This window comes from Arachis hypogaea, chromosome 7 (genome assembly GCF_003086295.3).
Source record: "Arachis hypogaea cultivar Tifrunner chromosome 7, arahy.Tifrunner.gnm2.J5K5, whole genome shotgun sequence".
In the NCBI taxonomy this organism is placed as follows: Eukaryota; Viridiplantae; Streptophyta; class Magnoliopsida; order Fabales; family Fabaceae; genus Arachis; species Arachis hypogaea.
The window spans coordinates 58,811,183-58,883,271 of NC_092042.1; the positions used below are offsets into that span (position 1 = coordinate 58,811,183).

A 72,089-nucleotide genomic window follows, 5' to 3' on the forward strand; every position below is an offset into this window, starting at 1 on the left:
TTCCCGTTTGATTTTTTCACCAAGACGACGTTGGCCAGCAATAGTGGGTATTTGACTTCTCTTATGAACCCTGCCTCCAGTAGAGCTTGTATCTGTTCTTCCACAGCTTGAGAGCGTTCTAGTCCGAGCTTTCTACGCCTCTGTTGTACTGGCCGAGATCCTGGGTAGACTGCTAGCTTATGGCACATTAACTTGGGGTCTATGCCTGGCATGTCTGTGGCCTGCCACGCAAAGAGGTCGACGTTATCTCGTAAGAACTGTATGAGTGATTTTTTTATGTCTCTTTTTAAGATTGTACCGATATTGGTCGTTTGGTCTGGGGTGTTCTCGATCTAGACTTTCTCTATTTCACCTTCAGGTTGTGGGCGGTGTTCTTCCCGCCTCTGAACTCCACCGAGTTCGATTGTGTCGAATTCTTTTCCTTTGCTTCTGAGGTTTAGACTTTCATGGTAACAGCGGCGCGTCGTCTTTTGGTCTGCCTTTATTATAGCTATCCCTTCTGCAGTTGGGAATTTCTTGCATAGATACGGAGTCAAGACTATTGTGTCGAGTTGATTCAATGTTGTCTGACCTATTAAGGTGTTATAGGCTGAACTTACGTCGACCACGATGTAATCTATCTTGAGTGTTCTTGACTGGTTTCCTTTTCCGAAGGTTGTGTGTAGCGAGATGTATCCAAGCGGTTGAACCGGGGTATCTCCTAGTCTGAACAGGCTGTTCGGATATGCTCTGAGTTCTTTTTCTTCCAAGCCGAGCTTGTCGAAGGCAGTTTTGAACAAGATGTCAGCGGAGCTCCCTTGGTCTATCAGTGTGCGGTGGAGATTTGCATTCCCTAGTATATCAGTGATGACCATGGGATCGTCGTGTCCTGAGATTATACCGGATGCGTCTTCTCTGGTGAAGGTAATCGCGGGAATGTCGGGTACTTCCTCCTTCCCCTCGACATGATATACATCTTTAAGATATCCTTTGCGAGACGATTTGGAGACTCCTCCTCCCGCAAATCTGCCGTGTATCATGTGGACGTGTCTTTCTGGTGTACGAGGTGACCGCTCGATTTGTCCGACATCTTCTTCCCTTCTTCTTTTTCTTTCCTCATCATCCTGGCTGGCTAGATACTGATCTAGCTTCCCCTCTCTTACTAGCTTTTCTATGACATATTTTAAGTCAAAACATTCGTTGGTGTGGTGCCCGTGGATGCAATGATACTCATAATATTCACCCCGATTTCCTCCTCTTTTTTGCCTTTGAGTGGTCGAGCTGGAGGTATTTTTCAGTGTGGCAAACCTCTCTATATACATCCACAAGGGACACTTGGAGAGGGGTGTAATTATGGTATTTTTTAATTTTTTCTCCATGTCGATCTTCCTTCCTTTTGGACTCTTTGTCCTTATCCCGGGAGGTGAATCCGGATTTTGAGGTCTCTCCTAGCCGAGAGTTTTTCTCCATGTTGATATACTTCTCTCCTCGTTCTTGCACTTCGTTTAGAGATGCGGGGTATTTTTTTGATATAGATTGGCTAAAAGGTCCCTCTCTTAAGCCATTGATGAGGCCCATAATGGCAGCCTCTATTGGTAGGCTCTGTATGTCCAGGCATGTTTTGTTGAATCTTTCTATGTAGTTGCGAAGACTTTCCCGTTCTCCTTGCCTGATTCCTAATAGACTTGGGGAGTGCTTAGCCTTGTCTTTTTGGATGGAGAATCTGGCAAAAAACTTTTTGGCCAAGTCGTCGAAACTCGAGATGGACCTAGGAGGTAAATTATCAAACCATCTTATTGCCGTCTTTATTAAAGTAGTCAGAAAGGCTTTGCAACGAACTGCATCTAAGGCATCGGTGAGGTACATTTTACTTCTGAAATTGCTGAGATGATGGCCGAATCCGTAGTGCCGTCGTACAGAGTCATATCTGGGAGTTTAAAGTCTTTTGGGATTTTGGTCTTCATGATCTCCTTGGTGAATGGATCTCGTTCCTTGCGGGAGCTGTCCTCATGAGCGGATCAGTTGGCTTTGGTCTTGAGATCAGTTTCGAGTTTTAGGAGTTTGTCTTCCAATTCCCGGTGTCGCCTTATTTCCTTTTGTAGGTCTTTCTCGGCCTCTCGTTGACGTAGGGCTTCTTCTTCAAGTTGTTTTAAACGGTCTTGAAGCGCCTCCATGGCTCCCACATTTGAATTCTTTTTGTTGTTAAGTTGAGAAGTATCCTTTGGTGTAGTGTCCGCATTTTTGTGCGGCATTCTATCCTCTATATCTAAATTGTGGTCATTATCATGGTCGTCCGACATGACGATGGGATGACTTCCAGGATCCCCGGCAATGGCGCCAATGTTTCGAGGGTTACCTGAAACTGTAGGTCGATCTCGGATGAGATCTCCTGTACTGATCGGAGTTTTGATCTCCGACTTGTTGGACTTGGTGGTGGTGCTGATCCTTCGTCATCGGAGGGTGGGGGGTACCTGCAAGGGACTCCGATACTTAAGTTAGCAATGGTATTAAGCAGGTTTTTAGTAGAATCAGAGTATGAGTTATACATGGGTGCTCCAGTATATTTATAATGGTGTTTGAGCGACCTTTTTAGATAAGATAAGTTAGTTATCTTATCTTATCTTTGAGTGAGGTCATCTTATCTTCAGGACAACCGCCCTTCTCTCTGTAGGCTTGGGCTGCCTCTAGATTTGGGTCGTGTTCCTCTATTTGGGCCCTTTTTTGGGATTCCTTAGCAATTTGGCCGAGCTCTTTGAGAAGAGGTCGGATAGTCTGACCCTAAGAGGTCGGTCGCTTTATCGCCAAACATCCCGGGTCGGACAGCTTAAGCCGGGATATGAACAGGCATCATCCCAGGTCACGACGATCCTATGGTCATCACTATCGTATTGGCGAACGCAAATCTCCACCGCACACTGATAGACCAAGGAAGCTCCGCCGACATATTATTCAAAATTGCCTTCGATAAACTCGGCCTATTCAGACTGGGAGACACCCCAATTCAACCACTTGGATACGTCTCACTACACACGACCTTTGAAAAAGGAAACCAGTCAAGAACACTCAAAATAGACTACATTGTGGTCGACGTAAGCTCAGCCTACAATGCCTTAATAGGTCGGACAACATTGAATCAGCTCGGCGCAGTAGTATCGACTCCACATCTATGCATGAAGTTTCCAACTGCAGAAGGAATAGCTACAATAAAAGCATACCAGAAGACGGCACGCCGCTGCTACAACGAAAGTTTAAACCTCAGAGGCAGAAGAGAAGAATTCCACACAATCGAACTCGGTGGAGCTCAGAGGCGGGAAGAACTCCGCCCACAACCCGAAGGTGAAGTAGAAAAAGTCCAGATCGGAGTTACCTCAGACCAAACAACCAATATCGGTACAATCCTAAAAGGAGAAATAAAAGAATCACTCGTACAGTTCTTGCGAGATAACGTCGACCTCTTTGCATGGAAGGCTGCAGACATGCCAGGCATAGACCCCAAGTTAATGTGCCACAAGCTAGCAGTCTACCCAGGATCTCGGGCAGTACAACAGAAACGTAGAAAGCTCGGGCCAGAACGATCCCAAGCTGTGGAAGAGCAGGTACAAGTTCTACTGGAGGCAGGATTCATAAGAGAAGTCACGTACCCACTATGGCTAGCTAATGTTGTCTTGGTGAAAAAATCGAATGGGTAGGGGCGGATGTGCACTGACTACACTGATCTCAATAAAGCCTGCCCAAAAGATCCTTATCCACTCCCAAGTATCAATGCTCTGGTAGATGCCTCCTCCGGATATAAATACCTCTCGTTTATGGATGCATATTCGGGATACAATCAAATCCCGATGCATCCACCCGACCAAGAAAAAACCTCATTCTTAACCCTAAAAGCAAACTACTGCTATATCGTCATGCCTTTTGGACTAAAAAACGTAGGAGCTACCTATCAGAGATTAATGAATAAGATCTTCATGGATCACATCGGAAAAATCATGGAAGTATATGTGGACGACATGTTAATAACGACACAAAGTGAAAAGACGTTGCTGTCTAACCTCACCCAAGTATTCGACACTATAAGAAGGCATGACATGCGACTTAATCCTGCAAAATGCACCTTCGCAGTAGAAGCTGGCAAATTCTTGGGTTTTATGCTCACACAAAGAGGAATCAAGGCAAATCCGGATAAATGCCGGGCCATACTTGACATGAAGAGCCCGACTTGTGTCAAAGAAGTACAACAACTCAACAGAAGGTTGGCAGCCTTGTCCAGATTTCTAGTCGGATCAGCAATAAGATCTCTCCCCTTCTATGCTACTCTAAGGAAGGGAAAGAGGTTTGAATGGACAACGGAGTGCGAGCAGGCCTTCCAAGATTTTAAAAGATTCCTGGGACATCCACCTATCCTAACTCAGCCTCGGGAAGGAGAACCACTTATATTATATCTCGCAGTAGGGACTCGGGCAGTAGGCTCAACACTAGTCCGAGAAGACGACAATGGGCAACAACATGTATACTTCATCAGCAAAGCATTACAAGGATCCGAGCTGAACTACCAAAAAATAGAAAAATTTGCCTATGCTCTCATACTAACCTCTCGACGGGTCCGTCCATATTTCCAAGCTCACGTCATTAAGGTTCGGACCATCCAACCCATAAAAGGGATTTTGCAGAAAACAGACCTACCAGGCAGAATTTTGCAATGGGCAGTCGAGTTGTCCGAATTCGACCTTCAATATGAAGCTCGGACAGCCATCAAATCGCAATATCTAGCCGACTTCATTTCAGAATTTATAGACACTCCAGAAATTCCTACAGAATGGAATCTTTATGTGGATGGTTCCTCAAACAAAACTGGAAGCAGCGCAGGTGTCATCATAGAAAGCGACCAGGGAACCCAAATCGAACTTTTCCTCAAATTCAGGTTCCCTGCCTCAAACAACCAAGCCAAGTATAAGGCACTATTGGCTAGTTTGAAGCTGGCTAAGGAGGTTGGAGCTCAAAAGCTCATCATCTTTAGCGACTCACAGGTAGTCACTTCACAAATAGCAGGGAGCTACCAAGCCAAAGATCCTACCATGAAAAAGTACCTGGACAAAACCAGGGAACAGCTCAGACAACTCGGAGAATATGAGGTCCGCCATATACCCCGAGAACAGAACGCCCGAGCTGATGCACTCTCAAAACTAGCCAGCACCAAACTAGTGGGTAACAATAGAAGCATCATCCAAGAAACGCTGCAGAACCGTCAATCATGGAAAAAATCCTAGCCATAACAGGTCAGGATCAAGGATGGATGACTTCTATAATTAACTACCTCAAAATAGAGATATTCCCCATAGATAAGAAAGAGGCAAAGAGGTTAAAACGGGAGGCACAACACTACACAATCATAAACAATACTCTATACAAGAGAGGGATTTCAACACCACTGTTAAAATGTGTGCCGACTTCCAATACAAAGGAAGTCTTAGAAGAAGTACACAGCGGCATCTGTGGCAACCATGTCGGAGCACAGGCTCTTACCAAAAAGGTACTCCGGGCCAGATTCTATTGGCCGACTCTACAAAAAGAAGCAACAGAATTCGTAAAGACATGTCCACCATGCCAGAAACATGCCAACTTTCACATCGCCCCACCAGAGGAGCTTATCAGCGTAACCTCACCCTGGCCATTCGCAAAATGGGGACTCGACCTTTTCGGGCCCTTCCCTCAAGGATCCGAACAAGTCAAATTTCTCATCTTAGGGGTAGACTATTTCACAAAATGGATTGAGGCGGAACCCTTAGCTAATACCATTGCTCAAAGAAGCCAAAAATTCCTGTATAGAAACATCGTCACAAGGTTTGGGGTTCCATACTCCATCACCACAGACAATGGCACTCAATTTACAGATGCAGGCTTCAGAAAATTGGTGACCGACCTGAATATAAAACACCAATTCACATTCACAGAACACCCTCAGGCCAACGGACAAGCAGAAGCTGCTAACAAAGTCATATTGACCGGGCTAAAATGAAGATTACAGGACGTAAAGGGAGCCTGGGCCGAAGAGCTCCCACAAGTCCTATGGACATATCGAACAACGCCACATTCCACCACAAAGGAATCCCCTTTCAGATTAGCTTACGGGATGGAGGCAATGATCCCAGTAGAGGTCGAAGAAGGGTCGCCCAGAGTGATCCATTATAGAGAAGAGGCCAGTACCCAACTTCAAAGGGAAGAACTCGACCAACTTCCAGAAATTTGAGAAAAGGCTCGGATCAGGAAAGAGGCATTAAAACGTCGAATGGCTTCAAGATACAATCAAAAGGTAGTACCGTGAGGATTTTCCGAGAACGACCTCATCCTAATCCAAAATGATATCGGAACAACTCGACCTTGAGAAGGAAAGCTGGCAGCAAACTGGAAAGGACCCTACCGAGTCATAGAAGTACTTGGAAAGGGCTACTACAGACTGTCCGAACTCGAAGGGGGAGAACTACCCAAGTCATGGCACGCCTGCAACCTAAGAAGATACTACAATTAGAGGTAATAAAGATCTTAGGATAAGGTACACTCTTTTTCCTGAAAAGGTTTTTTAACGAGGTGCCAAGCTAAGATCTACAAAATTGCCCGACCTAGAGGGATAAAACTCCCACATGTATATATATATATATATATATATATATATATATATATATATATATATATATATATATGCATTTTCTTCTGAATAAAGTTTTTTTACAAATTCTCAAGACGCATTAGTCTGAAACGCTAAAAAATTTATCGCCCGATTATAAAGCTACAAGATCGGTAGAAAGTGAAGATCAAATTCACTGTCTGACCACAATAAAGATAAAAAAAGATGAAAACCAAATTCATCAAAAGGTCAACCAAACAAGGATCAAACCTGACTTCGACAAAATCGGTAAAGATGAAAAAGCAACAAAAGAGAATAATGCAAGAAGTTATCGAAAGTGACCCATAGAAAGGACCTGACGAGGTCTTAATAAAATGGGTTGCTAAAAATAACTTAAAAGACAGGCCGACATAGAGAAGTCAGACCAGTAAGTTATAAAAAGTCAATCCTTGGAAAGAGGCCTGGCCAGCCCTAATAAAGAGGATTACTAAAAATAATTTAGAAGGGACCGACGCAAAGAAGTCGGCCCCAAAATCAAAAAGTTATAAAAAGTAATCCCTGAAAGAGACCTGACAAAGGTCCAAGAAAGAGGATCACTAAAAATAACTTAGAAGGGATTGACGCCAAGAAGTCGGCCCCAAAATCAAAAAGTTATAAAAAGTAATCCCTGAAAGAGACCTGACAAAGGTCCAAGAAAGAGGATCACTAAAAATAACTTAGAAAGGGACCGACGCAAAGAAGTCGGCCCCAAAATAAAAAAGTTATAAAAAGTAATCCCTGAAAGAGACCTAACAAAGGTCCAAGAAAGAGGATTACTAAAAATAACTTAGAAGGGACCGACATGATGAAGTCGGCCTCCCAAAAATGAGTTATAAAAAGTAATTCCTAATAGAGACCTAACAAAGGTCCACACAAAATGGATTACTAGAAATAACGTCAGACCGAAGTGAGGAAGTCGACATACAAGTTGAACCCAAACATCTACAACCTCAAAATGAATCAAGCCACAAGTATGAAAATACAAAGGCAATCCAAAGAGGTTGGACAGTAAGGCTCTAACACTCCCAGAAAACCTAAAAAGGTACCAGACAGATGCAGGCAAACATGTTATGAAAGGAAACGAAGTTATAATATCAACAAGGCTCAAAGAGACCACCGAAAGTCGACCTCAAAGAAGCCTAAGAAAATACTTTGTTTTTCCCAAAATAAAAAGCAACTAAAAGTGTTCAGAGAACAAAATATCCAAATCCATAAAAACTACATAGGGTTCAGAGACTTTCCAGCGGTAGCATCTCGGGGCGAAGGAAGCTGAGTCTGAAGGGGCACTGCATCCACTGTTCCATCATCTCGGTTCAGAATTTGAACATCGAGATCAAACTCCGGTTGAGCGACTTCAGCCGAAGTAGAGGAGGGTGAAATATTAGAGGTTTTTGCAGAAGAAACAACAGAAGGGCCAACATCATCATCATCATCAGGATCATCAGGAACAATCTTACCATTCCTAACAATGTTGTCCAGGCTAAAAAGGGAAAGGTCAAGCTCCAGCGCAAGAACTCAAACTTGCTCCTTCATATTCTCATAAGCAGCATTAACACTGCCTACAAGGTGACCTTGGAGTTCGGTATAATTAGCCCAGACAGATTCTAAGCTGTTCCTGAGATCCATCATCTCTCTATAGGTGGTAACATAGCTGTCCTTATGTTTCAACGCTATGTCCTCAGCTAATCTCACAGAGGCCGCCAGACCAATAGCCCGAGTCTTCTCCCCCTCCAACTCCTTCTCCAACTTGGTCACTTTCACCTCAAGCTCCTCTTTTAAACCCTTAATCTAGTCAAACTCTGACTTGGCCTCCTCTATAAAGGCCTTTGTAGCATGGATAGGAAGATCTTGAGCGGTCCGGTATAAAGCTGCTCCCATGTGTGCCAGTTTAATGCCACTCCGAGTGATAAAATCCAAATGATGAAGAATAGATACATCATCAGAAGGCATGACACCATAAGGAGCAATCTGTTGATCAACAAACCCAACAGCATCAAAGTCAGGAGCATCCAGATTAAAGGGCTCGACAGTCCGGGATCTTTTCGGAGGAGGAACAGCAGTAGGAGAGGAAGTGGCAGTAGAGGTTTGGGGGGGATTAACTAAATGGACCTGAGGTGTTGGGATCACCCTCCTCGGCCCAATAGAACTCGAGATCGGCCTCTTAGGAGGAACTTGAGAAGATCCCTCCCCTACAGCCTTGGCCGAGATATTCTGTGCAGCAGTAGCTTTCCTCGTCTTTTTAAAGGCTTTCATGGAATCATTGGTCTTGGCCTTCTCTGAAAAAACAAATCAAAACAAGTTACAAAGCTGGAGAAGTAAAAACAAAACATAACAAAAGAAGTCGGTCTCTACCCAGTTTTGCTCGGACAAGAGAAGGGTCCCCCAAGAATCTCTTTATGTCAAGATGGGGAGGTTCCCCTCAAATATCCTCCAACACAGTTACAAAGGCCTGCTCGACCTCATCAAGCATCTCCCATGAGTATTGAGACACTACAACACTCTTCTGCCAACACAAAGGGAAGGCAGGTTCACCATTCGCTTCAAGGAAAAAAGGTTGAGCTCCCTTAACAGCTCGAACCTTGAAAAGGTAGTTTTTAAAGTCCCTAAAAGACTCATCATACATGGAAAAGACCTTGTGCCCTTTGGCAGACCTGAAAGAAACCCAAGAAGCTTTCTTTTTGGTAGTCCCAGGCTTAGTCAGAACAAAGAGGTAAAGAAAGAGAGTTTGAGAAGGCGTAACATCTAATTCTTGGTAGAGCAACTGAAAGATCTTGATAAAACCCCAAGAGTTCAGATGGAGCTAGGATGGAGCAACGTTACACGACCACAACAAGTCAGTCTCAAAGGAAGTAAAAGGGAAAGTAATGTTTAGCTGGCTGAAAAAATAGTCATAGGCATAAAAGAAGAGACGCTCCCTCTGAACCGAAGTCGAGAAACAAACCCTCTCATTGGAATCAGGCCCTACAAGATCATAATCCTTCACCTGGGACCGACTACTACAAATCCTATGATGTTTCCTCAGCTCTACGCAGTACTCATCATTTACCACAGAAACACACATCAACACAAGGGAGTCCAGCCAGTCGAACATACCCTCAGGGACCTTGGAAGACGTCTCAACAATATTTTTGCGAGAAGACATGGCCAACTAATCCTACAAACAAGAAAAGAAAATGGATTACTAACCAAAATAGTTCGGGCGAAATCAAAACAACTCGGACAAACATGACTTGGGGCAATACAAAATAGTAAAAAGGAAAACCCCAAGACACACAACAAAGTCTAGGGGCATCCTTTGGAGGCAAAGACAGGGCCCAGTAAAACTCCTGACAAAGAAAAGGACCCATAAAACTCCTGGCAAAGAAAAATCCCCTTCCAGACAAACGACAATACAAAGAAGAAAATTAAAAGCTATCCCTACAAGGAAAAACCTTCTTTTTATCAACACTCTAACCTCGGACTATAGTTTCAGTCTACAAAGCAGAGGAACTACCAAGCAACATGCCAAAGCAGAAATCATCAAAATCATAACCATTTTACAAGAATCAAGCAAAGCCATTACCCCAGAAAAACTACAAAATCAGAGGGTAACAAAACATGCAAAGCCCTAAAAAGCCTCATTCAAGAGAAATACCAGGAGTACGCATAAAGACGAAAAAGGAAGCCAGAAAAAATACATCACAGTGACGAACAAGCACAAGAGTACAAAAAGGTTCAAGCTTTCTAACATACAGGCAAAATCAAAGCTTTACCAAAAAATAATAAGGACAACAAAAAGAAGAACCAACCTGAACAAAGGAGAAAACTTCGAAGAGACTGAAGACGGAGAGACAGAATCACCTTTCTAGCAACGAAAAACACCAAGAATAACCAAAATGACGTCGCGGAAAGAAACGCGAAAATGCAAGTCTCAGGCAAAAACTGAAAGTGAGAAAGAAAAAAGGGAAGTTACAGCAAAGAAACAGAAAAGAGAAACCATTTTTGTGAAAAGTTCAAAATGAACGAAGAAACGGAACATTAAAAGTATTAATGAGGTTATTAAACCCTCGCGCATTCCCAAAGCTAAGAGACGCGCGTTTTCAAAAGAATAAAAATTCAAAAGAAAACGTTCCGCATTCAAAGGAGAACCCTACAAAGAAGAAGTCGACAAAATGCTCGAGTTTGGCTTCACCATAAAAGGATCGAAGTCCTAAAACTGAAGACTCAACCTCAAAACAGAAGACCGAGCTCGAGCAGGGGCACTGTTCATACCCTGGGTCGAGCTGTCCGACCCGGGATGTTCTATTGACAAGTCGATCGACCTCTTCAGGTCAGGACAATCCGACCTCTTTTCAAAGAGTTTGGTCAAATGACCAGGAAAGCCCAAAAAAGGGCTCAAACGGAGGACTACGCCTCAAATCCTAAGGCAGCCCAAGCATACAGAGAGAAGGGCGGTTCCCTTGAAGATAAGATGACCTCACTTGAAGATAAGATAAAGATAAGATAACTAACTTATCTTATCTAAGAAGGTCACTCTACGCCATTATAAATACACTGGAGCACCCAGGTATAACTCATACTCTGATTCTACTAAAAACCTGCTTAATACCCTTGCTAACTTAAGCATCGGAGTCTCTTGCAGGTACCACCACCCTCCGGTGACGAAGGATCAGCACTACCACCAAGTCCAACAAATCGGGCACAGCGGCTCCAGCCAACGTCATCAAGTCGGACACAACCGCTCCGACCAATACAGAATATCTCATCCGAGATCGACCTACAGTTTCAGGTAACCCTCGGAACAGTTAGGTTATGTTAAATTATAAAGGTTAATTTGGAAATTTTGAATATTTTTTAGTATTTGGGTAGTTTTGTCTGTGTAAACTTATCTTTCATGGATAGAACATCAATTTTGATTTTTTGTGGTTAAATTTGTTAGCGCCTGAATCTTTTATGGTTAGAAATGGTTATTTACTCTTAACTAGAGACACATAAATGGTTATATATCTAACGTGGCTTCTGAAATACAAGCCTCTTTGGACTTTTTTTTTTACCAAAAATAGGGAGACTTGAACCCGCGACTTTTTAAGTAAATATGGAGAGACTATGTCATTTGAACTATAACTCATTGACAAGCCTCTTTTGGACTGGAAGTGTTAATTATGCATAAATTTATTTTATATTGAAATTCTTTCTTTATTTAAAAGCACGAGATAAGAAAGATTAAATTCTAGATCTTTTAGTCACAAAAGCTCTAATACCATCTCATGAAATCATTTATTCCAAAAGTTTAAGCAGTTAGGAAGAAGCTATTAATGGTTATATATCTAATATAATATATTAGCCTTGATCAAGGATGCTCATGGATAATGCCCATTTTAATTTTTCAAGTTATAAAAATGTTCGTGATTTGTGCTGCTTCTGACGTTTAGAGTGTTGGCTGTACAATTATTGAACTTTTTATCTGTGTACTTGCATATTATGATTTGCAGCCTATGTCGGCTCTTTTTCTGTATTTTGCAGGTTTGTTTATGTCTAATTAATTATTCATTCTCCATGGTTTGTAGAACCTTTTTTATTGCATTTGGATAAATAAAGTCATCAAACTTTTTGTTAATCCCTTGATTTTTCTCTCAGGATGAGCATACTTGTCATCTAACATTACTGATTTTCTGCATCAATGCTTTAAGAAGGTAAAGCAAATCTTAATTTATTGGTAAAGCAAATCTTAATTTATTGGCCAACAACAAACCCTTAAATAGAGATCGAATCCACGGTGAATTAGTCTTTTACCTACCGGATTAGAGGATACCGTAGGGAACTAAAAAGAAAAAAAAGATATATAGATGCTAGTATTCTGGCTGCATATGATGCTCTTTGTGTGTTCTTTTCATCCTTTTTGCTCCATGTTCCTATCCTGATATTCTGTTCAACATGACAGGATGCTAGACAAGGACCTCATGCTAAAACACTAATGTCTCACCCTTGGATTCAAAACTGTAGATGTGCCCTGCAGTCTTCACTCCGAATTATAGTGGAACATTGAGGTTAGATAGCACGAGATATTATTGGCCAGTTATGTTATTTTGGGTCAAGTGTAGCCATCTAAATACTTTGTTTCTTTTGTGATCCAATAAATCGCTTTATTTTTATTCTCATTATTCTGATGCCTGATATTTTGTGATATCCATTTTGTTTGAATTGACATTTAAATGTCACAAAATAGTCTTGTACTCTGTTCTTTTTCTCCGTACTTTCTCTTTTCTAATATTCTTCCTTTCAAACTTAAAGAAAAAGGAAAGAAGATTCAAGATTGTATCAACAATTTTAAAATATGGTCTTCCCTTTTTGGTGTTCCAAGATACTGGCCAATTAGCTCAACAAATCAAACCTTTTAAGAAATTTCTTATTTTCATAGAAGCATTCATAAGATTTGAAGGAGTTGACATGTTTCTGTTTGTTCTCGTTTCTAGTATAGTTTGTCTGGTATTGAACATTAGCATGTAGCTTGAATCTTGTACATTTGATATTGATATTTTACAAGGCACTAAGTGATTGTTACTTTCATCATTTTCTTCAATTTTTAAAACAGCATAAACAATCCTCCTCCTTATACTACAGCAGACAACTTAATGAAATGACACGTTGTTTTCAGAATTAATTATCCTCATTGCTCGGCTTCTTACTTTTAATTGCTCTTCTAATTATTTGAGGATAAGAATTATCTAATATGGAATATATTCTCTATTTTTTGAACGTGTTTGTCTATGCATTTTTGTATTATATGGTAGTACTTTGAAAATACATTTGTTTTTAACATAAATTTTTTTTCTTCTTTGTGAAAGATGTATTTACAATTAGGCTTTTGTTTGAATCATTTAGAATTGTTTACTTGCAGCTCCAGAATTTTATAGCTTTTTAATTTGAGTAACGGTGAATTGGTGATACCTTTACAGAAATATAGAGGAAGATGAATCTGCAGGTGCACAAGCTCTTCAGTGGAGAAAGAGGTCAATGTTGAATTGAAGCTATGAAAATCTCCTTTTATGTCCTTTTCTGCTGGTGCTAATACTTTTAAGAATATAGCCTAACACAATAAACTAGGAAATGCATATGGCCAAAGGCAATGCATCCATGGATGATGGTGGGAAAAATGATCTGGCCAAGGAGTTGAGGGCCACCGTCCGAAAACAATGGGAGAAGGAGAGTTTCCAAAAGATAGGTGTTCTAAAGATGATGTGATTGACATTGATGGTTTGGTATGTTATCAGTCTAAAGTAGCTCTTTATTTTAAATCCTATGTTTCTATCCCTTTGACTCTTCATTTTTTTTTTCAAATGAATCAGGTCTTCAATGAAATGCTTCCTGGAGAAAATCTTTTTCCATTGCAGGTATGGAGTTCTCTTTCGAATCCGCAGTTGTGATTTGTTATTCTGTTATACCTTCTCTGAATAATACTGTCTGGCGTCTCATGTATTCACTTTCTTATTTAAATTTATGTTTGCAATGTTCATTAATATTATTGACTTATTGTATATTATTGTTTGATGTGAGCATACCTTTACGAAATGCGGAGATGAAACTATTATTCAAAATTTGTTCATGTATTTATAAAGTATGTATTGCAGAAATTTCTTTAATGTTATTTGGTTCCTTTTCAATCTCATTTTGATTTCACAGGACATAATTTAATTCAGGGTTGTCTAGTGAGACATACACGAAACTTTTTTAGTTTATGTTATTAGAGTGTATTGTCTGCATATATGGCTTCTCTAAGGAGTGGAAGAGGATTAGAGATGGCAAGAAACTAGTGAGAGGGAATAAGCTGACATGTGTAATGCAGTTGACATCCATTTTTTTAATTGTTTCCATTAAAATGACTGCCAGATTTTTCCTTGCATGGATGTAACAAGTCTTTAATTTCCATATAATTGATTTTGAGCATTTCTCACTGAATCCTCTAGAGATTTCTTTCTTGCACATTGTAGTTTGGTATTTTTTAGGTACTGTGGAAATTAGTTGGTGTCTGTACATAATTCTGTAACTGTAAAGTAATTTTTTAATTCAAGCTGCTTTTTCCGGCGGCCGTTATGTAACTTCTTGTGGATATAATGTTTATTATTTTGATTCTCTCTGTTGGCCATTGTTTAGCCTTGTATGCTCAACGGCTATACCCTGTACATGAAAGCTGCTTCTATATGCAGGAAAATTTTGTAATCAACTTAACAAACTGCATTTGTGACGTCATTTACATATTGTCGTAGGCTGTTGAGTTTGGCAGATTAGTTGGTTCGTTACGATAAGAGGAATCAGAAGTCGTCATTGCCATCTTTTTTTAAAAGTTTTTTTACTTTAAAAAAAAAAGAGGTTTTTAACATATTAAACAAAGAAAAACATATAACTGTTTTCACACATGCCCTTGTGCAGAATTCAGTAAATAACTTATATGTGAAAAGGCGTATTCCTAATATGTAATTTGGAAGATGACTTGTGCAAATGTTATATGGTCCTACTTGTTTAGTTATGTAATCAACTATCTGTGGTTTGTCACAGTTTCATTAATGGTTTACTTAATTTGTGAAGTTCAGCTGATCTTTTTTGTTGCTGAGTGGAAGGGTTGAATCTGTTTGAGTTGTGACTTCTTCTATGACTCTGGTATTTAAAATCTCCAGTTTCCAAGATTGAACATTCAAATAACACTCCATATCACCTAACTATGATGAACTCATTATCCCAAAAATACATCCATCACTTGGGAATATATTATGAACAACAGTAAAATATTCTTGAGATTTTTGATAGAAGTTATCTACATTAACTGATTTCTATTCTTAAGAACCCTGAACAATTTTGATTTGACTAGGATTTTCGAATATTAAGATCAGCCCCATAAATATATGGAAAATGATACATCCTCCTAAGTCATTTTAATAAATAGCCTCCTAAATTTCTACAAGGAAAATATGGTGTGCTTAGGTTCATTGATACTTAATTGTCCTTAAATATCTTGGTTTAGCTATATTCTTTCAAAATTTCCATGGCAGATTCCTGCATTCCCAAGCTTTGCAGTACCTGATGGACCCCGAGAGATTCAAATGGAAGCAGCTTATTTTTGTTAGTCAAGGTATGAAGTGCCCTGTCCTAGTGGGATTTTTTGAGGCTGAATATGCCAAGTACAGGTTAGTTGTTTGTGAATGGTGCTTATATTGAATTTTTTACATTTTACTCAAGGTTATAATCTACAAGGCAATGTCAAGAATTGGTTAACACTTAAAACATTTAGCTTGGTATCTAGCATTGCTGCTTTGGTGTTTTTTGATTACCTAATTGTTGGAGTTTTCATTTTGCATTAACATGGACCCTTTTCCTCCAATGTCCACACTTTTTCTAATGATATTGTCTTAATAAATTGTCTTTCATCAAACAAGAATGATTTAGAGCCTAATTCTAAATGCGTGTTCAAGTTATGCTAGTACTTGGTGCATTTTTAGTTGGAAGCATACGGGTTGACTTTTGAGAACTTTTCAGCGACGTCAACTGCTTTCTGCTAAATTTAGAGGATTAGGTCCTCTTTGGTGTGAACCACGGTTTCGTAACAAATAAGCAGTGAGATTGTGCTTCCTTTACTGATATTTTGAGTTGGTCTTGTTTTAGCTTTCCCCTTTTTGCCTTGAAGGAGGATCCATGATCCAGAAAATGATGGCTAATTTCCCATTAGTGCATGGATTTTCTGGATTAGAAACACATGAAAGTGTAATTCCTTTGCTTACGTGCCTTTGAAAAGAAAACAAATTGTGAACTATACTTTTTGATTGCCGAATTTTCAGGTAATAAGGATCCATCAGCTGCCTTCAATGAAGATTTGTTAACAGAGATAACAGAATATTGCAAATGATTCAACTGTAGATGATTATTGTGAGATTTTTGCTATTCACTTTTTTATTATTTCCTTTCCTTTGAAACACCTTGAAAAAATTTATTACATTGACAAGATCAAGTTGGGCGAAACCACTTGTGCAGCAACCCACCTTGTTTGCTTCTGGTTTTATTGTTTGAAGAATTGGACTACTAGACACCTTACCTATTTAATCTTGGTCGAGTTCATCCCAATCATTACTCTACTAATAATGTGAAGTTATCCCCATCTGAGTCACTCTCTTTCCTCAACCTCAAGATTTCTTAAAATTGATAGGCACACATTCCACATGTTTTTTTTTTTTTCGAACTCCTGACACTTGTTTAAAAGGACGAGTGAGCTGAACACTCGACTAAATTGCTTATGCGCAAACATGTTGCTCGTAGAGACTTGAGACAGATCCCTCCTCAGAAGCCCATTCTTTGTGTCAAAAGGATTGGGCCTATCATCTCCTATGTTTTCTCTCCCATTTTGATGAGCTGTTTAATTCTTGCCCAGCTGATCACCTCAAAATACAATCCAAATCCATTTAAAAAACACAAGTGTATATCATCATCATGTCAAACTCATAACCCAAACCCAAAAAGAAAAAAGGAAAATAAAAGAAAATAAAGAAATGAAACGAAGCGAAGCCAGAAAGGAAAGAAACTAAAAGAAACGCCTTGCGCGGGAAAAGGGAAGAGGACGCTTCAGTGTTCAGTCTTCACAAATCGGAATTACAAATTTGCAACGGAGAAAGGGAAAAAGAGAGTAAGAAATGGACAACGAACAAGATAACAAGGCTCTGAAATTCCGAACGGCGTCACTGAGTCGCTGTACCAAAGCAGCTTTGTTCCTCCACCGCCTGAACTCACTTCGCGCCGTTAACAACGGAGAAGAAGAACACGTATACATTTTTCCCCCCTGCTTCTTTCTTCCTTTTTCTTTTCTCTCTCTTCAATTTTCTGTTTATCTGATTCCAGCGCTTCTGTTTTCAGGAGAAGTTGAAGAAGGAGATGCATGATCTGAAGATGGAATTGGTGAAGGAACGTCGGAAGAATAAGAAGATGAAGCTCTGCTCGTTCATGGAGCTGCTTCTTCAGGTTCTCTTGTTACTTTCGCTTTGGACCTTCTTCTTGGCGTTCTTCCTCAGAGGTCCGTGAACGATGCTATGGATCTCAATCGAAACGCAGCGTGTAGGTCATGTTATGGTTTGCATCGCAGTTGTTAATTTGACTTTCTAGATGCTTCTTCTGTGTTACGTGGGAGCTCTTCGTTTTTAAATTGGCCTGTGCCGTTGCCTCTCGTAACAATTGAGTTCTCTGTTCATGTAATTGAATGGCTCAAGGTTCCTGGTTTTAGTCTTCTTTTTCCTCTTCGATGAAGATTACTGAGCAATTTCACAAAAATAAAAAATAATAGAATAAATTAAAAAATAAGTAAACTATTTTTTTTCATATATTTGATTATTCGGCACTTTTTCCACTTAATAGATTCAGCTTATAATATGTATTTTGCATTTTATTATTATAAACAAGTTTCGTTATAGATCTATTATATTTTGATTATTTTATTATGATAAATTTATAACATTATTTAATTAAAAAAATTTATAAATTAATATGTATATATACAGATATAATTAATTTTTAGTGCATATAAAATATTTTTGTAAAAAAAGAATTGTCATACAAAATTCTGTCTTTCATTTATTCACTTGAAAATTTGATACAATGGATTAGAAAGGAGAAAGATCAAACGAGAACATAAAAAAAATGAATATTCCTTCTTCTTTAATCTGTTCCAAACATCATTTATCAAATTCTTTAATTATGTAGCACTAACTCATTTCTATGTAGTTGAATTTATTATTATTATTATTATTATTATTATTATTATTATTATTATTATTATTATTATTATTATTCAACTAAATTTTTATAATTTAAAAGTACATAATTAGATATCTATCATTGTAAAAAAAAAAAGCAAATGTCAGATATTCGAATACTCTTAAACAAAGATTAAAAAAGTATAGAGAAACAATGTAAGTGTTGAACAATGTGAACAACAATTTAAAAAAAGAAAGATTCAATTAATTATTAAAATCAGATTCTCAATTTATTAGAATAATCAATTTTTTTAATTTAAATTATTAGGGTTAAGCAACGCAATTTTCTTTTAATATACTGTCATATCACGTTTTTATTTCATCTCAACCCTCATTTTCCTCCCCCTCCTTTACTTACACTATCGTTCATCCTGATGGTCCTCCCTTTCGCCGCTCAGTCCAACACGCCTCCACCTTTGCCGCTCAGCCCGACGTGACTAGCCCTTTGGCGCTCTGCCCAACGCGCCTCCCACCCACCCGTCCATCTACTACTATCGCTATTTTTGTGCCAACTCTTTTCTGATGGCGTTGCTGCAGTGTCGCGCCATCTTCTCGTGGAGTTGCTACTGCGTCATGCCAATTTGTTGTTCCGAGGCGCCGTAATTTTCGATAAAAGTCGCTAGAGAGTGAACCATCGATGGAGCCATCAATTTGTTGTAGAAGGAACGGAGAAGAAGAATCTAGCGGTGGAGGAGCGGTTTCCAAAGGTTCGTTTGAGGAGCTGGAAGCCAGAAGATGCCACACTCTTTGACCCAAATTAAGAGCACTCACTATGTCGATTCAGACACAAATAAAAAAAAGAATTATTTAAGAGATTAATAATACATGAGAGTGTTGTAATGTATATTTGGAAGGAATGATTGATGGGGATTCAAAACGAACGTATCTTGTGATCCTTGGGTGGTGCTCTTGCTCTTTTGTCGTTGTCTTCCCTCTGCCTCCGTGGTTTTCTTCCTTCTCCTTGTTTTTCTCTTCTTTTTTTTCTTCTTCTTCCCCTTTTCCAGATGTGATTCACAAACAAACATCCAATTTGTAAGAAAAATAAACATCCTATTTGCAGAAAAAATAAACATTTGGATTGAATTTAAGTAGATACAATAAAATTTGCTAGATATTCAGTTTACTAGTTATGTGCATGGTTATCTTTATTATAAAGATTATGTTTATTTAATTTGAATTGAGTTTAAGTAGAAACAATGAAATTTATTGGATGTTCATTTTACTCGGTATGTGGATAGTTATTTTCATTCTAAACTGACGTTCATGACGGAGAAGAAGCTCGACGACATTAAGGCTGGCGGGTAAGAAAGGGACTGATGGTGCAATGAGAGTTTGAGGAGGGGGTATGCGGCGGTAAAAGAGTTATAAGGTGGATGGTTAAAATGTAAAAGTTGAAAGTATGATTGTTGGAAGGATAATTTGTGATGAACTATTTTTTTGCCATTCTATGGGCCAAAAGTACAACCTATTGTTCACGTTGTTAACAATCTCTTAACTACCTAGTAGAATTGATAAATAGTGATTAAAATAACTATCATCTTAAAAATCAGTCAAATATATAATTATCCATTAATTTTTCTTTATTTCTATTGCGATTATCTTCTTATTTTACTCATAACTTCTACTCATTATTTTTTTCTTATTGTACTGAATACAGATAGTACTTTCTCCCTATCTTTCTTCTAATTAATCCTCTCACGTCATAGTCTTCTGTAAGTACTTTTTCATTTTTTATTGTATCAATACTTACATTACTTTTGAATATAACCAAAATAAATATGAACTTATTTAATTTTTTAGAATTTACATTAAAGGGAGTGGCAATGCCATACACAAAAAGAAAGAAACTCACAGAATAACAGAGGCAACTAGAATTTTTGTACATTTTCGTTAATCCATGATGGATGTACTCCTATAAAAAAACGACTCGATACATATTTTTCGTGTCAAACAAAAATATGACTCAATAACACCAAAGTTTTTAATTTAAAAACCATAAATAAGTAATAACAGATATAAATTTTAACTTTTTTGTTATGTGGTAAACAAAAATATAATGTAATAAATCATACTGTTCTCATACATAATGACATAAAATTTAACATTATTCTTTTCAAGAGGCCTTTATTTTTTTTAGCTTTTACGTTTATTTTTGTGTTTTATTTTAATTATATTAAACTAAAAAGTACTAATATCATTAACATTAATTTTCAACTTTTATCATAAATAAAAAGATGTAACTTTGTATGTATTAGATAATAAAAAATATATTCATAATAAAAGAAGTTAAATTTACTCCGTTATTACGTTTATAGGAGTGTAGATGATTCAGTTATTATTTATTTATTTTTAAAGTAGTGTTTACTATTGAGTATAATAATTATAAACTAATACATGATGGTAATTAATTACGATTGAAGAAGAGAAGGTGGAAGGAGAATAAAAAAAGAAGAAAGGAATGGAGAACAAGTCAATATAATAGTCGTGGTAAAACAATAATTGATATGTGTACGGAGAATGGTAAAAAAATAATGAAAAAAATTAAAAATTTTAAAAGAATAATGAAACTAAATATGATTTTATATATTGAATATAAAATTAAAAAAGATAAAAAAATGTTTGCAAATTAAAATTATGTGAGAAAAAGAGTTCTTTAAATTTAAATTTTTACATCTGTTTCAAATTAAATAGTCATGTAAATTTAAATTTATTATTTTTTATCATATTTTTTTAATCATTAATTTTTTATAGAATTTTATTTATTTATTTTATTTATTTTTTATTTATTTTAGATTGTTGAAATGAATAAGACTATCATACAAAGTTTTCTTAACATTAGAATAACATAGAAGAAACTTCTTGACTCTTGAGTGTAGGAGAATATATGATTCATTTTTGAATGGAAACAAAATAAATATAAAATTATTCAATTTTTTAAAATTTACTTTAGTTATTAAAGTTATGATGTAATGGATGTATTCTATAAAAAATAAAAATGACTGGATAATTAATTTTGTGTGTCTAAAAAAAGCATGATTCAATAACACTAAAATTTAATTTAAAAACTATAGATAAATAAAATAAGTAATAAAAAGCAGATGTAAATTTGACCTTTTTTGTTATGTGGTACAATAAATCATTATTCTCATGCATAATGACAAAATTTAACATTATTTTTTTTAGATGTCTGATAACCGGAATTCACTCTCCATATAAAATGAATCCGTTTTTTAGCAAGCGCACCAAATTATCGTCAAGTAAATAACACAGTGGAGTGGGATCGAATCCACAGAGATTGATTGATTGAGCAACTTTAATTAATGAGTAAATTAGTTAAGCTAATCAATGTATAGAATATTGAGTGCAGAAATTTAAACAGCAAAAATGTAAATGACTCAAACGTAAAAGAAAGCAATAAAGTGCTGGAAAGTAAATAGCAAGAATGTAAAGTGGTGAAACATAAATGATTGAAATATAAATGGGAATGGCAAATATCAGGAATTAAAGAAAAGCTATAAAGAATAGGAAAGATAAGAATAGGGAAAATTCATTGGGATTAGGAGATGTTGTTCTCTTTGGATTAAATTCAGCTCATCTCATCTTCAATCATGCAACTCATTGACCTCTTGGCAATCATAATTGATTGAACCCCAATCCCTTGGTGATTGAATCTCTCAAATCTTGATAATTAGCTAATTCGTTGGTCTAATTGCTCATGAAGAGAGATATGCTTGGTCCTTGATTATACCACACATCCTCATAGATCCAAATAGTGGGTGGATTATATGTAACCATATCCAATCCCAAAACACAGATCTACTCAAGTGTGAGAAGGAATTTCAAGCATGGTTTCATGTTTCCTTTTCCAAGGTTCCCATGAAACCCATTTTGCATTTAACCTCTTTCCCAAGATGATTGAACACTAGTATGAAAAATGAAATTCCTTTTAGAAAATAAAAATGAAGATGAAGAGAAGAAGAAATTCACTATTATTAATCCATCAAGTACAACAGAGCTCTCTCTCACAATGAGAGGGAGTTCAACTACTCATAGCTTAGAGAAAAGTACAAGAGATGGAAGAGATGAAGTGAAGTGTAAAAGTAAAACTAACTTGCCAATCCAACCCCCTTCTCAGTACTTCTAGGGGTTATTTATACTACTCCTATCACTAGAATTATGAAAATACAAAAGAGGAAAAAAATTACAGCTAGAAAGAAAAGAAAAAACTCATAAAGTGTGACCCATATGCTTGGCATGTGGCTGGCGCTTAAGTGGTGTGCCACGCCTAGCAATTCAGCTTGGCTAGGCGCGCCACGCCTGGCTCTTCAAGTGGCACACCTTGTTCATTAACTACCCTAGCGTGCCACGCCTTCGAGTCCAAGTGTCACGCCCAGGGTCTCTCCTATGCATAGTTAGCCTGGCATTCCACGCCCTCGAGCTCAAGTGGCACGCCCAGGCTCTCCTCTTCATCCTTCTTTATTAGAAACTTAAACTAGCGTGGCAAGCCCATATGTGCACTCCATCCATCCTCTCTAAAAAATAATACTGGCATGCCATGCCCAGTAGGTGGTGTGCCACGCCCTTGATAATGCTCCAATCTTCTTTTCTGGAAAACAACCCTGGCGTGCCACGCCCTTAAGATGCCTTGCTCATTCTTTTTTGGAAAATAGTATTGGCGTGCCACACCCTTGGTAGTGCATGAATGATTCTCCATTGTCCAGTGACTGGTGTGCCACGCCTAGCATTCAAGTGGCACGCCCATGTCTTCTTCTTCTTTGGTGGTAGAGCTGGCATGCCACGCCTTCGATATCAAGTGGCACGCCCAGTGTTGGTGTTAAACTCTGCAAGTATTGGCGTGCCACGCCTAACATTCAAGTGGCATGCCCAAGTCATAAGTAAAGTTGGCGTGCGACGCCTTCGACACCTTGTGGCACGCCCATTGTTGAGCTTTCAAGTCCCCTTTTCTGGAATTGTGAATTGGTGTTCCATGCCTTTGAGTTCAAGTGGCACGTCCATAGTGTATGAGGGGGTTTGGCATGCCACCCCCAACCTAGCGTGCCATGCCCCCCTTTGTGGTCTTCAAACTTGCTCTCTGGAAATTGATGCTGGTGTACCACGCCCATTGCTGACGTGCCACGCCCATGTTAAGGCTTTCAAGTCCCTTTGCTGGAATTTATAACTGGCGTGCCACGCCTGGCCTTGGCATGCCACGTATTTTGTACTTCCTCTCTCTGGCGTGCCACGCCTAGCCTTGGCATGCCATGCCCATAGTGACCTCCATGGACTTCTTCTCTGGACAATGATGCTGGCGTGCCACGCCTTCGATGTCAAGTGGCACGCCCCCTTATAATTCTCCTACTTTGCCTTCTGAGATTTTCAACTAGCGTGCCATGCCCCATTGCTGGCATGCCAAGCCCATACTAATTGTTGACGTTTGTTCCAAGTGGCATGCCCAGCTTCACACGCCCAGCTTCTCTTTGTTGATTCCTCATTCCTTTGTTGCTTTTTTCACCTAAAATTCAACACAAACTCATTTCAAAGAAATGTACCATAATATTCACCATTTACTTCATGAAATTGCATTGATTTAATGATATTATGCTCTTTTTATGGCTCTTTTAGATAAGAGAAAGAGGTAGATGATGCAAATCATCACAATCTCTATTTTTTAGTTTTTATGCTTTTTTTTAAGATAATAATGGTATTTTATTCACTAGAGAAATAAATACAATGTCCAAATGTCAAGATAAGAAAAATAGAAAAAGGGTATTCCCAAATATTCACGACCAGGTGCAAATTGTAAGAAGAAAATAACATAGAAAAGTAGATAGGGAAGAAATCTTAGGACACTATGCATAAGGCAAAATAGATAATTCATGGTTCAACTTAAATGATGTTGCTAGCACTTCTTCCGGAGGCTCATGGACATGCTCGAAGACTTGCCGACACCTCTCCTTCCAAATATTCCAAGCTATAATGAAAATTAGTCAAGCTCTTTGAGAGCTTGTTCCTTGAAGTCCAGTTTGTAATACTGAATTCCTCCACCAGTTGAAGAACAAGAAATATCTATGGTCTGGAATGAGGTAGGCAAAGGACTCTTCTTCCACCCTAGTTTAGTGTCTCCACAGAAAAATAGACAGTGTATGAGTGATTTTGGAGCTAACTTGCAGATTGGACAAGTTGTCGAAGTGGATGAGAATCGCTGGTGGATGAGAAGCAAAATAGGAGGCTTACCATAGAGCATTTTTCACGCAAAGAGAAAAATCTTGTGAGGAATTTCAATTAGCACTCCCAAACCAGTTGGTTTTATGGTGCTAGGTGTTGAAAAACCCCTAAGAATTTACTTGCCCAGACCTCTCTTCTTGACACATCTTCACCACAAGCAACTACAAGGATCTTGGCTCTTTGAGCTATTTGTTTCTTTATTTTATCTTAGTAGTTGATGCTCAGAGCCTTGGGTCTTTTGCTTACTACTTCTTGGTTCTATGGATATTCAAGGGTTATCCTTAGCTTCTACTTGTTATATCCTCTAAGACCAATTGTTCATTATGACTTATTTTCTTCCAAATTCATTCAAGGTTCTATACTTGGTTCCTCATCTCTTAGTCTTGAATTATCTCACTTGGTCTTAGTCTTTTTACTCTTATTTTTGCACAACTCACCATTGATTTTCATGAAAACAAACTACTTTTATTGATTGTGCTGGAACTTTAACAATATTTTCTTTCTCAAACATAAGGGACTCATAAAGATACTTCAAAAACATAAAGAAACTAAGCAACAACTATGATAATACTAAAACTACTAAACAGAAATTCAGAATTGAAATTCTTTTGCAACCATGGGACTCAACAACCTTTGGTTTCTTAGGTAGCTTCAAGGCATAGCCCTTTTCCTTTGTCTTTCTTCTTGGAGGGAGAGTCATCACCATCCTTCTTGGAGGATCCTTTTTGTGCCTTGGTGTCCTTGGGCTTCTAAAAACCCAAGCTTCTCATGTAGGTCCTCTCATCCTCTTTGTGCTTGGCCAATATCTCTTCTTGCCTAGCACTTAGCTCTTCCATTCCTTGCATGAATGTTGGATATCCGGGATTCAAGGCGGCCACAGCATTACACAGATGATTCAACTTTACTTATGTGTTGATATCATACTGCCTCTTTGACGTGGTTCTAGCATCATAAAGATGCCTAAACTTAGCAAGGTTCCTCTGCTGCCATTTGTTCTGCTTTATGATTTTGTTGAGGCTGCCTTGCATCTTCTCCCAGTTGAATTGGCCATGTTGCTCCTTCATGTACTCCATGCTTCCTTGGAGTTTCTGCATGCTCTCATACACTTGGTCCCATTGCTTTTGTTGTTCCCTCAGCTGGTTCACATATTCTCTCAAATGGTGTATGTTTCCTTGCATTTGGTAGATGTCTTCTTGCAATTGCTCCCAATTGAAACCTTCAGGGACTTGTGGATATGGAAGTGGTAAGTATTGTGGTTGATCAAAGGTTTCCTCATGTTGTGGTGGCTCTTGTGGTTCTTGAACATGAGCCCTGTGCTCCCTTGCTCTTTGTAGTGGGTTGACAGCTACCACTTTAGCCATCTTCTTGGCAGTTATAGGCTTTTCTTGTTCTACCAAAACTTCATCAATTATTCTTTCCACCCCAGCTCTATCACATAGCCTTTGGATAATGCTAGGAAATGCAAGTCTGGTGCTATTCTTGGGGCTTTTTAGCACCCTATTGATATTGTTGGCTGTCATCTCTCTAACATTGACATTCTTCCCTCTCATTATGCTGTATATGAGCACAGCTCTCTCCAAAGTGACTTCAGAAGTGTTGGAGGTGGGGTTGAGGGATCTTCTCACAAAATCCAGCCACCCTCTAACTTGGGGGGGCCTCAAATGTCTCCTCCTCAATTGGTTGGGCCTTCCATCTTTATCATTAATCCATTACACATTAAGAACACAGATTTCATTGAGAATCTCTTCAAATCCCGGGTCTTGTTGCTTCACCCTCTCTTCATATCTCCAGGTGGAGTTTGTGTGCTTCACCATCAGCATTCTATCTATGTTGGAGGGACTATAGTCAATAGCCTTCCCCCTCACATAGCTTAGGTAGCCATAGGGTTGCCCAGGCTGTGGCATGACATTGGCATAAAATTCTCTAACTAAACTCTCCACCACCTTCTTTGGTGGGTTACAAAAGAGTGCCCATCCTCTGTTGTTAATTTCTCTATTTATCTCTATGTGTTCATTCCTTCCAAGTTGGAAGCCTACCTCTAGAATGATTTGCCGCTCTCTCATCCAACCATAGAATTGGTTTTGGTTAAATGATGAGAGGAACTTGTACTCGTTGAAGCTTGATGAACCGGAGCCAGCTTCCTTGGTCTTTCTTTTCTTTGATGAAGAGGCTCTTGGTGGTGCCATTGAAGTAAGGAGAGAGGGTTTTTGAAAGGGTGATGAGGGGTTAAAGAAATAAGCAAAGAGAGCAAAGCAAAGGTTTGTTCCAACGCCAAACTTAGGACTTGATTGTCCCAATCAAGATAATGATAATGAGGAGATCAAGAAAGAGAGGAAGCAAGAATGATAAAGGGGTTTGGTTGTAGTGTGGAAAAGGGATGGAAGGGGGAGTGGGATTTATAGGGGTGGGAAAAAGGGTCTGGAAGGTGGGAAATGGTGAAAGAATTGAATGTTTTCCCACTTGGGAGTGGCGCCTAGCGTGGGAAGAGGCGCCAACCCTTATCCCTTCAGCTTTCTTCGGAAGTTTAAGTTCCAAACTGTAAGTACACTTTGACTTCTTGACTTGATGAGCTATCATTCATGTGAGTTCCACCTCCTTCCAGAAATTACAATCCAAAAAATTCCATCAGTAAAAATGCTTCACATTTTCTAAATTGAAGAGCAATTAATGGGTGTCTTTTGGGACACCAAACTTAATTTCTTTGCATATAGTAAATTGGTTTTATCATTGGACTTTAATGTGTACATAATGAGTGGAATAAATTTAATTCTTTCACACTCTTCCACTTCCAATCCCTACGTACACAATAAAGAGGCCATTCATGCACTCACCAAATTACTAATTGCATTCAAACTTAAACCAAATTGGGCTTTCTGTGTGAATTTCCTATGGTGGTGGCCACACCAAACTTAATTTTTGGGCTTACTTCCAGGGTTAATTCAATTAAGTTTTGTTGTAAGCCTAAATTAAGTGGGTTAGTGGCCACACCAAACTGAGCTTTTTAGCTAGCTCTTCAACCCAATTAATCAACCTCACTCAGTGTTGTACTTCCAGCAAACTAAAAATAAATCAAAGAACTAATGACTAACTAACAACTAAAGCTGAAAATTAAACTATCTAAGTGAACAAACATAACTACTTCTAGAAATCATGAAATTGAAAGGATATAAATGTTGGGATGCCTCCCAACTAGTGCTTCTTTAACGTCACTAGCTTGACGATTCTTCCTCCTTACCTAAGGTTGTAGCTCACTCTCTGCTCATCCAATGAGTCCCCCAAGTAGTGCTTAAGCCTGTGGCCATTGACAGTGAAAGTCCTCTGTGTTTTGCCCTCTATAAGCTCTACATGACCATAGGGAGAAGCCTTTAGGATTGTGAAGGGTCCAAACTATCTTGACTTGAGCTTCCCTGGGAAAAACTTGAGTCTTGTGTTATATACAACATCACTTTTTGACCTTCTACAAACTCTCTTCTTATTAGCTTTTGATCATGCTATTTCTTTGTTTTCTCCTTGTTGATTTTGGCATTTTTATAGGCTTGAGTTCTGAATTCTTCTAGCTCATTGAGTTGTAGTAGTCTTCTTTTTCCAGCAACTTGATTGTCAAAGTTTAAAATCTTTAGAGCCCAAAATGCTCTATGTTCAAGCTCCACTGGTAGATGAAAAGTCTTTCCAAACACCAATTGGTATGGAGACATGCCAATAGGTGTCTTGAAAGCTGTTCTATAAGCCCATAGTGCATCATCTAGCTTCTTGGACCAATCCTTTCTTGAGTTCCCAACAGTCTTCTCAAGGATTCTCTTGAGCTCTCTATTTGAAATCTTAGCTTGACCATTGGTTTGTGGATGATATGGGGTTGCTACCTTGTGCTTGACACCATATTTTAGGAGGAGTGTCTCAAGTTGCTTGTTGCAAAAATGAGTTCTCCCATCACTTATAAGGGCTCTGGGAACCCCAAACCAGCTGAATATGTTCTTTCTCAAGAAGTTGATCACTACTTTATTATCATTTATTGGAGTAGCTATAGCTTCTACCCATTTTGACACATAATCCACAGCCACCAATATGTAATTGTTTGAGTATGAAGGTGGGAATGGTCCCATGAAATCAATCTCCCATACATCAAACAACTCCAACTCCATGATGAACCTCTGTGGCATCTCATTTTTCTTGGGTAGGTTTCCAGCTCTTTGACATTCATTGCACCTTGTCACCAACTCTTTAGCATCTTTGAATATTATAGGCCAAAAGAAGCCACATTGCAGTACGTTGGCGGCAGTCCTTTCTCCACTGAAATGTCCTTTATAACTAGATCCATGGAAATGCCAAAGGACCTCTTGTCTTTCCTCATGAGAAATACACCTTCTTAATTGATTAGCATCATTGATTAGCTTTCTCCTCATGTGTTTATTGATGTTGGTGGGTAGCTCTCCAATGGCCTTGAAATTGGCTATATCTGCAAACCAGGGGGATTTCTTAGATCATCATCAACTGCTCATCAGGAAAGCTCTCATTCACTGCAAGGTTGTGTGCTTCATCTTCTTCTAGTGGGATTCTTGATAGGTGGTCGGCCACCTTGTTCTCTGCTCCACTTCTATCCTTAATCTCAATGTTAAACTCCTGGAGTAGCAAGATCCACCTTATCAATCTAGGTTTGGATTCTTGCTTGGTCAACAAGTACTTAAGAACTGCATGGTCAGTAAACATAATGACTTTAGAACCAATGAGATATGATCTAAACTTATTAAATGCAAAGACTATAGCAAGGAGTTCCTCTCTATAGTGGTGTAGTTTTTTTTATTTTCATTAAGAACTTTGCTAGCATAGTATATGACATGCACTAGCTTATCTCTCCTTTGTCCTAAAATAGCACCCACAGTAAAATCTGATGCATCACACATCAATTTAAAGGGCAAATTCCAGCTAGGTGGTGCTATAATAGGTGCAGAGGAAAGTCTATTTTTAAGCTCATCAAAGGCTTGCATGCATTCTCTATCAAAGATAAAAGGTACATTAGAGACAAGCAAGTTACTTAGAGGTTTGGCAACCTTGAAAAATTTCTAATAAACCTTTTATAAAATCTAGCATGCCCCAAGAAAGTTATAATTGCTTTGACATTGCAAGATGGAGGTAACTTGTCAATTACTTCCACCTTAGCCTTGTCCACCTCTATGCCTCTTTTGGAGATCTTGTGACCAAGAACCACCCCTTCAGTGACCACGAAATGGCACTTTTCCCAGTTTAAAACTAGGTTGGTTTCTTGACATCTTCTTAGCACCAAGGCAAGGTGGTGCAAGCACTTAGAAATTGAATCATCAAATACAGAAAAGTCATCCATAAACATTTCAATAAACCTTTCAATCATGTCAGAGAATATGGAGAGCATGCATTTTTGGAATGTGGCAGGTGCATTGCACAATCCAAAGGGCATTCTCCTATATGCAAAGACACCATAATGACAAGTAAAGGAAGTCTTCTCTTGGTCTTTGGGGTCTACTACAATCTGATTGTAGCCTGAGTATCCATCCAAGAAAAAGTAATATTCATGTTCGACAAGCTGATGACAAGTCATCTTAGGCTATTTTCACAAGCCTTTTTCATTAGTTTTTACTTGGTTTTCATGCATTATTAGGCAATAAGTAAGTATTTGGATGAAAAATTCATGCTTGTCTTGATTCAATCAAACATTGTAAATTTTGTGCATTTTCATGAGATTTATGCCATAATTACTTGTGTGCTAAGAATGAGGCAAATTTTTGTGACTATAGCAAAGCTTTGATGTATTTGTTTAGTTGATGATAGGTGGAAAGGAAGCTAAGAAAAGGGAAGGCAAAGAGACAAAAAGAAGGCCATGAAAAAAGGCAAAGGGAAGCAATGTTGGAGCCAAAGTTGGTGCTCCAACGTTGCTGGGAACGTTGCTCCCCACAGCCAGAAGGAGTATACTTCCAACAAGAATAACTTGAGCTACAGAGCTCTAAATGAGGTGATTTTAAAAACATTGGAAAGTAGGAATCGAGAGCTTTCCAAGCATATATGGCACTACATGGTGGACACAAATATTGAGGGAGAAAACTGCTCAGAAAAGTGCATAAACAAACATGTTACCAACCTGTAGTAAGGCCAGCTGACCTCTGCACCTTCGACGGAGTATAACTCGAGCTGTAGAGCTCCAAATGATGTGCTTCCAATGACATTGGAAAGTAGACATTTAGGACTTTCCAACAATATATAATAGTATGAGGGTGAACAACACGTTTGAGCTTCCGAATCTGGCAATGTTCCCAATGTTGGCGCAAACATTGGAGGTCCAACGTTGCATCCAACGTTGCACTTCGACTCCAGTGACCCTGTCCCCTTCAAAGGAGCATAACTTGAGTTGCAGATGTCCAATTGAAGTGATTCCCATTGGGTTGTTAAGCTGACATTCAGATCTTTCCAACCATATATAATTGTCTATAGTGGACATGAAATTTACAACGTTAACGAGAGGACAAAGTAACATCCCAAGGCTTGATGTGCAACATTCAGTTTCGAATTTGAAAATTTAGGATCCACGTGCACGCGTCAGTGACGCGCACGCGTGGATGTGCGAACGTTGGAGGTCTAACGTTGCCTCAAACGCTGCCTCCAACGTCCGTGATAAAATTTCAGAAATGGGAGTTAGGAATTTTGCATCGACACGTACGCATCAATGATGCATACGCGTAAACATACTTTTTCAACCCAACCACGCGCACGCGTATGGCACGTGCACGCGTCAAATGGCAAATTTGACCAGCGGAATAGGATTCCAGCGGTTCGTTAAGCTTGCCTATTAGGGGGTGGTTATCTGATTTTGCAGCAGTTCTCAAGAACCGCTGGCACAACCGCCACAAAACCCAGAAATAGCGTGGCAATGTTTAGAGTCGGTTTAAAACCGCCGTGATTTGCCCAATGATGAGCGGATAATTTGTACGCTTTTTGGCATTGTTTTTATTATGTTTTTAGTATGATCTAGTTAGTTTTTAGTATATTTTTATTAGTTTTTAGTTAAAATTCACTTTTCTGGACTTTACTATGAGTTTGTGTGTTTTTCTATGATTTCAGGTATTTTCTGGCTGAAATTGAGGGACCTGAGCAAAAATCTGATTCAGAGACTAAAAAGGACTGCAGATGGTGTTGGATTCTGACCTCCTTGCACTCGAAGTGGATTTTCTGGAGCTACAGAAGCCCAATTGGCGCGCTCTCAATGGCGTTGGAAAGTAGACATCCTGGGCTTTCCAGCAATATATGATAGTCCATACTTTGCCCAAGATTTTATGGCCCAAACCGGTGTTCAAAGTCACCATCAGAATTTCCAGCGTTAAACGCCGGAACTGGCACAAGGATGGGAGTTAAACGCCCAAACTGGCATAAAAGCTGGCGTTTAACTCCAAGAAGAGTCTCTACACGAAAATGCTTCAATGCTCAGCCCAAGCACACACCAAGTGGGCCCGGAAGTGGATTTTTATGTCATTTACTCATCTCTGTAAACCCTAGGCTACTAGTTCTCTATATATAGGACCTTTTACTATTGTATTTTCATCCTTTGGATATTTGAATCTTTGGATCTTTGAATCTTTGGATTATTTTAGATCCTTTGATCATCGGGAGGCTGGCCATTCGGCCATGCCTAGACCTTGTTCTTATGTATTTTCAACGGTGGAGTTTCTACACACCATAGATTAAGGTGTGGAGCTCTGCTGTACCTCGAGTATTAATGCAATTACTATTGTTCTTCTATTCAATTCAGCTTGTTCTTGTTCCAAGATATCACTTGTTCTTCAACTTGATGAATGTGATGATCCGTGACACTCATCATCATTCTCACCTAAGAACGTGTGCCTGACAACCACCTCCGTTCTACCTTAGATTGGGTGGATATCTCTTGGATTCTTTAATCGGAATCTTCGTGGTATAAGCTAGAATTGATGGCGGCATTCAAGAGAATCCGGAAGGTCTAAACCTTGTCTGTGGTATTCTGAGTAGGATTCAATGATTGAATGACTGTGACGAGCTTCAAACTCGCGATTGTGGGGCGTTAGTGACAGACGCAAAAGAATCACTGGATTCTATTCCGACATGATCAAAACCGACAGCTGAATAGCCGTGCCGTGACAGGGTGCGTTGAACATTTTCACTGAGAGGATGGGAGGTAGCCACTGACAACGGTGAAACCCTACATACAGCTTTCCATGGAAAGGAGTAAGAAGGATTGGATGAAGACAGTAGGAAAGCAGAGAGACGGAAGGAACACAGCATCTCCATACGCTTATCTGAAATTCCCACCAATGAATTACATAAGTATCTCTATCTTTATCTCTATGTTTTATTCATCATCCATAACCATTTGAGTTTGCCTGACTAAGATTTACAAGATGACCATAGCTTGCTTCATACCAACAATCTCTGTGGGATCGACCCTTACTTGTGTAAGGTTTATTACTTGGACGACCCAGTACACTTGCTGGTTAGTTGTGCGAAGTTGTGATGAATAGTTGAGATTACAATTGTGCGTACCATGTTGATGGCGCCATTGATGATCACAATTTCGTGCACCAAGTTTTTGGCGCCATTGCCGGGGATTGTTGAGTTTGGACAACTGATGGTTCATCTTGTTGCTTAGATTAGGCATTTTTCTTCAGAGTTCTTAAGAATGAATTCTAGTGTTTCAAGGTGATGTTCTTATCATCACCAAAGCTGATTGATCTTCATCAATTTAGCTCTTGAATGCAATGTCCTGCTGAAGCTTGGCTAGCCATGTCTAATTCCTTTAGACTGAAGCTTTAGACTAACATTGCATGATTCCTGGAATTCTCATTAAGAATTTTGATACCTTTATTTTCTTTTTCCACTTAATTTTCGAAAAAAATCCAAAAATATTTCTTGTTTGAGTCTAGTGTTTCATATTTAGTTTGGTGTCAATTGCATATTTCTGTTCTTCTTGCATTCATTCATGTGTCTTAAGTGATCTTCAAGATGTTCTTGATGATTTCATTGCTCTGATCTTTAAATTCTCTTGACTTGAGTGTTTTGTGTTTCTCATATGCATTCTCATTTTGTTAGTGTCAGTAGTATACAAACTGCTAAGTTTGGTGTCTTGCATGCATTGTTATTTGATCTTAGTTGCATTTTGATTGTTCCTCATTATTAAAAATCCAAAAAATTTTTAATTTGTGTCTTTTCAAGTCAATAATACAGAGAATTGAAGATTCAGAACATACAGCAGAGGAATCACACAGAAAAAGGCTAGGCGTTCAAAATGCCCAGTGAAGAAGGCAGACTGGCGTTTAAACGCCAGCCAGGGTGCCTGGCTTGGCGTTTAACGCCCAAAAGGGTAGTGGTTTGGGCGTTAAACGCCAGAATGTGCACCATTCTGGGCGTTTAACGCCAGGATGGAACAAGAGGGAAGATTTTGTTTTCAAATCAAATTTTTTTTAAGTTTTCAAAATCAAATCTTTTTCAAATCAAATCTTTTCAATCAAATCTTTTTCAAAATTAAATTCTTTCCATTTTCAAAGATAATTGCTATCAATTAATGATTTGATTCAACATTTCAAGAATGTTGCCTTTTCTGTTGAGAAAGGTTTAATGTTTAGATCATATCTTTTCTTGTTAGCCAAGTTATTAATTTTCAAAATCAAATCTTTTTAAAATGTTTTTCAAATCATATCTTCTCAATCACATTTTTCTTAAAACCAATCATATCTTTTTAATCACATCTTTTTCAAAATAGTTTTCAATCATATCTTTTTTATTTTCTAATTTCAAAATCTTTTTCAAAAATCACTTGATTTCTTTTCTATTCTTGGTTTTCGAAAATCAATTAAAGTTTTTCAAAATGTTTTTAAAATCTTTTTAATGTTTTCGAAAATTTCTTCCCCTCTTCTCACATCCTTCTAATTATGGACTAACACTCATCCTTAATGCATAATTCGAACTCCATCTTTTCTTGATAAGTTCGAATTTTCTACCTCTTCCTTCCATTTTTCTTTTCCTCTGACACCTCAAGGAATCTCTATACTGTGACATAGAGGATTCCATATTTCCTTGTTTTCTTCTCCTTCATATGAGCAGAAGCAAAGACAAAAGCATTCTTGTTGAGGCTGATCCTGAACCTGAAAGGACCTTGAAGCGAAAGCTAAGAGAAGCTAAGGCACAACTCTCTGTAGAGGACCTAACAGAAATCTTCAAAGAAGAAGAACCCATGGCAGCCGAAAACAACAACAATGCCAACAATGCAAGGAAGGTGCTGGGTGACTTTACTACACCCATTCCCGACTTCTATGGGAGAAGCATCTCTATCCCTGCCATTGGAGCAAACAACTTTGAGCTTAAGCCTCAATTAGTTTCTCTAATGCAACAAAATTGCAAGTTCCATGGACTTCCATTGGAAGATCCTCATCAGTTTTTAGCTGAATTCTTGCAAATCTGTGACACTGTCAAGACTAATGGGGTTGACCCTGAGGTCTACAGACTTATGCTATTCCCCTTTGCTGTAAGAGACAGAGCTAGGATATGGTTGGACTCACAACCTAAAGAAAGCCTGAACTCTTGGGAAAAGCTAGTCAATGCCTTCTTGGCAAAGTTCTTTCCACCTCAAAAATTGAGTAAGCTTAGAGTGGAAGTCCAAACCTTCAGACAGAAGGAAGGAGAATCCCTCTATGAAGCTTGGGAAAGATACAAACAATTAATCAGAAAGTGTCCCTCTGATATGCTTTTTGAATGGAGCATCATAGGTATTTTCTATGATGGTCTCTCTGAACTATCCAAGATGTTTTTTGATAGCTCTACTGGAGGATCTCTTCATCTGAAGAAGACGTCTACAGAAGCTCAAGAACTAATTGAAATGGTTGCAAATAACCAATTCATGTACACTTCTGAAAGGAATCCTGTGAACAATGGGACAAATCAGAAGAAAGGAGTTCTTGAGATTGACACTCTGAATGCCATATTGGCCCAGAACAAAATATTGACTCAGCAAGTCAATATGATTTCTCAAAGTCTGTCTGGAATGCAAAATGCACCAGGTAGTACTAAGGAGGCTTCATCTGAAGAAGAAGCTTATGATCCTGAGAATCCTTCAATGGAAGAGGTGAATTACATGGGAGAACCCTATGGAAACACCTATAATCCTTCATGGAGAAATCATCCAAATCTCTCATGGAAGGATCAACAGAGACCTCAACAAGGTTTCAACAATAATAATGGTGGAAGAAACAGGTTTAGCAATGGCAAGCCTTTTCCATCATCTTCTCAGCAATAGACAGAGAGTTCTAAGCAGAACACCTCTGACTTAGCAACCATGGTCTCTGATCTAATCGAAACCACTCAAAGTTTCATGACTGAAACAAGGTCCTCCATTAGAAACTTGGAGGCACAAGTGGGTCAGCTGAGCAAGAAAATTACTGAACTCCCTCCTAGTACTCTTCCAAGCAATACAGAAGAAAATCTAAAAGGAGAGTGCAAAGCCATCAACATGGCCGAATTAGGAGAGGAGGAAAAGGCAGTGAACGCCACTGAGGAAGACCCCAATGGACGTCCACTGGCCTCCAATGAGTTCCCCAATGAGGAACTTTGGGAATCTGAGTCTCAAAATGAGACCATAGAGATTCCATTGGATTTACTTCTGCCATTCATGAGCTCTGATAAGTATTCTTCCTCTGAAGAGGATGAGTATGTCACTGAAGAGCAAGTTGCTAAATACCTTGGAGCAATCATGAAGCTAAATGACAAGTTATTTGGAAATGAAACTTGGGAGGATGAACCCCCTTTGCTCACCAAAGAACTGGATGACTTGTCTAGGCAGAAACTACCTCAAAAGAGACAAGATCCTGGGAAGTTTTCAATACCTTGTGCCATAGGCACCATGACCTTTAAGAAGGCTCTGTGTGACCTAGGGTCAAGTGTAAACCTCATGCCTCTCTCTGTAATGGAGAAGCTAGGGATCTTTGAGGTGCAAGCTGCAAAAATCTCACTAGAGATGGCAGACAACTCAAGAAAACAAGCTTATGGACTTGTAGAGGATGTTCTGGTAAAAGTTGAAGACCGTTACATCCCTGCTGATTTCATAGTCCTAGAGACTGGGAAGTGCATGGATGAATCCATCATCCGTGGCAAACCCTTCCTAGCCACAGCAAAGGCTGTGATTGATGTTGATAGAGGAGAATTGATCATTCAAGTGAATGAAGAATCCTTGGTGTTTAAGGCTCAAGGATATCCCTCTGTCACCATGGAGAGGAAGCATGAAGAGCTTCTCTCAAAACAGAGCCAAACAGAGCCCCCACAGCCAAACTCTAAGTTTGGTGTTGGGAGGCCACAACCAACTTCTAAGTTTGGTGTTGAACCCCCACATTCAAACTCAAAGTTTGGTGTTGGGAGGTTCCAACATTGCTCTGAGCATCTGTGAGGCTCCATGAGAGCCCTCTGTCAAGCTACTGACATTAAAGAAGCGCTTGTTGGGAGGCAACCCAATGTTATATTTTATCTATTTTTCTTTGTTATTTTATGTTTTCTGTAGGTTGATGATCATGAGAAGTTACAAAATCAATTGAAAAGGCAAAAATAGAAAGAAAAATAGAAAGAAAAATAGCACACCTTGGAGGAAGATCCTGCTGGCGTTTAAACGCCAGTAAGGCTAGCAGATGGGCGTTTAACGCCCAGTCTGGCACCATTCTGGGCGTTAAATGCCAGAAAGGAGCACCAGACTGGCGTTAAATGCCAAGAAAGGGCAAGAAGTTGGCGTTAAATGCCAGAAATGGGCACCTGCCCGGCGTTTAACGCCAGAATTGGCACAAAGAGCAATTTTGCTCGCCACTTGGTGCAGGGATGACTTTTCCTTGACACCTCAGGATCTGTGGACCCCACAGGATCCCCACCTACCCCACCACTCTCTCTCTTCTTCACCCATTCACCAATCACCTCAACACCTCTTCCCCAAAAAACCCTTCACCTATCAAATCCCATCTTTCTCTTCACCACTCACATCCATCCTTCATAAAACCCCACCTACCTCACCATTCAAATTCAAAACACTTTCCCTCCCAAACCCACCCTCCCATAACCAAAACCTAACCCTCCCCCCACCCCTATAAAAACCCATCTTCACTCCTTCATTTTCACACAACCTAAACACTACTTCTCCCCCTTTGGCCGAACCACAAAGCCATTTCCATCTCCTTCTTTTCTTCTTCTTCTACTCTCTTCTTTTCTCTTTTGCTCGAGGACGAGAAAACCTTTTAAGTTTGGTGTGGTAAAAGCATTGCTTTATTTTTCCATAACCATTTATGGCATCCAAGGCCGGAGAAACCTCTAGAAAGAGGAAAGGGAAGGCAAAAGCTTCCACCTCCGAGTCATGGGAGATGGAGAGATTCATCTCAAGGGTGCATCAAGACCACTTCTATGAAGTTGTGGCCTTGAAGAAGGTGATCCTCGAGGTCCCTTTTAAACTCAAAAAGAGTGAATATCTGGAGATCCGACATGAGATCCGAAGGAGAGGTTGGGAAGTTCTTACCAACCCCATTCAATAAGTCAGAATCTTAATGGTTTAAGAGTTCTATGCCAATGCATGGATCACCAAGAACCATGATCAAAGTGTGAACCCGGACCCAAAGAATTGGCTTACAATGGTTCGGGGGAAATATGATTTTTCAGAACCATGATGCAAGGAGATGAACACCCATACACTAGAAGGGTCAACTTTGATCAAAGGTTGGACCAAGTCCTCACAGTCATTTGTGAAGAGGGCGCCCAATGGAAGAGTGATTCAAGAGGAATGCCGGTTCAACTGAGAAGGCACGACCTCAAGCCTGTGGCTAGGGGATGGTTGGAGTTTATCCAACGCTCAATCATTCCCACTAGCAACCGGTCCGAAGTTACTATAGACTGGGCTATCATGATTCATAGCATCATGATTGGAGAAGAAATAGAAGTTCATGAGGTTATATCCCAAGAACTTTATAAGGTGGCGGACAAGTCCTCTACCTTGGCAAGGTTAGCCTTCCCTCATCTCATTTGTCACCTCTGTTATTCAGTTGGAGTTGACATAGAGGGAGACATCCCCATTGATGAGGACAAGCCCACCACTAAGAAGAGGATGGAGCAAACAAGAGACCCCTCTCATCATCAAATCCCTGAGATGCCTCAAGGGATGCACTTTCCTCTACAAAACTATTGGGACAACTAAGGGTGGAGCACCAAGAACATTCCATCCTCCTCCATGAAATAAGAGAAGATCAAAGAATCATGAGAGAGGAGCAACAAAGACAAGGAAGAGACATTGAGGAGCTCAAGCACTCCATAGGATCTTCAAGAGGAAGAACAAGCCACCATCACTAAGGTGGACCCGTTCTTTAATTTCCTTGTTCTTTATTTTTCTATTTTTCGAAAATTATGCTTATGTTTAGCTATGTTTGTGTCTTGTGATCATTAGTGTCTTAGTGTATATGCCTTAAAGTTATGAATGTCCTATGAATCCATCACCTTTCTTGAATGAAAAATGTTCTTAATTGAAAAAGAAAAGAATTGCATGAATTTTGAATTTTATAACAGATTAATTATTTTGATGTGGTGGCAATACTTTTGTTTTCTGAATGTATGCTTAAACAGTGCATATGTATCTTGAATTTGTGGTTCATGAATGTTGGCTCTTGAAAGAATGATGAAAAAGGAGACATGTTACTGAGGATCTGAAAAATCATAAAAATGATTCTTGAAGCAAGAAAAAGCAGTGAATACAAAAAAAAATTTCGAAAAAAAAAGAAAGAAAAAGAAAACGAAAAAAAAGAGAGAAGAAAGAAAAAGAAAGAAATGAAGTTGTGATCCAAGGAAAAAAGAGTGTGCTTAAGAACCCTGGACACCTCTAGTTGGGGACTCTAGCAAAGCTGAGTCACAATCTGAAAAGGTTCACCCAATTATGTGTCTGTGGCATGTATGTATCCAGTGGTAATACTGGAAGACAGAGTGCTTTGGGCCACGGCCAAGACTCAATAAGTAGCTGTGTTCAAGAATCATCATACTTAACTAGGAGAATCAATGACACTATCTGGATTCTGAGTTCCTAAAGAAGCCAATCATTCTGAATTTCAAAGGATAGAGTGAGATGCAAAAACTGTTCAGAGGCAAAAAGCTAAAAGCCCCGCTCATCTAATTAATACTGATCTTCATAGATGTTTTTGGAATTCATTGCATATTCTCTTCTTTTTATCTTATTTGATTTTCAGTTGCTTGAGGACAAGCAACAATTTAAGTTTGGTGTTGTGATGAGCGGATAATTTGTACGCTTTTTGGCATTGTTTTTAGTATGTTTTTAGTATGATCTAGTTAGTTTTTAGTATATTTTTATTAGTTTTTAGTTAAAATTCACTTTTCTGGATTTTACTATGAGTTTGTGTGTTTTTCTATGATTTCAGGTATTTTCTGGCTGAAATTGAGGGACCTGAGCAAAAATCTTATTCAGAGACTAAAAAGGACTGCAGATGCTGTTGGATTCTGACCTCCCTGCACTCGAAGTGGATTTTCTGGAGCTACAGAAGCCCAATTGGCGTTCTCTCAAAGGCGTTGGAAAGTAGACATCCTGGACTTTCCAGCAATATATGATAGTCCATACTTTTCCCAAGATTTGATGGCCCAAACCGGTATTCAAAGTCACCATCAGAATTTCCAGCGTTAAACGCCGGAACTGGCACAAGGGTGGGAGTTAAACACCCAAACTGGCATAAAAGCTGGCGTTTAACTCCAAGAAGAGTCTCTACAAGAAAATGCTTCAATGCTCAGCCCAAGCACACACCAAGTGGGCCCGGAAGTGGATTTTTATGTCATTTACTCATCTCTGTAAACCCTAGGCTACTAGTTCTCTATATATAGGACCTTTTACTATTGTATTTTCATCTTTTGGATCTTTGAATCTTTGGATTATTTTAGATCCTTTGATCATCGGGAGGCTGGCCATTCGGCCATGCCTAGACCTTGTTCTTATGTATTTTCAACGGTGGAGTTTCTACACACCATAGATTAAGGTGTGGAGCTCTGCTGTACCTCGAGTATTAATGCAATTACTATTGTTCTTCTATTCAATTCAGCTTGTTCTTGTTCCAAGATATCACTTGTTCTTCAACTTGATGAATGTGATGATCCGTGACACTCATCCTCTTTCTCACCTATGAACGTGTGCCTGACAACCACCTCCGTTCTACCTTAGATTGGGTGGATATCTCTTGGATTCTTTAATCGGAATCGTCGTGGTATAAGTTAGAATTGATGGCGGCATTCAAGAGAATCCGGAAGGTCTAAACTTTGTCTGTGGTATTCTGAGTAGGATTCAATGATTGAATGACTGTGACGAGCTTCAAACTCGCGATTGTGGGGCGTTAGTGACAGACGCAAAAGAATCACTGGATTCTATTCCGACATGATCGAGAACCGACAGCTGAATAGCCGTGCCGTGACAAGGTGCGTTGAACATTTTCACTGAGAGGATGGGAGGTAGCCACTGACAACGGTGAAACCCTACATACAGCTTGCCATGGAAAGGAGTAAGAAGGATTGGATGAAGACAGTAGGAAAGCAGAGAGACGGAAGGAACACAGCATCTCCATACGCTTATCTGAAATTCCCACCAATGAATTACATAAGTATCTCTATCTTTATCTCTATGTTTTATTCATCATCCATAACCATTTGAGTTTGCGTGACTAAGATTTACAAGATGACCATAGCTTGCTTCATACCAACAATCTCTGTGGGATCGACCCTTACTCGCGTAAGGTTTATTACTTGGACGACCCAGTACACTTGCTGGTTAGTTGTGCGAAGTTGTGATGAATAGTTGATATTACAATTGTGCGTACCATGTTGATGGTGCCATTGATGATCACAATTTCGTGCACCACCCAACAATGATCCACACAAAATGCTCGGCAGTTTGAAACCGCTGCTGTTTAATGGCCACGGTTTTGTTCAAATGTAATGACCGGTGGTTTGAAAATGCTGCTGTTTAACGGCCACTGTTTTCAAATAAAACTGGCGCTATCTCCTAACCTGATTTTTCAAATTTCTAACGGCTATGTCGCAACCGCCGCTATTTTCCGGTTAAATGGCCGCAAAAATATTGTATTGTACACTGGCAATCAATGCTCTTTTTTATTTTAATGTACAATTTTTTTTTTGTTTTTGAATCCTTCTTAATATGCAAGGTAAACGACAATAGCAAAACCATTAATTTAATTGATATAATTATCTGAATATCAATAAAGTGTACTCCTTACTAAGAGTTGCATAATCAACACCAAAAAAGTGTATATCTAAAAGAAAAAAGGGTTCTACTATCCTAAGATCTACTTTCTATTCTAACCCTCCAACACACTCATCCATGCGGCGACGTCTGATGGTAGCTTCCCACCTTGCCCTTGAAGTAGACATATCAAAGCACTCTCCATTGCCTATATCCTGACCTTCCCAGCTGCTACTTCATCCTCCACTGTCTGTCTTTTTATCTTCTCGGCTGCTACTCCATCCTCCACTGCCTGTCTTTTAGTCTTCTCAACTGCTACTTCATCCTCCACTATCTTTCTTTTCAATTTCTCTGCTGCCAGCTCTGCTTGTAGTTCAAGTAGCACCCTTTGGGTCTCTTCCCTTTCAAAATCATTGCTCGGCTAATGGGAATTCATACCGAAGACTTGACTAGAAGTGGGCCCCAACCCCATGCCACGCACCCTACCCGGGTGTTCCTTTCCGAGAGCTTGAGCAAGTGAATCATTTTGAGACAACAGTCTAGAAGATTCATCATGTTGCTCAATAGCCTCAATTCTTTCCTACACACATAGATAAGCAATTATAAGCATTTATTAGTTAGTCGCTAACTGCATAGACTTCCAATAAAATTTAAAAAACTAAAACATGGGAGAAACTACTTCCCAATTCTCAATACATTACTTACTCCAATAGTCCAAGCTGCATCATGGACATACGAGTCATTAGCTCTTTTGTGCGTTAAGAGATACAACTCTCCTCTACTAACTCTCTTCCCTTGTCGTTCTGACTGTACTAATAATGATGACAAAGTGAATAAGTAGAGGAAGAGATAGTCCAAAAACATTCTCAAAAATAGATTACCTTTTCTTCTCCGAACCTTGCAAAGCTTTTCGATCTGCCAGTGTGGGTGTAAAGCTACTTTGATCGATTCTCAGCATTTTTCTTACACTTATCCTGTCATGCCATCAAATAAAGAGTTACTAAACACTAGTTCTGACTAACTCAATGTGACATAAATAGACTTTTTCTACTATGAAACAAAACTATATTACATGTGTCTCTTTGCTATTGCGATAATCGAGAAACCATCTCCAATGGTCCGTAGTAATTCTATCTGGGTGGTTTTTAATATTTTCTTCAAGTGAAAGTTCTGAGTCATAGCAGTGATGGTATAATCTGTTCCTCGTTTCCTTCCAAGCCCTTCCTAGCATTTTAAATATTATACGCTTGACAATTCCTCTACTATCTTCTTCAAAATGGAACATTTCCTGCAATATTAATATTAAGTTACCAGTAGTGTTCAAATTATGAGTCTGGAAAGGTACGAAAAAAATAACATTTTACCTTTACACATTCATTATAGACCTTGTCCTTAGTGTGAACCTTTCTCCGGTCCTTCTCGCAGATTGGAAATTTGGTGTAGTCAGATCCTAGCAATCCCATAACGCCGCTCAGTAGACCTGCTTCATCCCCAACTGGTTGCAGTGCACTGTTAAACCTGAGTACGATCTTTCTTCCGTTAGGTGGCTTCATAGCTTCCTTCACACTCAGTTTGACCTGTTTGATTGTGCCATCGGGTTCTGTAAAATATATTTATTCTATGTTAGTTACCATTGGAGCCAAGCTGCGATGACATCATAGGAAAATAGTTGAATAAAAAATAGAATTAAATAAATTCTTTTATTCCAATTATTTTAACATCCCAAAATTCAGTGGTCTTGCGTCTCTTGCGCTTCTAAGCATCCGATGCAGCAAACAGGTTATCAACATGTTGGTCAAGAGAATCTACCTCATCTGCCTATGGGTATAAGTCTTTGGCATCTGGCTCCGAGTTTTGAACATCATTCGTGCAAGCCTGTGGAGCAGGCAGTAGTTCACTGTGGGGCGGATGAAAGGGGCGTAAAGACGATGATGCGGGGGAACTACTGCCACCGGGCAGCAAAATTCGGCAGTCCGCTCTCTGTGAAGTTAAAGCCGCATGAAATCATACTTGAGGCTGCTGACATGTTGTGTCTACATGGGTTTCTTCGTAAAACGACCTACCCGGGGTATCTTTCCTAACTGCATTCAGATTAAAACAAAGTAATAATAATTAATATATAGATAATAATATTTATTAACATGCAAAAAGGACACTGGCATACCCCAGTTACTATTAATTAAACTCGGGTATTTATGACATATTGATACTACATAATTTATAATATGAGACCAAAGACCGCAGTTAAGGATGATAATAGACAATTTAATAAGAATTATAAAATACACTAACAACTAAAGGTATTAATAAGTAATGATAGTTATGGTAAATTAATATCATGTGATACTAAGCTTACTTGGTATATAGAAATTATGCCCAAATTTGTGGTCTAGAATACACTACCAACTCGTTCCTATTGCATTTCTATATATCATCATATAGATCATTATATTAATGGTAGGATATAGCGTGTCATCACCACACAACATACATACATATAAACTATGATAAGAATAATATATAGCGTGTGCAATTCACAATTCAATAATTCATTCCAAGCTCATATATGGATTAGGAGAGTACATGAGTACATGAGTTGCCAGACTCTATTAACAAAGAAATCAAAGTTGGGTATAAAAAGGTTAACCATTGATGTATTCACAATTTCTCTATAATGCCTAGAATCATCATATAATATTCTAGACTATTGGAAGTTAATTTTAGGCTTGAGACTTAGGAGTAGCATGTTTAACAATAAGAAAAATATCATGTTTAGTTATAATAAAATTAAGTTCGATAAAAGTTGCAATCAATGTGTTGAACCAAGTTCTTGGAGCTCGTTACATTTGTAGGCCTCAATACTAGAATATAAATTTGGATAATCAAACATGAATTTTTATGGATAATCAATTTAATCAAAGATTAGGAGAGTACATGAGTTGAGAGACTCTATTAACAAAGAAATCAAATTTGGGTATAAAAAGGTTGACCATTGGATATAATTCATTCCAAGCTCATATATAAGTTAGGAGAGTACATGAGTATATGAGTTGAGAGACTCTATTAACAAATAAATCAAAGTTGGGTATAAAATGGTTAACCATTGATGTATTCATAATTTTTCTATAATGCCTAGAATCATCATAATATTCTGCACTATTGGAAGTTAATTTTAGGCTTGAGACTTAGGAGTAGCATGTTTAACAATTAGAAAAATATCATGTTTAGTTATAATAAAATTAAGTTCGATAAAAGTTGCAATCAATGTGTTAAACCAAGTTCTTGGAGCTTGTTACATTTGCAGGCCTGCTATAAATTTGGATAATCAAACATGAAATGTTATGGATAATCAATTTAATCAAAGATTTGATAAGATTGCTAAGGGTTCCATCAAGTCTAATGACTTGTTGGTTGCTAATTATGACAAGTTATACTACTGTCGAGGAAGGGAACCTTACATACTAATTAGGGTAATCCATAGCTGTGATATTGGAGAGTTGAAAGTTGACTACTAAATGCAAACTAAACGTATTGGATCTATCTTACCTTATTTCTATGTTAACGACGTTACAAGTCATTGCAAAATTTGGACTATGAAAATTGATTGCAAGAAATTTCTATGACTTGGGTGATTTTTCCGCATGAAAAAAAGTGAAAGGCTCCTAAAAGAAGTGGAAGGCTCCTATATGGTAAGTGGGGAGTCGGAGACTTGAGAATCGTGATAATGGGTTTAGCATTAATAGCATTGAATAAGATGGATGCTGTGAATATTGAAGGGAGGAACTAGGATTAAGGGTGCTTACCTGCAGCGGGATGACTAGATTAAGGGTGAAAAAAGAACCACCGGGGATCGGGCAATGAGAGAAGGGGCTCCAAGACGCTGGCTTGCCGCAGAGACAGACATGGAGGAGAGGAACCAGGACGAAGCAAGCTTCCTAGTGATTCGACAATATGAATGCCATAGTATTAGGGAAAAAATAAGGATTTATGGTAGTGGCGGTTGCTTCTCTGATTTGAAATTTAAGTTTTTTTTGTTATTTTTTTAAAAGTATTATTAGTATTAATAAAAAAATTACAAAAAAATAAATACTTAACGAATATATTATTTTGTTAAGCATATATTATTTTGTAATTTTTTAAGAATATTATTGGTTGTTAAGACAAAAAAATTATAAAAAAATATATACTTAACGAAAAATTACCAATTTATATATATAACAATATCTTATTTTTATAATCATGGTTACCAAAATCTTAATCAAAATTCAATCTCTAAGATTTATTTTTAAAATATATATGTTTACTGTTGGATAGTGTTATATTCTTAATTTACTTGAAAGTAAATTTAAATAAGAAAATAAAAAAAATTTTCTAATTAATATCATAATGTTATTACTAATATATAGATCATAATACTACTTATAATAATAATAACAATAATAATCATAATAATAACAATTATTGTAACGGTGATACTAATATTTTTTACAGTTATAATATAATACTATTCACTAATTATAAATTAATATGAGTGCATTAATTTGATTTAAAATAAATTAGTAAATTATTTGGATAAATTAAACTATTTCGCATTTTAGGTTATGATTGCAGTGTGTAACTATAGATCTTAATTAATCAATTCATGCCTATTAATTAATTCATGTCATTTTGCCAATATGATAGTCATGATTACAGAATGTAGTTCATTAAGCAGTTTCACCACCTGGGTTTATACATTTATATTTGTTTTACTTTAAAAACATATATATATATATATATATATATATATATATATATGAAAAATCGATAATATAAAAGTCTTGAATTTGTGCGAACCATTAATCAAACAAGTCACAATGTAAATTAATTCAAGAGATATATACTAATTTGAGATTAATCTCTTCCAAATTCATTGCTACTTCATCAAATTCAACATCCAAAGGAAAAAACACAAACAGTCACTTTGTTCAATTCAGTCCTAATATTTCATAAGATAAGTCAAATTAAAAATAAAAAGTTGAGTCATCAGATATCATTCTCCTCTGGAGTTTTATTGAGGTCAAAGGTTAGGATGGAAGGTTGGTGTCCTTTAAAGACAACCTCATCAAAACTATCTGGCACAACGTCCTCTTCGAGCATTGAATCCTGAACTATTTCGCCTGTCTCTTCCGGAACTTCTTGAGTCCTTTTCCGAGCCAAACCTGACGGATACACCATAGGCAATCAAGTTATTAGAATTTACAAATTTTACAATAACCAAGCATGATTAAGCTCCATATTATAAACTGCTGGTTTGGCTTACGTTCCTAAAGTTTTGTAAGACCTCTTTTTATAAGAGTGAATTCCTTCCGAGATGCAATTTCAAGTTCAACATTCAGATTATTCTTATAGCGTGCCTGCACAAATTTAATGAGGTTCCAGCTGAAAATGTGCAATAATTGGTAGCTAAAAGTCATCAACAACACTAATCAAAGGCACTTTCTAGGTACTTCGCAACATTTAATGCTTCACGTCAACTTAAGAACATGCCAAATGAACATCATGGTATCTTAGTAACTAATAAAGTACCATTCAGACACAATTATTTTCAGAACCAGCCAGATCAAACAGAAGTATAAATCAGGTATAGGTGTTCTATTCTAACTACAAATGAACATGCTAAGGACAATGAAATAAAATCTGGAAGGGGAATATAAGAAAGAAGAAAAAAAAGTACAAGATACAATAAGCATTAATAAAGTATGAAGCCATCCTGAATCTGATTGATAAAACAATAGTTCAAAATAAATTCCAAGAAAGATATCAAAATCATTCGATCACACAAAGTGCTAAACAGAAGAAAGGTTACAGGGGGTGATTTTTTTAGAGTATAAATAAGCTAATCTTAAATGTGTGAATAAATTAGAAATTTGTCTTGATGATTTTAGAATATGAAAATTTACTAATATATCTCCTACTTCAGCAAGTAAATTGTAAAATAAAATATGTATCCTTTCTAAAGCCTGATGCCAAGTGCATTCTATACCATATTCCACTTGTTCAATAGATACACAAATGACACTGTGCAAAATAAAGTATCAAATGGACATTTAAGTTAAAAAGTATACAATGCAAATGAAGCAATAACAGGTGCCAGCTGGCAAAGTAAAATTCTGTTCTTGGTTTTCAACTTTCTTCCTCCAAACAATCTCCTTAGAAAGTAAAAAGAATAAAAAATGAACAAACTAAGAGGAAAAGGGAACGACTTGAGGTATACTAAATTAAATTGCTATGATCCTGGCAAGTTTAAATAATAATTTACTATAACATGCTCTCGTGCCTGCTCAGAATTGAGAGTAAATTATTCAACATTTACTCTAGGAACATGGATATATGTATTTACTTTCCCATTCAGTACCTCGTTTCACAAAATAAAGGTCAGCAACCGGCCATATCACCATTGAGTTAAACAATTATACCCAACTAGATGGCTAAACAAATCACAAAAAATCCAAACTTTACCTGCACCTCCTCCAGTATTTGTTGCGAAAGAAATAGGTTCGTGCTAGTGACGAACCCGAAGCCGAATTTCTTGTGGTACTTTGTTGCAAATTGAAGCAATCCCTGCAGGTTGAAATAAAACATCTGGATTGACTATGGCAGGTTAAAATATAGCCAAACAGCTTTTTTACGAGCAGACATATGACAACGTACTGTCCTAATATCTCCATGCGCAATGGTAGTAGCATCACCTATGTGCCTGTGTGCTGAGAATGTATCCATCCATGACTGAATTGGCAACGTGTTAAACCACAGGTCTCTTACGAATGATGTTGTGTGCTCCATCGAAGAGAACAGGGAGGCCTCAACCATCACCTTGCAAAACAAGATGCTAGAGGCACAAAGAAAGAGGTCCCTCTCTTCCAATTTCCCTGGTAACTCCGATCATGTCAATCAATATATAACATCAAAAACAATCTACTAACAAGTTACTAAATTAAATAACTTGAGGATAAAATATGTTAATAAAATCACATTCTCCAGGTGGATTAATTGTAAATAATGAGCAATATGCATCAAGTGTTTCCATGTTCTAAAACTCTAATATATGCTAGTTGCTAATTAATAATTATCCAAGTTTATAACCCTTAATAGTCCTATACATAGGCAGCCTCTTCGCAATTATCGACGGCATCAGTGGTTGGTTCCTCTAAATCGTCGTCCTGTCTCAATGACAAACCTTTGACGTCAAACTCAGCTAACCCAGTTGGAATTGGTTGGGGAGAAAGTTCAAACTGACACTGTCCTATGTCTTCACCCATTTCAAACATGTCCCTTGGATTCACATGGACTACCACACTCCATTCTTTATCAGCGTCATCCTCCACATAGTATACAAGGCGAGCCTTGGATGCAAGAATGTACGGTTCGTCATCTTCTCGATCATCGGTATATGAATTGGATGATAGAAGTTAACCACTGTGTGTCCCAAAGAGTCTTGTTTTATGCCTCTGCCAGAGGTGATATTTGCCCAGATACATCTAAACAAGATGATCGTGAATTGACCGCTGTAATTTAAGTCAATAATGTCCACTAATTTTCCGTAATACGAGATGCTACCAACAGCAACATTACTGTCGCGCTTGCTTGCATAACTCCTAGTGTCAAAAGTGACATATACCCCACTATTTTGGGTTTTCAACCCTTCTTCTCTCGAGAGGGTTCTGAACTTAAATTCATTTACGTTGTAAGATGTATAGCAGCTAACTTGAACATTGGGGCCACATGCAAGCCACTGCAATTCGTTCGGGTGCATGATGCTTCCCAATGGAACCTGGCAGTGAACAAATTACATGTTTCATTATATTAGGATACGAACAATATGACACCATTTGAATATGTAAATGAATTTATGATAGCAGGATTCACCAGACATTTGAACTAATCGGGAAATTTTCTATGCACAACACTGTCTATGTGAGACTTAGACCTTGTCCTACTTCGTAACTTTCTCTTTGTAATAACCATAAACTCACTAGAAACATCACAACAATTTCATGTTAGGTTCTCCAACTATAGTAGATCATACGAAGTCGATACTTTCAAATGCACTTACTCTATAAATTTTTCCACGGCCAGGCAATTGACCAATACGTGACGGTGAGATTGGAATTTTTCAGTTGGTGTAAGGGTGTAAAAAGAAGCATCCCCGACAGCCTTTCCAACCTCAGGGAACATGGTTGCACTCTTATCAGACATAGGTTCACGTGGTCGATCATCAACACGCATTGGCCGATTAATCCTACTCTCGACATTATCTAGGTATCTTGAAAACAGAATACGAGAATCTCCTCAGATAAGTATCCCTCTGCAATTGAGCCCTCTGGTTGTGATCTGTTACGCACGTATTGCTTGAGACGGCATAGGTACCTTTGGGAATATAACACGTGTCATAAGCACTGACTAAACGCAAAATAAAAATTTTGTTTGATAATTACCATTCGATTGGGTACATCCACCGATAATACACTAGGCCACCGAGACGCACCTCCTCGACCAGATGTACTGTCAAGTGAACCATGACTGTGAAGAAAGAAGGAGGAAAAATCATCTCCATGCAACATAGAGTATGAACCATGTGATCCTGAAGGAGAGAAAGTTGTTTATGGTCTATGGATTTGCTGCATAATCGGCGAAAAAATGATGACAAATCCGCCAGGACAGAAGACACCGGGGCAGGAAATGCATTCCTTAACGCGATTGGAAGTAGATATTCCATTAGAATGTGACAGTCGTGGCTTTTCAGGCCTAACAATGTGCGCTGTCGTAAGTCCACACAGCGGAAAATGTTGCTAGAATATCCATCTGGAAAGACTACGTTCTTGATAGTCCTTAGAAAGAGCTCCTTCTGTGGATTGGTTATAGTAAAGATGGCGGATGGGTACTTTCCATCTTCCCGTGGTTACAAATCATGCTTGATTCCCATCGACTGGAGGTCTCTTCGAGCTTTAATGTGGTCTTTAGACTTACTTTCTTGTTCATTATAGTGAAAACTATGTTGTCGCACACATTCTTCTCTATGTGCATGACATCAAGGTTGTGACGCAATCCATTGTTCTCCCAAAATATGGCAGCCCAAAGAATATAATCCTCTTCTTCCAAGGAGTCTCGTCTTGCACGGCAGTTTGCTGTCCGCGTGTCCTTTTTCCTGTAACCGATTGCACCTTGCCAAGTTGGACATGCACACCCTCTAACTGCCGGACAATGTACCTACCAGAGACTTTGATAGGTGGATCTCTATCCTCTATCTTTCCATCAAAGGAGTACCGGTCTTTTCTATATTTGTGGTCATGATTCAGAAAGCGACAATGACCCATGAAATACCATTTCTGGCTGTGTGTGAGCCGGTTACTTTCAGCATCCAAATTGCACGCAGGACAGGCTCTCCCACTATATGTGTTCCACCCAGATAAGTTGCCCAAGCCTGGAAAATCACTGATTGTCCACATCAACACAGCATACATCTTGAAGGTTTTTTTCTTGACTGCATCATAAGTTTCAAAACAAACCCATAAATGCTTCAACTCAGTGATCAACGGCTCTAGGTACACATCTATGTCATTTCTAGGCATTTTAGGACCAGCAATAATCATAGAGAGGATAAATGAAGTGGGTTTCTGGAAAATCCAGGGGGGCATGTTATACGGGATAAGAACTACGGGCCAAATTGAGTACTTCGAGCTCATGTTCCCAAAAGGGTTAAAGCCATCGCTAGCTAATGCTAGGCGAACACTGCGCGGATCACCAGAGAAGTCGGGATATCGTATGTCAAATGACTTCCATGCCTCGGCGTCCCTTGAATGCCTATACATACCATCAGAGCTAGGACCTCTCTTATGCCACAGCATGTCAACGGCTGTCTTACTAGACATATATAACCTCTGCAACCGTGGAATAAGGGGGAAGTAACAAAGAATCTTCGCCGCTTGTGGTTTGCCGTTCTTCTTAACAACCATCTTGATCCTCACCCTAGAGTTCTTCTTAGTCTTATGCTTCCATCTCGATGTCCCACAATGCTTGCACTTGGTCAGCTCTTGGTCGTCGCCCTGGTATAGCATGCAGTCATTTGGACATGCATCTATCTTCTTGTACGCAAGACCGAGTTTTCTTATGACTTTCTTGGCATCGTGCACAGTGGATGGAATTTGGGCTTGCTCAAAGGCGTTTGCGAGCAACTCCAATATCATTCCGAAGGCCTTATCACTCACTACGCACATGGACTTTATGTGATAGAGCCTCACCAAGAAAGACAACTTAGAGAACTTTGAACATCCTGGGTATAACTCCTGCTCCCCATCTTCGAGTAGGTCATGAAAGTTGCGGGTCTCTCGACTAAGTTCATTGTATAAGTAAGGCAACTCATCCACAACGCCGCCATCATGTTCATTCTCTGAGTCTTCTTCGTGGCCGGGAAGTCCTGAGAAGTTGAATGCCTCGTGGACCATATCAAGCATCGGGGCGTTGAAATTTTGTTTAGATTGATTTTCTTGTCCGTCACAAGAGCTCTCGACCCTGCGTCTCTCACTGTGATAGATCCAAAATGTGTAACTAGACGGGAAAGGGTTTATCACCAAATGATTAAATGCATCCTCTCTATTTTGTAAGAGGTGGAATCCACACTTCGGACATGGACAACGTATCATCCCATCGGATGATGCATTGGCAAATGCAAAATCTAAGAATCTGGTCAAACTATTCCTATATTCTGCACCAACTTGCGACTTTGAAATCCAACTCTTATCAATATCTAGTTTAATGAAAAAATAGAATGACGACACATAACAAAACAAAGTCAAACCACGAGAAAAAAGTAAATAATTAACACTTGATATAGAACGGGAGAATAACTCTTAAACCGAATAATAAAACACACATTTACTAGCATCCAGGATAATACACAGCTAACAGAAAAATGTGAGAAATTTGCTTACTCATTGAATAATTTTGTACTTTCAAAAAAAATTATTGGAAAAAAGAAACTCTGGGTCCAATGCCAAATATCTGAAATGGAAAATAAAATTCCTTCCTTAAAAAAGAAAAAGAAAAAGAGGTATATTATATTAATCTGAGAAATAATAAAATGATAAATTAATATAGTATTACAATATAATGTATGGGTTGGCGAACTAACCAATATAGAAATGGAAATGGGTAAATCAAAATGGTAAAAGCGATAACATGGAGGATAGTTTTATGCTTGAAAACACCCAAACTGAAAGTATCAAAATCTATAGTAGAAATATGACCAATATAAAGGAGAAGATGAACAACACATCCCATATTTATCCACAGTCATATGCATATAGGTGGGTTATTCTTACTCTTCTACTTTCACATCAATAATTTGACGATACGTGGCTTAATAAGTAATTATCCGCTGGTTCCTAACCCAAATGTCTCCGTGTTTCACAATTGAGAAAACATAGCCGTGTCAAAGCACGTAAATAACTTGATAACTAATTGGAACATGATGATTGAGTTTAGGGGGTGTTCAAGTTCAATTGACCTTTTTATGTTTAATATTTAATTCTTAAAGAATCAGTTTGAAGTTCTTATATATTAAAATTGCGGAACTGAAATTATATGAAATCTAACTAACCTATTAATTATATCAAATAAGAACACAAAATATATAATAAAATAAATGAAGACTTCATTTGAGTATGGAATACATAGGATTGACTCATTATTTTGTACATCTTGTGATGTTGTAATTATCTTCAACTAAGTTCTAAGCTATTAACTATATATTATTCAAGAATTTCATAACCAATAATTTCTTTCTTTCTTTCATTCTTTCAAGCATTTGCTGGTATAGTTCTTAAAAAATTCACATTAAAAGTAGCTAGCAAAGCAGAACTATAAGCCATCTTTGTTAACAGGACAAGATTAATTATTTGGATTCAATGTACCTCCAGAACCAGATATTGAAGTATTTTAAATTCATCACTATTTTAAAGTTTGATAGACTTATAATGTATATGCATTTCTTATATAGTTTTAGATGCAGCCTAATGATGAAATATAATGTATAAAAAGTTCTGAAATGTTTTAACTTTTAACCCACCTGAATAGAACAAGTGTAAGCTGAAGGAAGCTTTGATTCTGGAGTAGGAGCTGTGAAGTTATGGGATAATATAGCTACAAGGACTGTGATAAGTCTAAGTCAATGTTATCAAGCTGAAACAAGCAGAAACATGAAAATATTAATGTGTATGTGAACAGTGATATGATACATGTCACAGTCAATGCGCTAATAATTTATGTATAATTTTCAACCCCTTTGAATTGTAAGTACCTATGCTAAAGTCATATGGTCATCAAGCAATTCCATAATAACTATAGTATCTATGAGAAGAATAATGAATTTATAGATTAAGAGGGAAGAAGATTGTGTAAGGAGCACATTTTGTAGCATAAGAAAAGGGACTAGAGAAAAATTAAATAATGCATAGGAGGACAATCAATAATATTTAAAAAATGAACTTTAGGGAGAAAAAGAACTTAATTAAGTTTAAAAGTTCCATCAGAATAATATATTATATGGAAAATAATTATTTTTTAGTAAGGAATATGATGCCTTGGTGTAACTGATCAAGACAAAGACTAAAATAATCTTGAAAAAGAATCAAGAGAAAAAGATAAGCTGACAATTCAGTTATATTAAGAGAAGCCAAGTTGTGAGCTTTTTTACCCAATGAACAAGTGTAATAATCTTAATCTTTGCCTCTTATTTCCAATGGCATAGAAAAACATTGATATACAAAAGTTCTCTGAATATATATCACTTTCTATCGAACTTTGAAATAGTGATGAATTTAAATCCTAGTATAGAACATCTCAATCTCGGAAAAGATTAACAAGACAAGATTAATTATTTGGATTAATTATTTGGAACATGATAATTGAGTTTAATTAGATTCTAATTATTGAAGTATAAATCAACAAGAAAAAGAAGCAAGAAGCTCTAGTTCAACTTCAGGGTCAATTGACCTTTTCAATGTTAATATTTCAGAAACAAAAAAATGGCAGAAGTTCCTTCTGCGCTGTACATTGATTCTGCATCAACATTAAATCAAGTTCATAGAACAACATCAAAGGATAAAAGCCCCAAAGTCATTGAAAGAATATCACCTAGAAGCTCTGCTCCTGAGGTATCAATTTCTTTCAAATTAATAACAATATTTCCTTAGCAATATGTTATGTCTCGGAACTTGGAACCTTTGCAACACAAAATCATACACAATTTTGCTTATGCAGTTTTATTATATTGTTAGACTAAGTTTTATTTGTGGTAGAAACTCATGTATAGTTGTGTCCATGTGAAGTTGACTGTTTAGACCGTTAGATAATTTGATATATTTAAAGACAACTGCACGCGAGTTTTCTTCATTTTTATTTGTGATGTTAGATATATATTAAATTGCCTTTTTAAGGAGAGTGGATAGAATAAGCTACCCTATCTACTGTTATAATAACCGGTTATTGATTCCATTTATGTGTAAACTCTAAAGGTTGATGGCATTATTGTATATGCAACAATTGTGATTGAAATTTGTTTACATGTGTCAGAGACTCAATTGATTCTTTTGGTATTTTTTCATTGTATTCTATAATGTACAATTTTTCGTTATGATTTTGCTTTTGGTATTAGAGGAAAAGGCCAAGCAGAATACTTGAATTGGAATCTCAGGTTTCTCATCTGAGAGAGGATTTGAAGAAAGTGAGGGAGCAGCTAAGTTTATCTGAATCATGCAAGAAACAAGCTCAACAAGAAGCAAGGGGGAAGGCTGCCGACGATGACACCGAGACAATGGTTGGGGCGACCACGGATGACGTCACGACGGTGGTGGAAGGAGACCGGTTATTGGTGCCAAAAGATGGAAGGTTATTGGTGCCGGAGTGTATTGGTTGGGGTACTTTAATGAAACAAGCCCCTCCCCTAACCCTGTTATTAGATGCGGTTGGGACAAAAAGAGCAACCAATTTGGATCTATTGGAGGCAGATCATCAAAACGCATCAAGAACTGCAGCAGCTCACTCGAATAGCAGCGATCTGGAAAAGGGCTGGTATTTTACCGCAGGTAAGAGCTGTGTCCCTTGTAGTGGTGCTTCCGTACACGAGGATGTGGATTTAAGGAGCTGCGTACGCAAGCGAGTGGCACGCGACACGAGCATTTATCACTGTCTAGAGGGCTCGCATACACAAACAATAGCCGCGTACGCGAGACTGTGCACGTGTATGCGGGATCCCGTTTTTAGCAAAATTGTATTTTGTGATTTTAACATGCTTTTGAACTTCTGAACCTTTATTTTACTCTCTATGACGACCTTAGATTTGAGTTGCAATGATAGTTAAGAGGGTTTGACATAGGAAGGTGAGGTAACTTGGAAATGTAGAAAGTTTTGAAGTGATAAATCGTAGTTGAGGAAGTGCAGAATTGATGATGATGTATGATTAATGACAGGATTGAGAATGATGAGGTTTGAAATTGTGATATGATTAATTGATAGGTGAATGTTGAGATTGTGGCTGATTGAGTATTGCCGGAATAGCCGAGATGGCAAGGTCTAGGTGTGATCCCGCCTGCGAGTTAACTGAAAACTTTATCGGGTGGCAAGTTGAGGATAGAGGATTTCCTCGCTTGTCGTGATGTGAATGTGTGGCAAGTTGAGAATGGAGGATTCCCTCTCTTGTCGTGACGTGGATGTGGGGAAAGTAGAAAGGTACTCTCCTTCGTTTTGTTTCTCCCACATTCTTCTCTGGTTGCAAAGTGGAAAAGCATACTCCTTCGATGTGGAAAGACACTTCCCTTCATAATTCCTCCAGGAGAAGATGGAAAGGCACACTTCTTCGATGTGGAAAGACACTCTCCTTCGTTTGTGTTCCTCCTTGAGATGCACAACCTAGAGACTATACCCGGGTTAGCTATCGAATGTGTCAGGTTCTGGCGATTTAACCGACACGTGAGCTCACGACCAATAGAATAGACATACATCATATGCATAAGTTTGTTTTGTTTACTTGTGTATTAAATGTAATTATTATGCTTACTTACTAAACTTGTTACCTGTTTTTATTGTATATGGAGAATATTAAAGTATAACTACTATCAATCCAACAATAAATTTAGAAAAATTGAGAATGGTGAATATTATCTGACAAAAAAATTGGCGAAAATAAACAAATAAGTACTAGCAGTTTGAAGAAGTTTTAACTTTAGGAGAAATTAATTATTTTTGTTACCTATTGAACATACAACTATCTTTATATATGATCTCTCTTATTTGTTTCATTTTTCCTTTTTTTTTGAAATTTTAACTAATAGAAAATTTAGGTGAGATGTAGTGTTCATATATAACGCTCTCAGTTTTCACTACAACAAACCCGGCAGATGGCGGCGGTTGGAACCACGGATGGCGGCGGTTTTTTGACCGCCGCTAGACATTTTGCAACGGTTGGCTGACCGCTGCTAGTAAGGGCGCCGGTAAACCTTTAGCGGCGGTTTCAAACAACCGCCGGAATAACCGCTGCCAATCTGTTTTTAGCGTCGAAAACATTTTGCGGCGGTTAGAAACCGCTGCCATCTTTCAGAACTGATTTTACGCAGATGTCGCGGCGGTTAGATAACCGCCGCTATTTAATTTTGATAAAATTTCAGGCTATTGCGTCGGCCTATAGTAACCGCCGCTAAAATTTCAATTTTGTTTTGATTTAAATTGATTATTTGAATTTTGTTTTCATATCACCATCAATATTTAAAAAATCTTTTAATTTTTTGATGTTACGTATAAATTTAACTGATTATGTTTGCAATTACAGTAAAAAAAAGTAATTGACTTAAAACACAATGAAGTAGAATTCTATTATGCTCAAAAAATAATTGACTTAGATCACAAACGAAAATAGTTAATAACAAATACTTCTCAAAGTATACTATTCACAAAGGAAAAGAAATTGCAACTAAGATCCCTATTCTGCTCCACTCCCCAATGACTTAAGCTGTGCATCAATTTCAGGTGGCAAAGTATGTCCTTGCTGTTGGATGATGTATTTCACCAGGTTCTCCATGATCTGTATCTTTGCCTTGTCTTCTGCTTTCTCTGCCTTCAATTCTGTAATCTCCGCCTTTTGTTCTGCTGCCACTTCCTTCAATTCTGTAAGTTCTCTCTGATACTCCTCAATTTGCACTCTAGGGGTCGATTGTGGAGTATTATGAATAATTTCGCTTGGACATGGTCCAAAACCTAACCCCCGAACTCGTCCTGAATGCTCCTTTCCAAGGACTTGCGTAAGTGAATCAGTAACAGAAATCTCCTTCAAGGTTCCACCTTGGCTCTCGATACTCACAACCGCTTCCTACACACATACCAGAGTTAAGTTTAAGTGTTTTTGAAATTAGCAACATGAATAGATTAACAGATGTAAATCATTCTTAACCACTACTTACTCCAACAACACGCGCATCATCATTCATGTATGAGCCATCCCTTTTTTTATGAGTCATAATAAACATCTCTCCTCTGCTGATGCGTCTTTGCTGTTTTTTCTCCTACAACCACATAAAATATTTGCCCAATCATACATGTTGCAAAAGAATATAACAAACCAAAAATATATGTATCAAACATAATACACACATAATTACCTCTTCATCCCTTAGCCTTGCTGTTGTCTTAGAGCCCCCAGTGTGTGTATATAGTTGCTTCGACCGATTCTGAGAATTTTGTTTGCACATTTTCTATACATAAATGCACAAATACAGTTTATCATGCAATTAATTGTATAAAGTAATGAGACCTTCATAGTGTCACATATTTTATTTTTTAAGGTTTGAAACTAATTCGAGAGATTTTTGGCTTTTTAATTATACCACTTTCTATAAATATTTTATTCAGGTATCAAAAATGTTAAAAAACTGCAACATTAAATGGAGTACTAATTTAATATTAATTATTACCTTTGTAGATTCCTTCAAACGATAGTGAATGAACCATCTCCATTGTTGTGCATCTATTCCTGATGGGTTACGCTTGGCATTTACTTCGAAACTCTCTTTCTCGTCGTAAACCTTGTGAAACAAGTGGTTTCTTGCTTCCTTCCAGTTTTTTCCCAACCTTTGAATCATTACCCGCTTTATTTTTCCCTTGTCATCCTCCTCATACAGGAAGGTGCGCTAAAAGTTTGAGACACAATGCGATGCACGTCCACAAATAGAAAAGTAAGAATTTGATCTGATTTTAATTAACATAATAAATTCTAAATTTTAATATCATACCTTAATTGTCTCATATGCATGTTCCTTTAAAGCTTTGTCCATTGTCTTCCAACTATCTTCATTGATGGGAAAATGTTGAAAGTCAGCACCCAGATTCCCTAGAAACCCACTCAATAATCCAGCTGCCTGACCGATCGGTTGCAATTCTTCATTAAACTCCAAAATAATTTTTTTGCTAGGTGGAAGAACTATGGCCTCTCTGACGCTCAAACTCATCGTTCTTGTGATGCCATCATCTAAGAAACAAATTAGAAGGATTAATTGCATTATAATTAGTGTTACCTTAAAATAAACAAAAAAAAAACAAAGTCATCCAATTATTATTAAATAATGCATACCAACCACAGATATTTTACCGCTTACAACAACATTCCAATAATCCGTATCCTTGCGACCGTTGGACTTGTTTCGGGGTACAGCTTCTTCTTCAGCATATAAGTCATCAACGTAATCATCCCATGAGTTAACCTCATCAGCCTCGGGATCATAATCTTCATCCTCCGAAGAACTTTCGGCAGTCTCAGCAACATGTTCAGTCCCAATGTTGATATGCTGAGTTTTGTCGGTGCCAGCGTTGGAGATATAGTTATACCGCGGTTTCTTAGGCATATTTTCAAACCTTCAAGCAAACTACTAACACTTATTAGAGAGTAAAAACCTACCAAAAGCCAATGATACAAATGTAATTAATTTAAAAATTCAGTGTAACTACACAGATTACATGCCTTAAATAAAAATCACATCTATTATTGAAATTTTGCAAATTAAAATGTCACCATAGATTTGACAACACGACAACTGTAGAAGGGAGCACACAAGATGAGCTTCCTAACAAGATTTTAAATCGGATGAGAAGTGATTGAGAAAAAAATATAATCAAAGATTGCAAACAAAGTCAGTTAAGGAAGGATTGTGATTTGGAGCACACCATTTATGATATGTTATTCACAGTTTTCTGAATATGTGTGTGTTCAAACATAAGTCAATTTCTTAGTAAATGAGTCTCACGTATTTAAACAAGCATCCAACAATACAGCAAACTCTCTAACTATCCTCTCTTCCTCGCTTTCTGCAAAGTATATATTCATGTGAATTTTGATGTCACAGGAAAAGAAGAAGTTCGGTAATTGATTTTTCATTCAAACCATGTGATTCCTATGGTGCCTAAAAGGTGATGTCTAGTTTGCAAAAAAAGTTTTAAAAATATTTAATTGTAAAAAAATAAAAATAAATCATTTTTAAATAGCTAAAATTTTCTCTGAAAAATAAATTTGGTAAAATTTAGACCCCATAGAATTCACCTTGAAGCTAATTTTCTATCAGAGGAATACACTAATTCAATTAAAAAAAAACACATACACATTTTTGAAAAGTCTTCTTAGCGAGAAACAGAGTATATAAACTTAGAAAGAGCAATTCCACACAGTCAGCAAAGTACTATCAGAATTACTAAGAATAAAGTAGTCTAATCCACTATTCTGTCTATCCATTCAAGAGATAAGCAACATGCAAGGCAATTCTAACAACCATATCCTCATAATATTTCGTGCATTAAACATTTCTCCAATTTTGTACCACTTATGGGATGTTACAATGGAAGTGTACAGATTATAGAAACTAAACTAAAAGCATATCACTTTTCTATCATCACATTTGGTGTCTTTGACATTATCACAAACAGTTGGTGGAATAAGACTTAACATGCATCAAAATCCAAACTTTTTTACATAATAGAAGACACCACAACTTTTTTACACAAACAGTTGGAAGAATAAGACTTAATATGCATCAAAATCAAAAACCAAACTTTCCCTCATGCCAAGCAGCTAACTTCGAGACAATGAGAAATGTTAAAAGTCATGAGAGATCACCATTGTTGGCAAAAGAAAGGCCGAAAGAAAGTTTGATGGGGAGCCCTGTTCTCTAACCATCCAATTGGTCATAGTCTGCCAATAGGGCTAAATAAAAAGCACCTAAGGATTTTCTGCTTCATTAAGTTACTTAGTTTTTTTTACATTAGGACTCTCTTTAGGCAGTCCCGTGAAAGAAGTTCTCCCTCAAGGGGAGTTATTCTTCTTTCATAAGAAAGCCCCTTTATTAGCCCAGTAAAATTGAGTACCTTCAACCTCCTTGGGTCAATTGAAACAAATATTAAATAATTTATTAAAAATAAAGTAAATATATTTAATATTAATCAAACTCTAAATTTTGTTCTTTCTTTTCGTTTTTTGTGTTTTATTCTAAGTGAAGGAATCCTTTAACAAAGCTCAATAGTTGGACTTGTTGTTTATTAAGTAAAAATAAAAAATGCACTTCAATCAAATGAAACGTTAAACAGGTACAAGCTTTCAGCAATTTGAATGTGTGCACAAAATGTTGTGACTATCCAATACCCTATGAATCTAACATCAGGCGTACTATAACTCCTCATAGACTTAGTAAATATACAGCAAATTTTTTAAGCACTCTTATTTTATTAAATAAAAAATAATGATAGAAGTTTCATTGGATACATTGACAAGTTAAGTGCTATGGAATAACTCACCAAAAAACAGCAAATGAGTGATCTCTACCAGGGACCACACCAACCGAAGACAATAGAAGACCTTATACAAGTATAGCCAAGAAGAATGAGGAACACAACGCGCGTATTAATCAAGTCAACAAAACAGGATTTCAAGCTGTAACAGAGGATGAGCAAGGAAAGCATAAGCATGCAGAGCAGAATATATAGCAGATTCTGGCGCAACGTCTCCGAAATTAAATAGTGCTTGCGCCCCCAAAATAGGCGTATGAATGTGAGGAGGAGGTGCTGAAGATTAAGTTAGGGTTTTCTGTAAAAAATTGTGTGCTGGGGGTATAAACGTGTGGGGGTATTCAGGCGAAACTTTTGATTTTGTTACTAAGATATTTGCTGAAATATTGGGCCTGACTTGCTGCCGATACACTAAATGTTAAGTAATTATCCTTCAGCTTAGGAATTCATTATTTATACATACGTTAACTATTTCTTTTATAGTTATGCCTGAATACAAACATAGAAGTTCTTATACTAAATGAAAAAATCTCATTTTCAAGATTGTTCACCTCATTAAATTTATTATTAAACTAAACTTTTTCTAACGTAAAACAAGTGATACGGTTGATGTTTCCTTAACATCAAACGTATTTGTGAAAATAAACTTATTAGAATATATCACAAATTAAAATACAGGCAAACTCAATTTAATTACTAACGGAAAACTCTATATATTATGAAAGACAACATTTTTGTATTAAAAGGGTCAAGAAATTAGCGAGAAATTAAGTAGTCCGTACTCTGTTAGTCTGTAAAAAGTTATAACATCTGAATATCGAAGTTAATATAAATGTTACAAGATGGCGGCGGTTGGACTGTAACCGCCGCTAAACAGCAAACATTGGATCAGCATTTTCCGCCGATTGTGTACAATTAGCGGCGGTTACAAAAAAACCGCTGCTAAAAGACAATCGACTACCAACACCCCGTGTAGCCGCCGCTTCAACCGCCGCCAGTTCAAATTTTGGAGCGGTTAAAGGTCAACCGCCGCAAAACCCCGCCGCCATTTGCCGGGTTTGTTGTAGTGGAATAAATTTCGAGTAAATAACCATTTTTTTATTATAAAAAATTAAAATGCTGATAAATTTGCCAAAACAAAAAAAGAAGCGAAATTGATGTTCCGACGAAAGAATATGTGTGTGTGTTGGAGTTTCTATGATAAAGTTGACATTTTTTAGTTAGAAGACTAGAGGAGATATATTGTTTATTAGAGTATGGTGTACTACTATCCTTCAAGCAAGGGAACAGAACCCTTTTAAGAGGCAGGACGAAGATAGTAATGAATGAGACACATGTATGCGTGTTCCTCTATAGTCTATGTGAATGAATATATTTTATACATTAATTAAGGTTAAGTAGGTGACCTCGAAGTATGCTTTTGAAGATGTATTGGTTGGAAATCCATTACAGCAAGCAAATCAGTTGTTTAGCTGACACACTGAATTCAAAGGTTATATTATTATATATTGGAATTATAAAGTTGATTTTATTTCATCATCACATATTTTAATTTGTCACATTTAATAAAACACAATAGTCCCCGACAAGATGCCTTGGCTGAAGTACCAACCTTTATTATGTGTATGAAGTTTGAACTCGTTTAGCAAGTTTGATTTGGTAAAATTTTAGAAAAATTATTTGTTTTTAAATTTTTTATTTTATATTTTATAAATAAAAAAATTATGTATTTGTATTTACAATTTTTAAAAAATTGAAATATTTTTAAAAGTGCCTAAGGTAATTTCTTTTTAAAATTAGTTTATCTTTATTAAAATTAAATTTTTTTTATATAATTTTATATATTATTATTTTTAAATTTATTTTTTATATTTATATCTATTATACTATTTTTAAATTTTAAAAATCATTTTTACAAAGACTATTATTGTTATTTGTGCTTATTGAAAATTATTTTAATTTAATTTACTAAACATAAATATTATTATAACTTTTAAAAATTAAAAATTTTATCAAATCAACAAGCTTTTTGATATAACAAAGTGCAACTAGAAGGAAGGAGAAGATAATTGACTAATAATGGAGTTTCATTTGACATGAACATGACATTGGGTACGTAGGAAGATTCGTTGAAGATATATAAGAGGACAAAATGAAAACAAAAATAAAGATACAGCGTACTCTCAAGTTAATTAACTCTTTTTTTTTTTGTTACATTTCGATGTTGACTTTTAAATATGGAAATTGAATAAGAATTAGGTTTGAAAAATGTCAATCTTGTATGTGAAGCAAACAGGCGCAGCATATGTCTTGTGATCACATGCAAACTTCTTTAATCAATTTCTTTAACTATATAGTAATTTTTTTTTATCCCTTTTTCAATAAATATGCAAAGAATTTAACTAAGGTGCTAACTTATTTTAACTAATATTAAATAATTTCTTAAAATTATTTTTTATTTTAAATTTTAAATTAATAATATAAATCCTAAATTTTAAACTCCAAAATTCTAATTCTAATCATAAATCTTAATTCTAAACACTAAATCTTTTCAAAAAAAAGATTAAAAAGTGATTTTACAATTAAAAATTTGATTAATTTTGACTAATTAAAATTTGGTTCGATCTTTATGCTTATTCGAGCTTGTTTGGGTGAGCTTCTAGGAAAAGATCTTTTTTCGAGTTATCATTTTTTAAAAGATCTTATAGAAAAGTAAAAGTAATTTTATGTTTGAGTATCTCATGCAAAAAGATCTTTTTATCTATCAATTATGTTTGGGTATAACAATATAAAAGTATTTTTTGTTTATTTATTACATAAAAAATATCTTTTTTTTTAAGAGAAAAAGATTTTTTAAAAAAAAGATGTAAATTACAACTTTTCAAAAAAGATGTTTTTTATTTTTTTTAGTGTTTTTACTTTTATTATTAAAAATTTGCCAAACACATCAAAAAATAAAAAGAAATATTTTTTATTAAAAATTTTTTTTTATCAAAATAATTGTGCCCAAACAAACACTTTGTATATGAATGACTTACGTTTAAGATAGAACAATTAATCAATTTCTTTAATTATATAGCCCTTTTTTTTTTCTCACTAGGTATATGAATGACTTAAATTCAATGATAGGCCAAAAAATAAAATCAAAAGAGACGCCATTCATCGGAAAACATTATATATATACTCAACTGATATTTGACATGATTGTAATTTTTGAACAAAACTTTACTGTAAATTAAATGCATGTGCATTAAGAAAAACAAATAATTGAAAGTATACTCAGATTTTGTGATTTTTTTTCAAAACACTTGGATTATTAATTAACTAGTAAAGCTATCACTATAAAAGATGCATATACGACAAATATCAAAATTATATTATTGTGCAAGCTAACAACGGACATGGAGACAATCTATCTATTACTAACAAGTTGGCATTGAAGAATTAAAGGTAAAACGTGCAGAGAATGACAAGGTTAATTACAATAAAATTGGTGTGGATTTTGGTGTTGGATGCACCAAATTGTGCTCCACGTCTCTAACTACACGATACCCTTTGAGTCGAATGAGTCACATCCATTACGTCCTTTTCAGAGATTAAACTTTCCTACTACTACTGCCTAGGGATTGTCTCAATTTTTTAACATTGACACTCGATTGATCATGGAGGCTGATCTTAATTCATCACTGTTGTTACAGTTTATCTAACAAGTATAGCTGTATCTATTTTTCAACGACTTAGATGGATGGATCTTATTAATTAGATACTTAGTTAAAGTCTTGTAGCATGAGAAAGAGTACATACATATACAACAGATGCATGTGGTTTGGTGTGTGTTGATTGGGTATATATATATATATAAGAAAATTGAATTTTTATTTGAAACATGAAAATGCATTTATTATAATTATTTGATTGATTTAAATGACTAAGATTAAAGCATGTTTTAAATTCAAATTATGTATTTGACTAGCCTTTAAGTAATTTATTTTACTAATCACTCCTGTGAATGACAATGGGTTCTCATGAAAGCGGATTTCGTTCTCCATTTCTATTATATGTTTCCGTCTTTGCGATGCATAATGAAAATTCTATATCTACTGAAGATCTGAGTCTCTGCGTATTTTTGTAAAAATAATAAAAAAGGAAAAATATAAAAAAATATTTAATTGTCATTACAAACATAAATCGTAAAATCTACAAAGAATCACATCAATCAATAAAAATCTGAATCAGAAATATAAATTATAAATAATCTAATTCACAGAAATTATAATAAATGCGTGCTTTAAAATCAACGTAAATAATGAAAATTTCAAAATTCACAGAACGGACTTACTCAACCGTCTGTGGAAGCGCAAACCAGCAAAAACTAGCGAAGACCGGTGACCGGCGAAAACGCAACGACCGACGAAGACATGACGACAAGAAGACGCTTCATGCTCCGATGCGAAGACGGCAAACACTGGAAGACGATGCACTCCCTGCTGTGGTGAGCGGTGATACTATGACGGTGGCCTCGAGAGTCCGTGAGAGGTGACAATGAGAAACTGAGAGAATAGAAAATAGCGGTGAGGGACTAATGGGGTGGAAGGTGACAGTGGTAGTCGGTGGTGGTGAATGGTGAGATGTTGGGCTTTGCGTTTGTGAGAGACCAAGATGAGAGGGTTTGAGTGACTGAATTTTAAATTTTGACGGCTATGATTTTCAAACAATCTCATATATAGTATATATATAATAGAGAATATTTTAGTCTTTTCACTTATACGGGGTTTAAACAGATTTTCACAGAATAGAGACCTGTACTATTTTTCCGTTTATTATACGGGAACTCGTCTCCATTCCTACAAGTACAAAATTGTCCTTATATCCATTCTCCGGAGAGTATCCACTCCACCGAAAAATTTTGTCATTCCTAATCATTCGTAACTTGTAATCCGCTATCAATTTACCATAATTTGCATTTAAAAAGTGGTTTAATCTTAGCTATTTAAATTAATCTATTTCTTATAAATATATTCTCATGTTATCAAATAAATATTATGTATATTTTAATAAAAATTTAAAAAATCTATAAATACTTTTTTTATGCTTTTGATGATCATAAATGTATTATTTGTATATAATTTATTAGGTATATTTCGTATCAAAATTTCAATCTCATTTTTATATATTGAATTCTAATATGACTATATTATAATGATTACTGTAATTATATATATAAATGTTGTTAAAATTTAAATCATATTTTTTTATATTTTAATAATACTTTTTTTAAGTAATACTCTTAAAAAAATATTATTTAACAATAAAAAAATTTTATTTTAATTTTACAATACTTTTTAAAATATTATAATTACCGTAATATAATTATACTAAAATGACTCTCTATACAATCATTTGTGATTATAATCTTACCGAGACATTATTGATTTAATAAATAATATATTTTTGTATAATTGATTGTTTTTGTTTAGGGCCCAAAAAAATTGAGGGTCATCACCAGTTTGAGAAAATGATTGGTCAAATTATATTAATATATTTTAGAATATAACTATATTTTTTAAAGATAAATAGAATTGTCTTAAGGGATATATAATATTCATCACCAAAGACAAAGATAAACAATATATTACCGATGAGACTTTTATTAATAGCACATTATAGAGATATAATTATTTAGGTTATTTTTTTTATCAACTTAAATTTTTGAGATAAATAATATCATAATATAGTATCAATAATTTCACATAAAAATTAATCTATAATTTAATCTATTTTCTAGTAATAAATTTTACTTATAAATATAAAAAAAATAAAAGTTAACCTAGCTATAATTTAATGAAACATACTTTAAAGTTAATATTGTTTTACTGGATTTTTTCAATTAAAAACAAATAAAAAAGTTACCTAGACTAAGTTTATATCCAAGATCTTACTAGGAGAACTGGAGAAGTAGATATATATAATTTCTTTTGTAAATTCTTTGAGATAATGAGAGGAAAAAGTTCAGAAAGCCAAATAGAATAAGAAATGAAATTGCAGAAATAATAAGCAAATAAATAAATAAATAAAAGAATATAAAACGATACTTGTAGAGAGATAACTTACCGTAATTAAAATTGCAATAATATATATAATAGATATGGAAATGAGAATTCCCGAAACACACATGAACTCATGACTTATTGTTTTCTATCCGTCATTAACGCTGAGAAATTTAACTGTGAACGGGTAAGTAAATAAAATTCAAGGAATTTTTTTATAAAAAAAACTTTCATTTAAAAAAATAGTCAAACGGTACTTACAAATACTCAAATAAAATTATATTTAAATCTAAGGAAAAAAAAAAGATTTGACCTTTATTTAAAGGTCTATCTTTTATAAACAGATGAGTGAGCTAATTACTTGACCAACTCAAATTAATTTTAAAAAAATTAATTATTTACTATATTAAATTATAAACCGAGAGAAGATACAATATTTATACTATTTGATTATAAAAAATCTTAAATAGCAGAAACAAAAATAAATCTGAATCTCTTTAGTTTCAATGTCTAATAAAAAATACTGCAATATGGAAAGATACCGTTTCTCCTTTTTAGAGTTGGTTTAAAAGCCTTCCAAATAAACAAATATTTATATATATAAGAAATTCCCTTTATGGTATTTTAATTTCTTCCCAAATCTGTAATTTCAAAATTAAAACACCTATAAAAGAATCAATACATCACAAAAAAGAGAATCACAAAAGAATTGTTTGAGATTGAGATTTCAAAAATATAACAAATAAAAAAAAATAAAAACAAAAACAAAAATAGAAAACCAAGAACAGAAAAATAAAAATAGAAATATAGAAATAGTAACTAGAGAATAGAAAAAGGGAAAAAAGGAGAAGGGAGGCCACAATTGCCTTAATGGATGAGCGGTGGCACCAGTGGCAGAGTTTAGTTCAGACAAGGGAGAGTCATGGCTTCTCCAAACTTTTTATAAAAAACTTAGTAGTATTTTTTTAAAAGATAAAAAATAGTTCAATTGACTTAAATATTTTACTATGACTTAAAGTATCTAATAAGTTCAATAAACAACACTCTTTCTATCTTTAAGTTCAAATATAAAAGGTTAGATATTTTTTATTTATTTAATTTAATATTATTTTATATTTTACTATTTATTTTATTTAATTTTTTTATGATAAAAAATAATAGAATATTCAATAAGTATTAATATTATTGTATTTGTATAAATTAATAAAAAAAATTCAATAAATATTATAAATTTTAATATTTATCCTTCTAACTTCTTCTTTACATATTTTACAGGATATATATTTAAATTTTTATATAAAATAATAATGAAAAATCAAAGAATTGATACATTTTTTAAGAGGAAGGCTAATATTTAAGAAGGAAACATATAAATTTTACAATATCAATACTTGTAGATAGTTCTACTTTAATGAATCACGAAAAAAGTGAGATATAACCTTCAAAAGTTCAAAAAGTTACATCTTATGACTTTAACCTTAACTTTTTGGAACGAGATCTTGAAAAAAAAGGCTTTAAATTTGGCAATATCACCCAAACCAGAGAGATGAGATTAGACGAGCTTATCTTAAATGGGATTCATATCAAAAACATTTTGACAATTATTTTCTATTTGCCCCCCAAAATTTTGTTTCAAGTTCCGTCACTAAGTGGCACCAACCCTCCACCGAACACATAGGGAGGAGGGTTTTGCAGAGAGAGAGGAGGGGGGGGTTATTAGGAAATTTGTTAAAGGTTATTTGTTAAAAATGGTAAAAAATTTTCTTTATCAATCTATGTCTTTTGCAATGATTCTTTACTGCTTCGCACTCTTGATCGTTTTGAGTTTCTTTAGTTTTGATTGCTTTAGAGATATAATTATTTTTGTATTATTTTATTAGTTTAAATTTTTAAGAAAAGTAGTGATATTATAATATAGTATTAGATTTTTTATGATTAAAAGATTTAGATCAAATTCAATTTATGTATATTATTCTTTCAAAAAGAGAAAAAAAGGTACGTATAGGGGTGGCAAACGGACCTAAACCCGTCGGGCCGGCCCGCGTAACCCGCCAAAAAAGGCGGGCTGGGCTGGAAAATCGGGACCGCCGAAAAGCAAAAGCCCGCCTAACTCGCACCGCTTAAACCGCTGGTTTTGGCGGGCTTTGGCGGGGCGGGGCGGGCTTCCCCGCCGGGCTAAGGTTTTTATTAGTGAGGGGGTATTTTTGCAATTTTTTTGCCAAAACTTAACTTCCCCCAACCTAACTTACAAGAGTATGAAGATAAAAATTGAGTGTTTTGAATTATGTTTATGTTATTTTAGAGACAATATTTATAATTATGTTTTGGATTATATTTATTTTGCTTTGGAGAGAATATTTATACTTATATTTTGAATGAAAATTTGGTTTATAATTATATTTATTAGATATTTATAATTACAAAGACTTTAATGTTTGTGAATATAAAAAATATAATTTTTATGCCATTAGAAATTATAAATTTATTAATATGATTGTAAAATTATATAATTACTTAGTAGTTAATAGTAAAAAAAAAAAAAAAGAGGAGCTTTGGCGGGCTTAGCCCGCCAGCCCGCCAGCCCGCAGTTAGGCAGGGCGGGCTAGGATTCTAGGACCGCCTCACTAGGCGGGGCGGAGCGGGCCAGCCCGCCAAAGGACGGGCTTCTGGCGGGGCGGGGCGGGACGGGACGGACTTCCCCGCTTGCCACCCCTAAGTACGTATAAGATAAATAAAACGAGAAAAAAAATGCAAGAATTTTACGTAACTTTAAAAGAGACTTTTGGGTGAGAGTGTGTATTCGAGATATAACAATAATATAATTTAAGATGCAATGAATTATTTCTGATATATATTAAATTTCATATTCAATGATACGAGCATACAAAAAAAATCCAAGAACTGGCGACGTGAATAATTTGATGCCATGCAAAACATGACAAAAGAGAGTGGCATAGCGTCTTCTTTGCGTGCATGGTAAGTGTTCCTCAAATTAAAGGAGCGTTTATTAACACGTGTTACGCAATCTAACTCAAAGGTCTCCTCTAATTGAGGATACTTTAGTGCCATATCAGTTGTAATTAAAACAGTTAGCGCATAATTACCCAATTGTCCTGATTTTTGTCATGAAAATCGAAACCTTTTATATTAGGACTAATATTTGTTGATTTGAATTTCTTGACTTTTTGGACTCATAATTAGAAAAGCTTAAGAAATTAGTAATCTAATTCAACTTTTAAGAAGCTAATTAAAAATTAAAAGAAAGTAATATATTTATACACCAAAATCAACTATCAAAATTAATTGTTAATATAAAATACATATTCGGATTGGAATATAAAAAGTATATTAAAAATAAATTAAGGTTAAATTATACAGTTGGTCTCTATATTGTCAGTGAAATTTCAAATTAGTCTCTACACTTTAAAAGTTTATAATTGGGTCTTTAAAGAAAATTAAAATTTGTAATTTAGCCACCGCCGTTCAAAAAGTGTTTGATTTAACAGTATATTCTCTGTAACACCTTAACTATCAAAAGTCACGCTTCCGGCTGCGCCACTCTGATAACTCAGATATTATGACGACTCTCATACTCTTTAATACTCAAATATGAGCCTGTTTAAGACTTTAACTGAATCTTTAATAAACATACATTCATACTTACAATATAAATTGCAATACTCACTATATGGTTGCAGAATTACTATAACAGGATACGCGAGATAAGAATCGTTATAGTGATTAATAACCGCCTTATGTATCTTTTCAAAAACAAAGGTCTACTATAAAAAGTATTTGAAATCTTTTCTGAAAGAGGAAACTATTCATTTCTTATAAATTCAAAAGCCTTTCAAAAAGTTCATTTATGCTGAACCAGGTAAGTTTTTCATACTCTTCCAAACCAGGAACATCAACCAGACATGGCCTTCGACCCACCTCATGATCAACCACGGCTCTAGGAGCAAACAACCTAAACAACAAACAATCACCACATTCCAACAGAGTCTCAGTCGCAAACACAAATAGGAAAGTTCAGGCACAAACAAATAGTTAATGCAAGTACAACAATTAGTAGATAATCACAAGTAATCACAAAGGCAAACCAAATACAATATGCACACCTAAATGATGTCACATAGATGCATATGATGAATGCCTGTCCTAGTGGCTGATGATATCATCTGTCGGTTATAAAGTCAACCCGACAAGTCTTGGTAGCTAAACATTGGACTGTCCCTCTGTCGTGCATCCCCAACTCAAGTTATTCACAATCATAATCATAATTCACATCCAACACCCTTACTAGTGTTTATTCA

At 36.5% G+C, this 72,089-nt stretch overlaps 1 protein-coding gene, 1 long non-coding RNA gene and 1 other non-coding gene across 5 annotated transcripts; 1 reads left to right on the forward strand and 2 right to left on the reverse strand.

Annotated features, from left to right (window-relative positions):
• Window positions 1–11,973: 11,973 nt before the first annotated feature.
• LOC112703180 (uncharacterized) lies at window positions 11,974–17,288 on the forward strand. 3 transcript variants are annotated; one of them, XR_011864044.1, is made up of 8 exons: window positions 11,974–12,139; window positions 12,254–12,309; window positions 12,558–12,663; window positions 13,573–13,875; window positions 13,963–14,007; window positions 15,661–15,795; window positions 16,444–16,531; window positions 16,637–17,288. It is a non-coding gene; the product is annotated as an uncharacterized lncRNA (long non-coding RNA). The 3 variants fall into 3 exon arrangements; XR_003154504.3 differs by having other exon boundaries at window positions 16,444–17,288; XR_011864045.1 differs by having other exon boundaries at window positions 15,661–15,740; window positions 16,444–17,288.
• Window positions 17,289–35,254: 17,966 nt separating this feature from the next.
• Window positions 35,255–35,362, reverse strand: LOC112704797 (small nucleolar RNA R71). The gene has a single exon (XR_003155404.1). It is a non-coding gene; the product is annotated as a small nucleolar RNA R71 (small nucleolar RNA).
• A 15,566-nt stretch (window positions 35,363–50,928) lies between these two features.
• Window positions 50,929–52,365, reverse strand: LOC112701505 (uncharacterized). Its single transcript, XM_025752255.1, has one exon. The coding sequence runs from the start codon at window positions 52,363–52,365 to the stop codon at window positions 50,929–50,931; it is 1,437 nt and encodes a 478-aa protein (XP_025608040.1).
• Window positions 52,366–72,089: the final 19,724 nt, after the last annotated feature.

Excerpts from the sequence above, each read along its gene's own strand:
- LOC112701505 (XM_025752255.1), bottom strand. The coding sequence starts at position 52,365 with ATGCTTGATATGGTCCACGAGGCATTCAACTTCTCAGGACTTCCCGGC.